The sequence below is a fragment of the Camelus dromedarius genome, chromosome 25 (genome assembly GCF_036321535.1).
Source record: "Camelus dromedarius isolate mCamDro1 chromosome 25, mCamDro1.pat, whole genome shotgun sequence".
In the NCBI taxonomy this organism is placed as follows: domain Eukaryota; kingdom Metazoa; phylum Chordata; class Mammalia; order Artiodactyla; family Camelidae; genus Camelus; species Camelus dromedarius.
Window position 1 is genome coordinate 8,115,513 of NC_087460.1, and position 71,468 is coordinate 8,186,980.

A 71,468-nucleotide genomic window follows, 5' to 3' on the forward strand; every position below is an offset into this window, starting at 1 on the left:
GGCGCCCTCCCTCTGAGGCTAATTCACGTTCCATGTGCTGGGCGTGGGTGTCTGTGTGACCAGGAGGCCTCAGATGGCCTCAGCCCCGTGTCTCCTGTTACCATTATCTCCTCCCTGCCTTCTTTCTTACTTCCATCCCTGCCCCTCCTGCCCTCTGGTTGCCGGGCAACATAGCTCAGGGGCAAGGGAGTCTGGCTGGAAATGCCCAGCTAGAAGAACACTGGTGTTTCTCCTCCCTGTAGCATCCTGGCCGGCAGTTGGGCAGCTTACTGAAGGTCAAAGGCAGCCATCCGTAGCTGTGCCATTCTCTCCACTAGGTGTGACCCTGACTCAGGAGGGGAAATACTCGAAGGGGTGAAGTAGTTTTCCCTTCACACCCAAGAGGCCACATGGCTCTTGCCTTCCGGCAGGAGAGGATCAAAGTGGAGCTGAACAGGTCTTTGTGTATTTCAGGAATGTGGAGTTCATTTCCCTCCAGGCCTCTCCCGCCACGGACTGCTTGACTGCCAAAATGACACATTCCTTTGTTAGCAGAGGTTGAATTTTGGGGTTAGGGATCCATCTTCCTAAGTACCGTGTCACTCAAAATATGGTCTGGGGACTGGTAGCATAGGGAGCTTGTCAGAGTGCAAGCCTCAGAGGAGGATATGGCTCAGTGGTAGAGTGTGTGCATGAGGTCCTGGGTTCAATCCCCAGTACCTCCATTGGAGGAAAAAAAAACTCAAAAAAAGGTTGAAAAGAAAAACAGACCCGCTGAACCAGAATCTTCATTTTTTCAGAAAGGCCAGGTCATTTGTACTCACGCATGTTGAAAGCCACTGATTAAATACTTCACTGTCAATTTGATTAGAATGAGAGCACGTGGCCCACAGTGGGACTCGTGTTCCAGAGGATTCTGCCTTTCCCTGGTGCATCGCAGAGCCGTTGCCTTGGGGGCCTCCATGGATTGCTGGAGAAGGGGGTGTGCAAATGTACAGACCCTCTCCTGCCAGGAGTCCCCCACTTCTCCATCCGTCCTTATCTCGCCCAGGGTCACACCATGAGCCATGTTCGGGTACATGATCTCCTCCTCCTCCCACAATCCTGTGGGAGAACAAAGCGGGAGTTATTAGTCTCATTTTAAACAATGAGCCATAGTTTTATTGATGAGGAAACGACTATCTTGATTAAGAGCAATGAACTGGATGTACCATCTCCCTTCCCACCTTCCTTTTGTATGTGACCGAGGCTAGACTTTGTCTTTTTCAACACAAACCTCAGGAAAGTAATTATTACAGGGTGGAGGGGGAGCAATAAGAAGCATAATGTCGGGTTTGGTTTGAGTCATAAATTCCGCCACGTAGGGCTGAAACAAAGGCTCTTCCTGAGCCTCTGCGAACAATCCCAGTAGTTTAGAGGCCCTTTTGAACAAAAGGGTTACATGGCTCGAGTTTCAAAGAAAAGAATGTGGAAAGAACTCTTCCAGAAGAGAATGGCCTCCAGATGTGAACATGGCTCTTCCAGATGTGTGGAAGAGTGGGGTGGGGGACTAGATGCCTCACATGTCTGCAAAATGAAATGGAAAAACCGCTCGTAGCCATGGGGGAAAGTAGGGCAGGGGAAGAGGCATGAGACGGGGAAACGGAGTCCAAGCTGAGCTCTTCAGTGTGGGGCTGGAAGATCTTGAGGCACTCATCCCCACGTGGGCTGACATTTAAAACACGTGGTCCATGTGGAGACCACACCTTGGACTGTGCTGCTGGAGAGAAAACTCAGAAGGCATCGTGCCTGCAGGTCTCCAAGCAGATCTGATCCCGCCCACAGAGGAGTTTCCCAGGCAGGGTGGCAGGGCAGGCTGGGCATCCTCGAGTCTGACTCAGGGCAGAAGGGAACTGAGGCCGGAACGCGGAAGAGGGAGCCAGAAACTTCACAGTCCTTCCTGCCTTCAGCTTCTGAATCAGTAACTCTCTCTCAGGGCCTTGCCCAGTTTGTTCCTTCACCAGGGCTCGGACCTCCCCTGTTTCTCAGATGAATAGATCTGCAACTACTGAAAACGGATGCCTTGTGGCTGAGTCATCATGGTTTGTCACATCTCTGAAAATGGGAGCCATTGTCCAATTCCTGGTGCCTTGAATAAAACCCCTTTATTTCCCTCTGCCGGCATCTTCCCCTTCTCTGGGAAGACCTGCCCCATCACTGCTCCTGCTGCACGTCTCCCCACCTCCCTACCGTCCCAAGCCTTCCTCTCCTTCGAGGTAAAGACTGTCCCTGAGCCCCCGTGTCCATGTCACTCTGGATATGTGATATGAATTCCCTCTTCCAATATTTTTCAGCAACACAAATCAATTCACTCTGTGCTGGCCCCACTGGTGGCTCCACATTTCTATTTCCCTCTAAGCATTCTCAGAATCTGAAGAACATATTCCAACGAAGTGAGTAAATTTAAGTTGCTAATTATTAAAGCATGTGCTCATGTAACAACGGCTACAGACTGATCTCTCTCTCATACACACACACACACACACATAGACACAGGCATAATCTCTGGCCAATATGCTAATAACACAATGAATACTCAGTTGAAAAAGTTAATCAGTCATCTTCTGATTTTCCTATGTGGGACCTAATCTTCCCCTGTGATCTGCAGCTCAACACATTTTTCAAAGCCCACTCCAGTCAGAGGGTAGATTGTCCAGTTAGAGGGTGAACTCAGGATCAGTGCATCCTGGGTACAGAGATGTATGTCCTTGCTCTGGGAGTCAAGTACCAGGCAGTCCACAATCATCACCACCACCATCATCATCATCACTATTGGCGAATTGTGAATTCTTGATTTCCTTCGTTTTAATCTAACTGGTGTTGAATTCTCAAGCTACTTTTTGTTTTATGTTTGAGTCTAAACATATTTTGATATTCCACTTAGTACCTGAATCAGCTTTATAAAATCGATTCTGTCCTGGCTCACTAGAATGTCCATCTTTAAATTTTGACATATAAGGATTGGCTTCAGGCTTCAGAAAATAAACAGTTAGGCTAAGTTCAATGCGTGGGTCCGAAAATGTCTATACATCATTCTGGCTTTTAGCTCCAAACTGGATGTATTTCATGCTTCTGAACTGGCTAGATTTCTGTTTGGCATTTTTGGTGGCAAAGGTTATTTTGTTCTTGTACGTTGGTTGTATTCATTGTTATTTTTAGACGATTCCAGAGAGCCTGATGTGACAGCCTACCTTGCCCCCAAATGCTTGCACTGTTGGCCTTTAATCATTGCATTCTGCTCAAGCTTCAGGATTCTAAAGATTCTTTGCTTTCTATTTCTAGGCTTTTCCCACACCACCCAGCGCGGAGTCGCGTCCGCTCCAGCAGAGATGGTGTATCGGTTCACTTGCTCCCCTGGTTGGAGCAGGCCTGTCCAGAGAGAAGGGAAATGGCCTTTCTGCGATTAGAACTCCCGGCCCAGCTGGAGAGAGCTCATCACCGCCCAGCATGACTAAGGCGCAAAAGCCCAGCCCTCATCTTCAGGTGCCATGGGTGTCATTTTGTTTGGAATACTCCTCTCTGTTTACTCGTTCTCCTGTCTTCTCACCTGTCTGTTATGCTGAGCTCTACCCTCCTGCACACGTTCATTCTAATCCCTCAGTGACCTAAACCAGAGAAACTGCCTCAGGACTAAACTGTTCTCTTCTCTGAGTTCCTTGCCTACAGCCCCAGCACCTGGTTCTCTGATATGAACACCTTGGGTTAAATCTGCCATTGATTGTATGCCAAGCAGTTGACTTACATTTATCACGTTTGTTGTTACTAACAAATAACAATCAGCTAGATGGTGTTATCCCCACTTTACTGATGAGGAAACTGAGGCTGGAGAGCCTGAATGCCTTTCCCAAGGCCCTGCAGCTGGAAGTCAGATGAAACCTGGTCCATCTGACAACAGAGCCTCTTTTCCAAGGACTTCTAGTTCTGGTTCAGGTTACCCCACCAGGCCCTCTGTGATTCCAAGAAATTCTCAAATACCCAGACTAATTTATTTTAATTCATTTTATTAATAAAAATAATAATGCCTATGGGTCTCACAGGCTGTGTAATAGAGTGAAAGGAAGGAGAAGAGTGTTGTAGCACGAAAGGCTGGAAATCACCCCCGCCTTCACTGGCAGGAAGACTTTGGGTGACAAGTTAGACGTCCCCTGCAGGATGGCTTTGGCCACAGGCGGGTGAGGCCGCCACGCCCTTTCATTTGGTGCATGGACTTAATGCTGCCGCTGAACCTGACTGAGGAGATTCCTTCCAGGTTCACGACCCTGCTCTTGGGGTGCAGAGCCTTGAGCTGGCGGGCCCCCAGTGGTGGGACAAAGAGCTGGAGGAATCAGAGGGGGAGAGACAGGATCCAGGGCTTGAAGCTCGTTGTACCAGATAATCGGAAGTACAGGTGTTCTTTCTAGAACTTGTAACAAGATAGCGTTTCTGTGATAAGACAATACAACCGTGTCCTCCCAGGGTTATTTTCTTGTGCCTACCCCGCGACACCTTCGACAGCCTCTCTCGGCCACCAGAGGATGAGCCTGTGCAGGTCTAGAGAAGAAGCAGGGTCAGTCGAGTGTAGATTTACACCCTCACTTTCTCATCCTGCCTCCTTCCATGGAGTCCTCGTGGCGGCACAAACCAGAGCGGGAGGCGCCAGCAGAGACAGGCTTTCCCGGGCTGACGGCGGATGCACTTGCTGGGCTCCTGGAGCTCTGCTGACAGTCCTGGGGGGTCACACAGGCCTCTGACAGAAGTCCTGAAGCTGAAAGTCCCCGTCTGATTCCGCAAGCTCGTCCTGAGCAGGGCTGTTTGTAAAAGATGTGCAGGAAACCTCTCTCATGGCATCAAGGAGACTGTTGGCGTCCAAAAAGATGGCAGAGGCAAGGGTTTGATTTCTGAGCCCTCGAAACAAACTTTTAGGAAGGTGTCTTTTCATCCTTTATTAACTGCAAATAAAGGAGAGAGGGCTGTTCCCTCCCGGGATCCCCTTCTTGGGCATTTCTGCCAGTGACGGGGGTGGTATTGGGAGAGAGAGACTGGAGTCTCTGGTTCTTTAGGTTATATGTGAAATTTGCTCAGGAAATATGAGCAAGCAGCTTGGAATCCTTATTGTCCCACATAAACTGCTTTACTGGGTGACTCGACAGAGATTGTCGTATTTACCAAAATGAAATGAGACCTCATAGAGAGCCTTTCTTCATTGGACTTCTTGGTTTAGTCATCTCACCCCTAATTTGCAGAGATGAGAATAAAAACCAAGAGAGGTCACAGGTTGAGGAATTAGCCATCAGAAGAACATGCCAGAAGCTCAGCCTTCTCCCCCTGGCCTGCGCAGCCAAGCCTGGGCTCAGCACGTGAGCCCCGTCTGCACTCCCAGTCCCGGATAAGTGCCCTCACCGCAGTGGGGCACCTGGAGTCAGTGGGAGGGAGCAGGTCCGGTTGCTGTTGAGTTAGCTGCAGATTCGCGGTCAGCTGGGTTCTTTTGTGAGTAACGACCATCCAACAGCAACACTGAGTATCTGAACGCCCCATACTGCCCTGGGCACCAAGGAGAGGAAGTGGGGGCTGGGACATTTCAACATCTAACTCATACTGAAGAAAAAGCAGGCACAACCTTGTGCTTTTCTTTTGAGAGACGATCAGTAAATAAACATGAAGCCAGAAAAAGCATGACGTGGAGCATGATATCAAAATGGCGACGAAAAGAGTGTAAAAGGAGCACTAAAGGGAATGAATGGGTGTTAGTCTCCTGGTGGAGCCAGGCCAAGGCTAGAAGAAAGGATGGGCAAGAGCTGGTTCAGAGAGAAGGGGAAGCCATATGGGAACATTATTGTCAAGGCAAAGGGAAGGGAGTCTCTGAGGTGAATGGAGGGCTGGAAAGGAAACGAGCAAGACTGGACCCATCAGGCCATGTTGTGCTCAAACAAGTGGTGATGGGCTGAAGGAGGGCGTGTGGGTGGGGATGGTGGAGTCAGGAGCCACAGGCAGGTCCTGAATCAGATCCGAAATGGTCTTTGAAGCTGGGGATTCTGAGCAGCGCCATGTGGTACTACTTAACGTGAAAAACCAATCAAAACCAAAGAAATCCCTAAGAAGACAGCTCTAATAGTCTAGCCATGAGATGCTTAACGGATGAACTCATGTTGATGCCTTTGGAACAGAGGAAAAGACTTCAAACCAGGAAGTAAGGCAGAGGAGCAATTAGCAGCACTCAGGAAAAAAAAAAAAAAGCTATGGGGTTGGTGGAACGATATTGAACGTGTTTAGCTTGAATTCTGGAATTTTTGAGCTGGAAGAATCCTTAGTTCAATATCTCTATTTTACAAACGAGGAAACCAAGTCCCAGTCTGGTCAGTAAAGAAGCCATCTGTACAGAATTCGAGTGGGCCAGTGAAGTTCAACGAGGCCCTTATTTTATTTAGGAAATAACATAAAAATTTGGGGGGTTCAGACACAGAAATTAAAAATAATTGGGAGATAAGAGGCAACAGAATATTGGGTTTGGGCTCATGACTTCTGCGTTCTGACTCAAGAAAACGTGACCCCAAATAAACCTCGATCCTCAGGACCTTTGATGGACAGAGAGCCCCTTTGCGTTGAGGCTAATCTGGATAGAGAGATTCAGGCCATCAAAAAACCATTGGGAAATGTGGTAGGCAGAGAATGGGGGATCCTGGAGCCACACCCTGCTCCAGGGGATGTGGCAGAGAATGGGGGCTCCAAGATCTAGGGACAGTCAGGCTAGTCTGAGTGACTGAGCTTTTCCAGGGAGCCCCACTCTGGTCTGGGTCACCCGGCTCCCATCCAGACTCACGTCAGCTTTACACACTGTGATTCTCCGTGACACTTCAGCCCGCGCCATCTCTCCACACCATGTTACATCTGAAAAAAAAAATTTAAGAACTTTCCCATGGACTTGGAATGCATTCCATTTAGCTTCATTTAAAATACATTGTTAGACTGGTGTTCCACAAATCTGCCAAATACTATAAATATGTATGAAGTCGCAGTGGCCTCTCACACCCATGGAGAGGCCAGTTTTTGGACGGGTAACAGACAGGGAGAATTTTAAGTACATCCTGTTCCACTAAAGCTTACTTTTTTTCCATCCTGCTCTCTCCCTCTTTCTTTTGCTCCCTCCTGCTCTTAACCCCCGGCCCTCAACAGAAGAAATAATTAGTCTGAGGGTCTGAGTCTGGGCAGAGCTGAGGATTTCTTCATTCTCGTCCTTAAAGTGTTGCAGAACCTTAAAACTGTGAGGGCAAAGCAGCCCTTCCCTCACACACAAACACAGCTCCCCTTTGGCAAACAGGAAACTATGCCTGGGCTTGGTCTCTGCTGCTCTGGCTACATTCCCCTCAGGTTCTTCCTGGCCGGTCAACACAGTTAAAAATAGTAACCACCAAAACCAGGAGAAAAGGTGATTTCATTGTCTGTCCATGACAGCTGGGGGCCTGATTTGGGTGGTGGCAGATGGAGCCTGTCCTCCGACACAGCACCTTAAGAATTCTCTTAGGGTCAGGGCTGGTCCCTGCCTAACAGGGTTTCAACACCTGGGTGCTCCCCTGGGAGCCAGCCCATCTCGGGAGGGAGGGCAGTGTACCAGGCAGAGCCGGCTGGCCGCGCATGCGCGCACACACAGACCCACTGCGGGCAAGACGACCACGGAAACCCACCAACTCCCCTGGACACAGCCCGTGCGTGTGCAGAACCCCTGGCTTGTGAAGGCAAGGCTGGGGCAAAACTTCCCTGCTGTCTGAGCCAGTCCCTCCTGCTGTGATCCGGGGAAAGTGCATCCTACCTGGACCTGCCAGGCACGAGAATTTGTACAACGTATTGAATTCAACTCTTACCATTAGGGAGCTGTCGGAGTGACAGGTACAGAAAGGACCCAAGGGATTTCCAAGGCTGGGTGGAGAGAAAACTTAGTTGGAGAAGGAAGAGAGGGTCTCTAGTGGTTACTCTTGAGCAATAAAGGAGAAATCAGTTTTTACCGTAAATCACCTGGCTTCTACCCGCTGCCAGGCGAATTAAAATCCTCTAAACAGAGGTAAATTCACAAAGATGAAAAGATCCTTATATTATGACCCTCTCTTTTGCCTAATTTGCCAATCAATCAGTCAGGTGGGTTTTAGAAAAACTTCTGTGCGCTGCGCCTGGCACCTCCCAAGGTGTTGTGGGTGTTCAGCAAGACTTTTGAGACGTTTGCTGTCTGAGTACTTTATAGGTATTGAAAGAAAAAGAACTAACTCACCTGAAGTAAACTGGAAACCAAACATGCCAAGCATTCAACCAGTTAAGTGTTGAGCACCTACCAGACACTGCCCCGGGGAATGCAGCCGTGAAAAAAATTGTAAATAAACGCCTGCCCGCAGGGGGTTTATGCTCTATTGAGGAAGCAGGAAATAACGAGGAGAGAGAATTAAGGATATGCAGCATGCTGGATGGTGGAAGTGCTTTGGAGAAAAATGAAGCAGCAAAGGGGGCTAGGAAGTGCTGGGGAAGGACTGCAGTTTTAGAATAGGTGACCAGAAAAGTTCTTACTGAGAAGATGACATTTGAATAAAAACAGGAAAGACGTAAGTACTGAAATTGCATGATCCTGGCTGGTTGAGAACCTGAGTAGAGGGGCAGATCCATAAGTAGTGGGAGGAAATTCATGCAGGGGTGAGGCCACATCTACACCTTTGAAAGCTGCAATAGCTTTATCTAATCAGAAGGAGGAATGAGAGGACAAAATCGATATCATTATACTGAAATTCTGTGAACTACAATAAATGATTTATCTGTCTCCTATGTTACACACTTTAAAGAAAAACGATTGCCTAATGAGTAGATACATCAGAATCTAGACATTTACCAGGGATGTCTAGGGGTGCCCATCACTGCATCTGGGACCGGGAGGCAGAACGTGGGCGGGGTGTTCATGCCAGCGGTGTTCCCTGGGGAGGTGGCCTGGGCAGAAGAGCAAGGGCTTTGTTCTCAGCCAGAGGGACACGGGTTCAAGTCTTGCTTGGCCACTTCCTAATCTTGTCATCTTGTGATACTTCCTTCTCTGAGTCTCAATTTCCTCATCTCTAAACTGGAAATGCTAACTTTTTTTTTTTTTAAACAGGATTGTTGTAAGATATAAAGCACTCTGGAAGTCATACCCATAATTGTTATGAGATTGAGTGACTACTGAAGTGAAGTGATAGGCACCTTAGGGTTGTTGTGGACTCTTGTCCTAAGTCTGTGGGATGCTAGCAGCAGTCACACTCGTATTTCACTGTAGAGCTCTCAGCCTGGGGGTAAGTGACTCAGTGGGGGACAGAGAGAGGTTAAGTGATGCACTGTTGTCTCTAGACTAGACGCTGCAGGTGTGGTTGGATGCGTGCTCTGACCCTGGCCTTCAGGGCAGAGAGCACTTTGAGGGCCTTGGGGCCGCTCCTGGGAAAGGGGAGTGCAGAAAAGGCAGGGAGGAGGCAGACGGGCTGACCAAGGAGCAGGGCTAAATTGGGCATCAGCCAAGGGGCCCTGAGCTCTTGGAAGCCTTCCCACCAGAAGGTGCTAGTTCACCAGCATCGCAGGGTTGATGACGGCCTGTCAGTCCTTCCAGAGCTGGGTCACTGGGGATTAGACCTGGGGAGAGCTGGCCTTCCAAGGGATCTCTGCGCTCCCCACGCATGGTCTCTTCCTCTCGTTTACTGACCTGGACCGTTCACGCATGTGAGCATTCGAAAGCTTTATGATAAAACCTGAGAAACGCAGCTTGGGCCCTCTGAGAAGTTTCTGGCACTTAGAGCTGGACTGGAGAGAGCCCGAGGGATTCGATAGTGAGTCAAGAAGGGCAGAAGGCACTTGGAAGGTTGGAACACAAAGCTCCGGCCTGAGACACCTGAGTGTTTCAGAGCAAATTAGAGGCCCGTGGGGTGTGATGGAGGCCAACAGTCTGGGCGGTAGGAAGACCCCGCAGATAGAGCTTCCTGAGTATTTAAGCTGCTTTGCCGACGGGCAGGCTTACCACCGAACCCACGTCTCCCTTTCAGCCTCGGGAACAAGCATTGTTGCAGCTTTGTACTCTGTTCCTCCCACGCACGATCTGGATTCCGTATCGTGATGGTGACCGGGCTTCTCTTTGCTTCCCATAGGTCGATCAGACAGGCCCTGAGTACTTACTGACTGATTGATTCAAGGCAGTTATTAGGACTTGTTAATCCTTAATTTCTTTTTAACATTCATTGAACACTTATTACATGCTAGACACTGGGCTTTACCTGCACTGTCTCGTTTTAGTCTCATAAAAACTTTATGAAGCATGTACCCTTATTATACTGGTTTTGCAGAGAAGGAGACTGAGCTGTAGAGAGGTTACACAACATGTGTAGGCCTCAGAGTTAGTAGGTAGCAGGGCCAAAATTCAAGCTCAGCCTCAGGCACCAGTGTCTGCAGGTTTCACTATGATGCTATACACTGGCTAGGTACCATCACTTTAAGTTTTGACTTCTTTATGCCTATAAAAGTGAGTTCCTAAAGACACGAGATGAGTGATTTTGTTTTTGGAAGGGGCAGGGAGATTAATCAATTTATAGGACATTTTCCATCTTTCATTCACTTATAAATATGTTTTGTTCAATTAAAATAATAGAGTACCAACTATGCTTAGGCATGGTTGATCATTAGTGAGGATTCGGACACAAAGACCACCCTTGCCGTCCAGGATCGTGCCACTGGGAAAGGGGGAGAGAGACCAGGAAATGAACGTTGTGTTTCTTTGTGATGGGTGTTCAGACAGATGTGCTTAGAGGCTGTGGAAGCTCCCAGGAAGGGCACCAGTTCCACACTGGGGCAGAGAGGCTCTTCCTGGGGAAGTTGGTGCCCATGTTGAGTCTTCCGGAAGGAAAGGGCATTTCATCCAGGCAGAGCAGTGAAGGCTTGGAGTGTGCTAAACTGTGTGGCCAGGATATGAGACTTGAGGGGTGAGGTGATGGGGGGTGAGAGGTGGGACTGTGAGACGGGTATGATCAGACCATGAGAGGCCTCACGTGCTGGCTAACAACAATGGGGAACCATTGAATGGCTTTTCCATAGAGGACAGACATGGAAGTTTGGAGTCACCCTGAGAAGGGCAGAGAAGAATCAGAACAGTGCACTTTCATGGGGAGAGAAGATGAGGAGTGATGGCAAAGGCCAGGTGAGTGATCAGGACCAGGGCGGCAGAGGACTTTGATTGGAGTAGAGGGCTTTCAACACTCAATTCCCCTCCATCCCAAATCAGAAAATACATGTTATGCCTTCATCCTAATGTTATTAATGTCCTACTTAAATTCAAATTGGCATTTCTTTTTATTATTATTTGTGTGTGTGTGTGGTAGGTAAGTAGGTCTATTTATTTTATCAATTTTTAGAGGAGGTACCGGGGATTGAACCCTGGACCTCATGCATGCAAAGCATGCGCTCTGCCACGTGAGCTATACTCTCCCCTCTCAAGTTGGTATTTCTAGCTTTCTTCTCTCTGATGTCCATTGTGTCCTTTGATCATCACCATTAGAATCTGCAGACATCACTGAGAGTCTTAGTGGCAGGTTCTGCTCATACTTTCCACATATGTCATGTCACTTCATCCTCCTCTCAACCTTCTGGGATGGTTTTGATTCTCTTCAATGTGGAGATGAAGAAGCTGAGGCTCAGAAAGATTAAGAACTTGCTCAGAGTCCTTCAGAGTGACAATGCTGGGCTTCAAAGCAAGCCCGGCATTCTTGGTGAAGTCCCATCATGGGTTTTTAAAAAATTATTTTTATATATATTTATTTTGATTGAAGTAGAGTTGATTTACAATGTTGTGTTAGTTTTAGGCACACAGCAAAGTGATTCAGTTGTACATACACATATGTATGTATATTCTTTTTTAGATTCTTTTCCATTATAGGCTATTACAGGATATTGAATATAGTTCTCTGTGCTAGACAGTAGGACCTTGTTGTTTATCTATTTTATATATAGTAGTGTGTGTATGTTAATCCCAAACTCCCAAATGATCCCATACAATAATTCTATTTTTAGTTTTTTAGGGAACCTCCATACTGTTCTTTTTTTGATATTAAGCTGTATGAGCCATTGTGGATTTTTGGTATTTGTTTTGGGGGCTAATTCTTTCCTTCTCCATCCACACTTTATAACTGTTGGTTAATAATTCAGGTCCTTTACAAAATTCGTTTTTGTACCTTCCAATTCTTGTAATTAAATAAGGGTACAGACATTGTGTCAGACACTAGAACAAAGGATTTGTAGTCTGAAAAATGTCTTCATCTAGGTTACCTTTCTTAGATCCTCATCTGTTCCAGTGAGGTGGGAAAGTCATCGTTATCTCCATCTTACAGATGAGAAAATTGAGGTTCAGCAAAGCAAACGTCATACAGTTAAGTGGCACAGCTTGCTGTTAATGCTCTGAATTTATCCTTTTCCTTTTTATTGACTTTTATTGCCTGCATTTAGGTGGCGAGTAGCATCACATGGTGACCTTTGGGGTACAGAACTCTGGGAAAGATGTTGACCCTCTGGCTGTTTCTTTGTTCCTATCCAACCGAACTCATTTGAGAAACACTGAGCACCTACAGTGTCCAGGCACTGGGTGTTCATCTTGGTCCTTAGGGAGGGAGTGGTACACAGAGAGGGTGGACACAGAGCAGCTAAAGGTGAGATGATACGGCACGTGCATCCTCGAAGTACATGCAGAAAGCTCTGGGCGGGGATTGCTCATACTGCTTAGGGTGGGATGGAGGGAAGAGGAAGGCTTTGCGGAGAAGTTGAGATTTGAACTGGCGATGGAGATAAGACAGCATTTCGGGGAGAGGAGGGCAGGTAACCACCATTATGGGCATCACTTGCTAAGCCCTTGCTATGCGCCCTGCCCTGTGCTAAGAGCTCGAGAGGTATTGTTTACTTGGTCCTCCCAGTAACCCCATGAGTTGTCAGCTAGTATTATCCTCATTTTACAGATGAGGAAGTGAAGGCTTGGAGAGGATTTGCACCTAAGCAGCTTGATTCTAGTACATTCTCTCGACCACTGCAGCTCAGGGCCAGGTACTCAAGCTGGAGAACAGAGCCTGAGCAAACTCTCAGAGATGAGACCCTCAGGGTGTGGGGTGGGTGCAAGGCGGGGGCGCCTAGGCTTGGGAGGTGGGTGGGGCCAGCGTGCGGTGGGCCTTGCACATGGTGATTTGCCCTTACCAGCAAAGTTAGATAGCAGTTACATGATCTGATTTGTTCAGATTTGTGTTTCCCACAGACAGTCTGGTGGCAGGCCAGAGCAGGAGACGTAAACGTCCATGCCTCCAGGGGACCAGCCCCCTAAAACCGAGGGATCAGGCCCAGTGAGAGGAAGGGGGGTGCCGGCTCCACACCTCCAGCTCTTCCCAGCTCATCTAGGCCACGGGGGTACGAAGTCCCTTTCCTGCCCGTCCCTGGGAATTTTAAAGAAACTTTGGAAAACCGAAATTTTATTAGGCATTTCCTGGTTGTAAAATGTAGGAAATGAATTCAGATTACTTTTAGAACAATTTCAGGGCCAAATTTTGTGTGTTGAAGCGGCCAGTTTGCCACCTCTGGTATGGAGGGTGGCTTAGAACAGAGAGGGCGCAGAAGCAAGGGACCAGGGTCAGAAAGCCACTGTAATGGTGTAGACAGAAGTGGAGGCCAGAGCAAAGGCCGTGGTGGTGGATGTGAAGAAGAGGGGACAGATCTGAAATACTTTCAAATGGGTTAAACAGGACCTGGTGACTTCAGTCATGGGGGGTAGAGGAAGGGAGAGTCCAGGTTGACTGAGTGGATGATGGAACCATTAATTCATTTAATTTGGGGACAAATTATATATATATATATATAAATTTTTTTTTTAAAATTTTGGGGGGAGGAGGTAAATACGTTTACTTATTTATTTTTTGAGGAGGTACTGGGGACTGAACCCAGGACCTTGTGTATGCTAAGCATACGCTCTACCACTTGAGCTATACCCTCCCACTGCCCTGGGGCCGATTATATATTGAATATCTGCTAGATGCAAGATATTGTGTTAGGAGCTGAGATACAGAGAAGAGTAGGACACAGGACTTTGCTGAGAAGGAGCTGAGAATTTAGTGAGGAGGTTGGTTGGACGGTAAGTGCAGAGGGCTTTGGGGACACACGGGAGCACCTTTCCCAGTCTTAGGAAGTGAGGGGTTGGGACTGCTCTGCTGATAAGGGAGACAGTGCACGTGTGAGAGAGAAGATCACAGGATCTGCTTTGGAATGTGTTGAGCTGAACCTTATCTTCAGTCCAGCTCCTCTGTGATCTGACCCTCCCTCTGTTGTTTTTAGTTTTGTGACAGTTAAAAGTCCAGACAACTTGCTCAGTCATCTGACACATTCCTTTCTCGCATCATGTTTTCCTTTTGGCCTCTGTTAAAGTGGTCAGCATCAGTGGGTACACGGCTGAAAGATGCTGGCGTGACCCCCGTCGTCCACGCCTTCCCCAGCTCCCTTCCCACCAGCTCTTCATCTTAGGTGTTGCAATGTTTGTAAAATGAACCTGGGGTGGTTGTTCTAGTTTACTCGTTGCTGTTGTGAAAAATCTGGTTTCTTTCAGGTATTATTATTATTGTATGGTGGATTGTTTCAGGGGGAAGTTCTCGGTGCTGTTTAATCACTCTACCTCCTTCCTGACAGCACGCCCACATTCTTTTTCAAACACAGGCAAGGTTTTGCTTCATTTATTCAGCAAGTAATTTGGGGCACTTACTACGTTCCAGGAACTGTTCAAGGTTCCTGGGATGCACTGGTGAGTAAAGGGCTCCTACTCTCACGCGGTCTGACTTCCCTGCAGCCTAAATGATTTAGCTCTTGTTGACTTCTCTGTTGCTCTCAGGGGATGTGCACGGATGGATGGCCGCCTCCTAGCCAGGAGAATCTCCCCTCCAGCCCTCTCTCAAGTGGGCCTGTGCGTGCCATCACCTGAGACTCTCCGTTCCCCTCCTGTGGATTGTCCACAGCGTGGCAGCTCCTCCCGCTGGCAATTGGAGCGCCACTGTCCCCAAAATAACCTTAAGCGCTTTCTCTAAGTTTTAAATATTATGGTTACTGCCTTTTCTCTGACCATAACTTCATTTTAAATCCCATAGAAGACAGCTCCTCCACGTGCTCTGAAAACAGTTTATGCTTTCTTTTGAGACGATAAGTTGACTGTATCTTAAAGTCTGTCATAAGGACTTCTGTCATAAAGTCTTTATAATCTTTAATTCTTTAACTACAATGAAGAGTCTTTTCAGGGGGAAAGTCTCCAGAGAGTCCAAAGAGTGCCTGGAACCCAAGCTTGAGCTGGTTCACCGATGTGAGTTTGGTGAGTTTGTGAGCAGGATACTCAAGCCAACGTCCCTGGTTCTCACCAGATCTCAGGGCATAAAAGATAAGCCGGGATCATCAAGATAAACCTGCAGGGGTCATCTGCGCTGAGCGAGTTCCTCATTCAGAGAGCACGGGCACAGGGATCTCCTGGAGTCGTGGCTGCTCTGTGGGTGTCTAGGAAGCTCTGATATGGACAGCACCCAACTGGAGGAGCTCAAAGCCATCTCTCATCTCTGGAAGTCCTCCACCTTTTTGGACCATCCTGATCTATAGCAGACCCTTTGTAGCTTCCATGACCCACAGAAAGTAAGTAACATAGAAGAAAGAGAAGAATAAGAGCAAGTAAAGAGTTAAAACACACACACCCCCCCAAGAAACTTAAATCTATTCCTTAACAGTTCTGTGGCCTTAGTCAAGCAATTGGGCCTCTCTGAGCCTCAAGTTTACCTTTCCAATAATGTGAAAAAAGAAAAGTGTCAAGGAGGAAGGGTATAGCTCAGTGGTAGAGTGTGTGCTTAGCATGCGTGAGGTCCTGAGTTCAATCCCCAGTACCTCCATTAAGTAAATAAATAAACCTGATTACCTCCCATTTAAAAAAAAAATCAAATTAAAAAAAAAAAAAAGGAAAGATGTTAAAGGCAAGGAAGATGTGTCCAGAAGGTGCAGTGCAAATGTAAGTTTTTGTCGTCAGGGTCGTTACCATTTTCAGCAGGCCTCCCTTCTGGAGTCCACCCTGTTCTGGACTTGAATCCTCTCAGTTGCACCAGGGCTTTCCCTCACCAGCCCAGTGACAGCCCAGCAGCCAGTGCCCCGTGAGCCTGTCCCCGCCCTGCTCATCAGCCGGCAGCACAGGGCTGAGGAATCTGCGGCTGTCACCTTGCCACAAGCTAGCCCGGATCGCTTTTATTACTTCTGAGCTAAGACTGGAAATTCCTTGGCAAAAGCTCCCGTGGCACAGACTGGTCTGTTTCACTGCCCCCAGTTTGCTGAGGACCAGGAGACGAGGAGCTGGGAGCACGTCAGAGACAGGTCACTGGCACGCCTCCTGGGGCCCCTCTGAGTTCTGTGTGGGTTCTAGCCCAGGGGACAGACTAGGATCACATCCTGAGCCATGGCAGTAAGGCATAAAATGGGTGACATGATGCCATGAGCCTGGCATCTGGGGACATGGGTGTGCTCCAGCTGAGAACACTGATGGAGCTGTCCACAGAGATTTGGCCAGAACCAAAGAATCTTTTAAATCTCAGATGCCTGGCAAGCACCCAGCCCTATGTCTTCCGGGTTGGGCAGTCTCATTTGGCACCATGCTCTTAGACGAGAGATCAGAAGAACAACAATATGAAGTGTCAGTCGTTGTTTGTGAGATGAAAAGAGAAGGAAGAGGCTAGAGAGAGCTGGTTGACATCCATTCATACAGGCTTCGCATGAGCTTTTAGAGTTGGAAAATTGACCATAACATGTTAATGCTAGAAAAGACCCTCAGAATTGGGAGGACAAGAACCCAGAGTGCTTAGGGACGTGCTCTGAGATCACACACCTCTGAGTGATGAAGTCAGCACCACGTGCCAGTCCAGTGAATGGGGGACAGAATATTTAATAAGACAGCAAATATGCCATTACATACTCAGATGTTATGTACAGAGAGTTTCACCATGGTGGTGTTTATAGTGACAAAAAAATCAAAGCAACGTAAGTATCCATTACCCCTTAAAATAGGGATTTGTTTATATACTTTATGATAGGTGCAGGTGATGGAATACTTCGTCACCAATACAAATAACAATGTAGATCTACATTTATTGACACGGGGAGCTATGGGGCTTAGCCAGTGGGACACTTCTGTTGACCTTCTGTTGTGTGACAATAGCAGATGTCAATGCAACACTTACGTCGCCCTGGGTGAAGTTTTATATATGTGTGTGTATACATAGCTATGAAAGAATTGTCTGAGAGCTGAGGTTTTGGATGATTTTTAGCTTTCTTTGTTGCATTTTTACATACTGTTGGAATTTTGTTCAAAAAGCATGTCACTTTTTTTTTTTTTTTTTTTGTCATCAGAAAGCCAACAGTAACAGGACAGCCTCTCTTTTGTCATGGATCCCATGTGCAGTTTCAGAGGATTGCCAGATGCTGGGAGTGAGTTTTCCCACATCCGGCTGGTTTAGAGTTGCTTTCCCCTCAAAAACAGGCGAGTGCGTCCCAGCATACCATCTAGAAGGAAGGATGTTACAGCGGGCGTGACACCTTGGATTGTCAAATAGAAGCTGCTGCCACAAGAGGTAGATTCAGATGTTCTCAGAACATCAAGATGAATTTCCATTTAAGAGTAAAAATTAGGAAGAATGAGGTGGTTGGCTTGAGCCTCTGTGGATGTGACCCTTCTAAAAATATTTGCCAGTGGGTGGCAGAGGAGATGTAGGGCCCCCTGGTTGTAATTAAGATGCTGGGTTTCATCACAGGCAAGCATGGCTGAAGTGAATTTGTAAGCAGGAAGATGAAACTGAAGGCACTGCCCTGGCTAGCACTGTACTTTGGCTGAAGGCATATTTGAAACCAAAGGGGGATGATCGTTGGTAAGGTCTGGAGAAGGAGTCTTGTGTGTTCACCAGCATCCACCCCAGTCCTGCTAGGGAAAAACGTCCGTGAATCCTGTGGCTACAAGCTCTGCCTGGTTCCAGAACCTTGAGACACCTCCCTGCATTATACCCACAATGGGTAGGGTGGACCTGGCGTTGCGTGTTTGAAATAGCAAATCGTATTGTGTATGTGTGTGCGCGCGCATGTGCGAGTCTTAACAGTTTGAAAGAGGTGTGTTTAGTCCTGCAAGACTTAAAAATATTCAACCAATTTTTATCCTAAAATTTAACCACAAAGAATTTCCAATGAGGTTGAATTATTGAGTCACCCTACTTAGTGTTTGCTTGTTACCATCAATAAACAATGTGTGTCTCTGAAAGTGTTGTAACTTGGTCTCAAAGATCATAGCTCAAGTGGTAGAGTGCATGCTCAGCACACACGAGGTCCTGGGTTCAATCCCCTGTACCTCCATTAAAAAAAAATTGAATAAATAAACTTAATTGCCTCGCCTCCCCCCCACCCCAAAGCACACTCTTCTAGAGTGTCACTACATCTTGTGGGATCTGCTGACCACACAGTCCCAGTGGGAAATACATTCTAGGACTGCCGGCCTGGGCTGTCCAGCTTTGTGTCCCCTTTCCTGACAATTTTCCTCAGGCAAATTTAAAGATACGTGCTAACTGCTTTTCTCATAGCTGTGGGGGTTTAGCAAGGGGAGTGCTCTGACCAGCATCCGAGTTCAAGGGAGAATTCTTGAAGGGGGTCATGAGATTCTTTTACTACGGGATTGACACTTGGTTGACTTTAACTGAACACCTGCTACGCAGTCAGCATCTATGTACGAGAACTTGTAGGCAAAGGGAGGGATAGCCACTCTTTAATTCCTTATGAATATTCAATCCTGTACCTGAAACGGTCCATGAAGCAGCAGGAATAATGTGTTCAGTAACCAAGGCGCCAGGTGGAGAAGGCAACACACCTTTAACATCTGCTTTCCAGAACGAACCGCCATGGGCATTAGTCGGAGAAAGGCAGGATCTTTTCGCGTTTTGTTTGGGTCACAACTGCTTATTTGCTTGCGATTCTTCTCCGAGTACGAAGCTGTAACTGTGTGGAGCAGGATCAGGAGGTGTGACTTTGAGCCTTTCCCCCCATCCCGTACACATCCAGCTGCCTGAGAGCTGATCACAGCGGTTGCACCCCTCTGGCAACTGTCCAAGGGCTCACTTCCCCTGCCAAGTTCAGGTGTCCTTGTCCACACAGCCCTCCCTCTTCTATTACTGCACACCCCACACCGCTTTGCCAGCGAGACTTTCCACTCAGCTGGGAAATACTCAGCCAAGGGCCCATCGTCTTGGAAGCTCTTGGAGTTCCATCAGTTTTCAGTTTCAGGACAAGCTCTGCCAGAGACAAGAAAGGGAAAGAGGCAGGGGGCGGGGGGGCGGTGGGGGGGGTTAGCGACTTCTCATTTTATGAAATTATATTAAAATGACGTCTCACTGAGAGGAAATTAAGAAAGTAAACAATAAAAGTAGGAAACAGCTTGTGGGAGAAATAAAGACAGGAGCGCAGCAGAAAGAAGGAAAAGAGGGAGGAATATGACATTTCTGATAAATCCTCGGATTTCAAACAGCAGTGGTGAGGAACGAGCGTCCATTTATTTGACTTTGGAAGATACTATATAACTTCCGTTTCAATCTGTTTACCTTTCAAGCAGCATTGGCTAAAACTAACATTGACACCCCATGCACATAGACTAGCTTTGGGGAACGTGTTGGAGGTTCTTGGTGGCTAACTGAGCAAAACCAAGTTCAGGCTGTTACTCATTTTCTTTTCTGGGGGCCAGAAGGGCCAGACCTACCTTAGAAGATTTCTCCTTGTATCTCCTTGTGAAAAGCCCTGGCTTCACACATCCATTTTAAAGTGTTTACGCCAGTTCAGACTTGAAAATCTGCCCCAAGCGGCATCGTGCCAGATGTTGATTCTTCTTGCTTCAGAGAGAGGGAGGCATATCCCTGTGGGTGAGTAGAACACTGTGGCACTGGGCAAAAGGGGACATTCCTTCCCAGGGCTTTACCGAGGTCAGATGAAGCTTTGCCTAGTTCTCTACCCATGAGGAAAACGAATGTGTCTCATCCACTTTCCAAGTGGGAGAAATAGGAGAGCAGAGAGCAGAAAGGCAGACCTCCCGCAATTGTTTGAAAAGACCAGGTGGATGCCAGAGATCTGCGTTCTCCAGCCCCAGTGGTTTTAGTGCCCGGAACCCTTCACCATCCGCAGTCTCAAAATCGTCTGGCTCACAGCCATGAAGAGAAACAAACGTAATATTTTAATCACATCCAGAGGCAGAGTAAGCTGAAGCTTCAGCCAGAACAGATCCAGTTTCCTTCCCGGACTTGATAACTTTATTTTAAAGAGAGCTCAGTGACATTTCAAGGGTTAATTATAAGCCTGTTGAAGTCCTGGACTGGCTTTTATCTTTTAAGAATGCAGTAGGTCCTCTGTATCCAAGGCTTCTGCATCCATGGCTTCAACCAACCGCAGATTGAAACTATTCAGGAAAATAAAGTAATTCCAGAAGGTTCTAAAAAGCAAAACTTGAGTTTACCGAGCACTGGCAACTGTTTACATAGCATTTCCTTGTATTTACAATGATTTACTTAGCATTTTCATTGCAGAAGGTATTATAAATAATCTAAAGACGATTTGAAATATATGGGAAGATGTGTGTAGGTTATGTGCCAATACTATGCCATTTTATATAAGGGACTTGAGCATCTGTGGATTTTGATATCCTTGGGGTCCTGGGACCACTCCCCGCAGTGGCTATCAAGAGACCATTGTATTACACAACTTAGATTTACATGGCTCCACTGTGTGTGTGCTACAAGCTCAAAGCATTTAATATTTTCTTTCCAAACCCTAAACATCTCCAAAAGTACAAAGGAATGTGAGATTGATTAAGTCTGTCTGGAATCCTATAACATCTCACTTTAAGGTTGAATTGCAGGAGGGCAGACCACTCACTGACCACCCTGCCAGGTGATGGGGGAGAAAAACTAGAATTGTTTCCTGACTCTTGCCTTCAGAACCCCTTTCTCAATCCACTGCCTCTCCCTTTCAGACCCAGTGTGGGAATCCAAGCATCCAGAAGGACCAAATGACTCCCCTGCTCAAGCACCGTAAGAGAAGTGTCTGCTTTTTCCCTTGGTTCACCTTGAGAGGGAGGTAGAAGGGAGATTGCTTCCCCTCTGCTGTTCCCTGGCCCCAGATCTCTCTTTAAAAAATGCAACCAGACCACATACTCCTCAGCATCCTTGGACTCTGCCCCTGGACCCAGCCCCACTTCATGTTGCTGGGAGAAGAGAGAGTTCGAGACTGACAGGAGGCCTTAGAGGTGAAAGGCAATCCAAAAAAGGATGGGAGAAGGCCTGGGGGTGGAGTGGGGTGGCAGCTTGCAGCTCGGGGAGGACGTGCCTGCCTTCTGCCCCGACAGCCTGAGAGGGTTTTCAGGTCCCTCTACCAGACACCGTCCCCCCAGGAGGGCCTAGGCTGCTCAGAGGTCATGGGATTCTTAACCCACTGCTGGCGGCGGCTTCTCTCAAACAGGCATTTTTATTATCAAATGAGTGATGGGGAGAGTGTGTGTGTGTGTTGTGTGTGTGTGTGTGTGTGTGTGTGTGTGTGTGTGTGTGGTGCTTCAGATAATCTATTTCAGATAATGTTCCCTCCTATCCATTAAAAAGTATTTTTTCCTAAAAACCGAAGTAATGTAGGTTCATGGCGGAAGATTTGGAACATTTATAAATGTGACCCTGATTTTACCACCTAATTTTATCATCATTTGGTTGTATAGCCGCCAGTCCCTTTTCTATTATGTTATGGAATATAAATGCCAAGAGGGCAGGGCTGTCACTGACATCTGTGGCTCGGTGTTCTGAACAGCGCCCAGGGTGTGGCTACGTGCAGATGTCTTGGTTGGATGGATCAATAAATCACCACATAAGAATAATTTGAATCGAAATATGTTGTCTTGATGCAGCAGAGAACAGCAGGAAGAGAGTTGCTTGGGTGTGGCTACCTTGGAATCAAGCTGCTCTTGCTAATTTGCTGTTCTCCTTGGGTCAATCACTTCACTTCTCTGGGCCTGAGTTCCTTCTTCAATCAAACACACACTGGTTCATATTTATCAAGAGCTGACTCTGTGCCAAGCGCTGTTATAAGCTTTCTATGGGAATTTCTCTCCATGACTCTGTGAGTGGTAGCGTCTGCCCCCACTTATGCACGAGGAAACAGAGGCGTGCCAAGGTGGGTCTGGGGTCTGCCCGCAGTCACACAGCTTAGTGGAGAGCAGCTGGTCTCACCTTCAGGGGATGCCCGGCCGTGGGGTGACATGACTTCTACGGCCCCTCCCGGCTCCAGCGCTGAGTGAGAGAGGAGTGGGGCAGGGAGGTGGTGGCAATGATTATGCCTGGAAGCTCAATTGTGGAGCAAGGTCCAGATGATTATTACCTGGAGATCAGAGAGCAAAGTTCTTAACGAGAGGGCTTCCTCCTGAGCGTGAATGTGAGGAGTCCAAATGGGCATCCACAGAGCGTAATTAAAGACCAGTGGCCGTCCAACCAGCCCTCTATCATCTGGGGGCAGGGTTACGAGGGCTCCTCTTCTTCCAGAGCCTGCTGTTCCAGACACCCACAGGACGGTGCCGGGGGTCAGGCAGGGCAGCAGCTAAGAGGTAGATCCCCACATTCCAGACTGCGAGCAGCCGTGATGCGTCCAGTGGGGGAGGATGAATGGGAATGTCAAGCGATGATTAGCTAGGATGTCAGGGGCAGGGCGCTGCCTCCCTCCCTGTCCTGCCCCCCAGAGGAAAGTGTGGGCCGATAACCCGCCTTATATCCATGGCAACCAAGTCTCCTTTCTGGGGAGGAGGAATGGGCTTCGGTAAACAGATCTATTTGTGTGACTCCTGTTACTCATTCGAAGCCGTGTCACTCATTTTCCACTGTGGTCTGTGCGTCTGAGTCAGAGGGCGCCTCAGCGGGCTTCTCTGAATGGATGGCTCACTCCCAGCTCCCTTGACTGACTGCCAACTTAGCAGGGCGTAGCTTACCAGCACTTTTTTTTTTTTTTTAAGCCAGACTGATTCATAGAAACTCCTTTAAAACACAGTGAAAAGAAACCGCCCATCACACACCCTGCACAGCAGCGCAGGAAACTTATAACCTCGGGAGGCCGGCCCTCCCCTCACTGCAGGCACAGACTTCCAGGAGAGCAGACGCCTGCCACCAGCTCCCGCCGCCCGCTGGACCCTCAGGTAGGACGGCTCCCCGCGCTGCGGGGGAGCCCGGCAGACTTTCTTTCCTCCCCACCGCTCTCCTCCTTCTGACCTCATCAAAGCTTTGCTTTTCCTCTTTCCCTTTGCTATTTTTTCTATGACTCCTTGAACTGTGTCCTTCAAGCTTTTGGCTGCAAGTGGACACAGAGACAACTTTTTCCTTAAGGTTCAGTAAAATACAGTTTGAAGGTGGTGGGGGTGCAGTTCAGGGAGATCAGCAGGGCCGGGCTGTCATTATGTCTTGCGGGACCTGGGCGCTTGCCCTGAAGGTGTGACAGCAGGGGGACTTTGGAGCTCACCGGGACAAGGTGTTCCTTATGGAGGAAACACGGCGCATTTGGGAGATGGCATTCTGCACTTGGCAGACTTGTCAGCTCCTCTGTTTCGACTCAAAGTGCTTCAGGACTTGAATTGTTTCTCTGTCTGTTAGTCTTTTGCGGGTGATGGTGGAGAGATACCTGCTTTTCAGTTTATTTGTGTGGTTGCTTTTACTGTGGTCCTTTGGCTTGCTTGTTCACTTTTGTTTAAATTTCAGTGTTTTTTTTTTCTTTCCACAGGATAGGAGGAGGGGGTGGATTTGTTTTAAAGAAAACCGTTAGAGAGGGAGAGGGAACCGAGTGGGGTTTCAAATGAAATGCGGGAGGGGTTCCTCTGGTGGAGTCAGGAGCCTGATGTGGATTCCAGAGTCCTTTCTCCCCTCGGCCAGATGTGGAAACTGGGTTTGGAGGAGAGGGTGGGGCAGCGGAACTTTATCTGTTCCTGTTTAAAAAAAAAAAAAAGTTGAATCGTTCTGTGCTTTCACCACAGAAACCCCTGAATTTTAGTGCTGAGTGAAAAGACGGCATATCAGAAATGTTAAAATAATTTCTGGTTTTTAGGTGGATGTGGGATTTTTCTGCACGGAAGGTAGTGATTGTTTTGGAATATTTGTCTTCTTGCTCTTTCCAAAACATTGTTGTACAAATGCAAACACTTGTGCTAATCACGAGGGGAATCTGGAGAAAGAAAGAAGAGGGATTTCTATTTGCTTTTTTTTTTTTTTTCAGTTAGCATTTTGGTTGAGGTGTGGCCCATTTCAACATAGTTACTGGTGTATCCCCCCCTCCCCCGCCACCACACACACATAAACAAGGCAAGGAGAATGACAGGACTCAGCTTGTCTGACGGAATTAGGCATTTCCTTGAGAAGAGCAGTTCTTTGGAAAGAGAAGATTTAAATGTAATCAGCCTGTGTACCTGGCACAGGCAAGGCTCCTGGTAAAACTGCCCTCAACGGGATGATTAAACAAGTGCAAGGAGCTCCTGCATTTGCTTGAGATGTTTATTTTGTCCAGGATTACATGGATGTGGATTAGGGAAGCCATTATTAAGGGGATCGTAATGATATTCTACGAAGCTAGTACAAATCTCTGAGTCTGTGTAGGTTCAAATGAGAAGGCCAGGTTTAACCTGTCAGCAAACAGAAAGTACTGACAGCTCTGGGGGCATAAACCGTCATGGATCTCATTATTTGCATGGCATTTCACGTTACGCGGTTGTTATATAAATGAGAAAGTGTGCTGCCTGTTACTTCCTGGAGTTTGAGGGCAATTTTTTGAAAATGCATTTCTGATTCCTGCTTTCCCCTCTTCCTCCCAGGAGTAGTGAGAGTTCCTTGGCTGTGGGAGTTTTTCTGGATTTCAGCTCTAAGACTTTGAGGATCCTGAAATGGGAGGGTTGTTTTTCCCTGCTGCCTCCCACCCTCAGAGGTGGATCGAATTCCACCCCAGACTCGGAAGAACGGGGAGGGGGTGGAGGGCTGTCTGGAGGGCTGCAGGATGTCCTGTCTGGTGTCCTGGTCCGAGGACCCCCCCAGATTTTACATTGTTTGAGGATACGACACTGTCCCAGGAGTTGGCAGAAGGCCATCAAGGATCAGCCCAGGGCAGATCGCATCCCAGAACAGAGGCTGGCTGCCTCCCAGGAGTACAGGGCAGCCTCTGAGCAGAGGAAAGACGTCCCTTCCCCAGACCGCGGAAAAGACTGTGGCTTCCTCAACTCTTTCTGCTTCCGTCCGAGGCCAGGTGTGGCCCATCCAGTTCCCAGGGGCATCCAGACTCCAGGGGGCCCAGGGAATGAGCCCTACAGAGGCCACTCTGGGGATGCAGACCCTCCTGGCGGGCTGTGGGTGCCTCTGGGGGTTTTGGCTCACGCCAGACCCACTGCGACCAGAGGAGAGAAAGCAGTCAGAGACCAAGAGGGCTTAGAGGTGAAAACTCCTCAGATCCTGATAGGGGATATACCTAAAAAGTGGCCTCAGAGAAGGGCACACGGCAAATTTAGTTACATTTCATCCTGGATTTTGGGCGTTGAGCTTGGGAGGAATCTTGGAGGTCAGCTCGTTCATTCTCCTACTATATGCAGAAATCTTACTTTCATTCCACCTTGGACAGATGGGCATTTTACATTTCCCTAAAGTTTCCAGAGAAGGGGCTTGCTACCTCCGAGCGCACCTCCGTGCTCACCCCCTTTGCCGGACAGCTCTAATTATGAGAGTTTCTTAAATCCAGCAAAATTGACTTCTCTGTAACTTCTGCACTTCGTTCCTAGTTTCGCAGTCCTAAAAATACCTGTTCCATTCTTGTTGTCCTTGACCCACTCAATGTTCTTTATCTTCTAAGCACTTGACCCACATTTAATATTTAATGGATAAAAGTTGATGAATCTGTATTATTGTTATTATTAATACCTAAGACTCAGAAAGCTTTGAAGCTTTGAAACTCTGCACATTAGGTGTCCACACTCAAGTGACTGGATCCTGATGTCTTTCACTTTCTCAACACGTGCATACGGCTCCCTCTTTAGCTGACGCGTGTGTATATGGAGCTGCCCAGGACGGAGGCTCAGAGACACGTGGGACTCTCAGATATACCTGCTCAGAGCGACACACCCAGTTGCTCCCTCGAGGTCATGGTTAAATCAATCCAATACCAGAAACAGCTTCTCACTTGGCCTTGCGGGGCTGGTCCCTCAACCTGGTCCATAGTTCATGGTGTTCACGCCTCTACAGTGTTCCCTCCTGTCATCGTAAGTACAGGAACAGACTGCCAAGCCAATGTAACCTCGGTCCTATTGCTGGCGGGCAGTCTGGATGCCCATCCCCTGAAAGGAGCTCATGACAGTTAACTAGTGAGCAACTGGAATTTTCTCACCATCAACTTCCCTTTGCCGTCACTCTTCCCAGTTGTGCCCAGAGGACCCTGGATTTCTCTTCAGTAATCAAGGGAGCCCAGATACGCTTCCAATTAGGAGTTTGCTTGAATTCCTAAGACCCCAGCCCTAAACACACACGTCTTAAGACCACTCTTTGGAACACTCCGGTTACAAGTCATTTCTCTCAATTTAAGCTGGAGACCCACTAATACGGAAGCCCAAAGATACAAGTAGAGGCCCTTGTGAGGATTGCTGCTTCTCTCTCTTCCTTTTTAACAAAATATTTGGCTCCACATTCTGCTCCCTGCTGTGGAAATGGCATTTCTCGGGGACTAAAACGGACTCCTCTGTTCTTTGTGCCAGTGGCCTGTGGCAGTTTTCATATTTCCCGAGCCTGTTTCATGAATTCTCCCTTCAAATGGGAATAATTAATGTTGAGAACTCACGAGGCACATGTTGAAACTGGTGGTAAGCATCCTCGGGTAGGTGCAAGACGGGTGAACAGGAAGACGGAGGGACTGTGGTCTTGTCCCGACTCTGCTAAGTGTCGTGGGCAGGACGCAGGTCTTCTGGCTGGAGGGCACTGAGCCTGGGGGTCTCTGCCCCTTGTGGCTCTGAGACTCTTGTTCTAAGTTCCCACCATTCTTGTTCTGAGAAAGAAATCCCTTGGCTCAGGCTAACAGCGAGTTTACTCCATAAAAATTGGTAGAGAAGTGGCATGAAGCAGCACGCTGCATGGGAACAGGCTTCTTAGGGAGGTTGGAGGACCCAGGCGGCCTCCTCTGCTCACACACACCCAGATTCCTTAGGCACGTGGCCCGAGGGCTTTACCGGCAGGGAGCAGTGAGCATTCACCCAGCTCCCCGAAGAAGTGGAAGAGGTTTGATTTATGAAACTTAAAGGGCGCCAGCTCAGAGGAGAAGGGCTAGGCTCTCGAAGCCTCGTTAAGACACTGACAACAGCAAGGGATTCGCCAGGAACCAAACCAGGCTCAGCGAGGCCTGGAGCTGGTCCTGGGAGAGGAGCCCCACCCTCTTGTCAAGGAGGGTGTGGCCCTAAGGGTGTGGTCGAGAGCGGCTGGTCAGGGAATAGCCTTAGAGGAGGAAAGAGAAGGTACGAGGAGGAAGAGGGCGGGGAGCAAGGGGGGCTGCGTGTGTTTCCTTAGGCCTGCGCGTTGCGTTGCGGGGAAAGAGGGGGATGGGTGGAAAGGCCTAAAAGAGGGAGAAAGAGCAAGTGGAAGGAGACGGCCAAGGAGGAGAAAGAACAAGGCAGATGTGTGAGGATGCTGCACACCTGACTCCCTCTCCCCTGGTCTGGGGACCCCCGTCCTCAACATCTCAGGACCGTCCTTAGGGCCAAGTATTCTGTGCTCCCCACACCGTGAAGAATCTTTGTTGCTTGGCAACATTTGAGTTTCTATTGAGTATTTGTGCCAACGGGGGTGGTGGTGGGGGTGATCTTCCCCCTCCCCGCTGGACATTCCTTCCCTTTTCAGAAGGATCAGATCAGGGCTGAGTGCAGAATGAGGTCTCTGACACTTTGACTTCTTTCAAATAATTGGGGCTGGAGCTGGGGACTTGGAGAGAAGTTTAGTTTCATGAAACCAGCCCTGTGTCTGCACTTACTTCACAGAAAGTGGTGGGCTTCACCCTGATTCTGCTTTCACTCTGGGGACCTGCCTTCCCTCCTTTGTCAAGGAATTGGACTGAACAGCCTCAGCCCCGCTGAGCCTCGAAACAACCAATGGCCCCCAGGGAGAGAAACGAAGCCCACAGCCCACCCCGAGCACTGAGGGTGCCCCCGAGGTGCCCGCATCCCTCCCAGCCCTGCCGCCTCCCCAGCCCTGCTGGTTGAAGCCTGCTGCCGCCACCTATTGTCGGGCCCGCCCAAGCGCCGATGGGGCTCGGCCACACCTTGATTTTCTTCCCAAATCCTACTTATTATCTTGGTAGCCTCTCCCTCCGAGACATTCTGGCCGCCAGAACACTCCTCTTTCGTCAGAAGCAGAAGACAACGGAGCTTCCGTCCTCGCCCAGGGAACATGGCCTGATGGCCGGACCAGCTGTGGCCTGGGGGCGTGGGCTGGGCCCAGACTCCCCGCCCAGGTCTGGCCCGAGCCTTTGCAGATGCTGCCCAGATCCACCCCCGCCCTGGACACAAAAGAAGACAAGGGGAAATGAGAGAGAGAGAGGTTATTCTCCTTGGGAACATTTGCAAAAACAAGATTCATGCTGCTGGTTTGCTTTTAGCAGAGTTCTTGGCCCTCAGATCCTGCCAGAGAAGCTTTGAGCCCATCCTGCCGGGCCTAGGCCCTCATTCTTCATAAAAGAACAGAAAGAATAACCAACAACCAAACAGCCTTTGCTCCGTGTCAGGCCCGGGCCCTTCAGTCCTCGCACTAATGCTGTGAGGTCTGCAGATCACAGGTAGAACGTGCTGGCGTCACCGCGATGTATGCCTCCAGCATCCTACAATTCTACACGCCAACTAGACCTCACGAAAACTGAAATTAAAAAAAAAAAAGTGGTGCAGGCAGGAGCTGAACCCGGAATCCATGCTCTTTACTACTCAATCCTGTGTCTCTCGAGGACTCACTGGCCAAAGAGGTCATGTCCCTTCCCCAAAGTCAGCAGTTAGTCCGAGGCATAATTTTTATGACAATCTGATTGTCTAATAGGTGCTTTTTTTCTTTCTTTCTCTCTTTTTGCCCTTAAACAACATGCTGGTCTTCCTACCTGCCCCCTGACCCCACCCCGTTCTTCATCGCTAACAATGTGAGAATCACGCTGGTCTGTACCAGGGCCAGATAAACAAACACCACTCTTTCAATAACAGCCCCCGCTTATGAGAGCCCAAGTTTGGGAGATGCCGTCCCCTTGATCCCAGGACCATGAAAAAATAGTCATTTTCTTGGAAGCCTGTGGGTCCCTGTTACTTTCGCTGCTTGATTGGTGTTTCTCCTGGTGGTAAAAAACTGCCATGTGCTCCAACACATCAGGCCCTGGCATGGTGTGTACACGGCGAGGCACAGGATGACGTGCTTTCCTTCCACACCCAAACATCAGACATCCAGAAGCAGGAGGAAATGGCCCTTTAGGATTCTTTTTCTCCACATGTTTCCCACGGAGACGTGAAGGCCTCTCCCCTCCCACCCCCTCCGTAAAAACAATATTTAGAATGGAAAAGTACACTTGACATAAAACAACAATAACAATGGTCATCCAAGGTCTCATCCACTCTGCCTGCCTTTAATCCCAGCCTTTTCTGCCTCCGGATACATCCTCTATGGCTGCTCCCCAAAGAGAGTGTTTCCTTTTCTGCTTTTGTGGTAAATGGACATCCATACTGCCAGCCCAAATGGTCCTCAGTGGGAAACAGACACATCAAAACAAACCAGCAAAAGCAAAGTAATGTGGACGGGGAGACGACAGAGAGGCGTCGGCGCCGCCACCCTGCACAGCGTCTGCAGAAGCACAGCCCCAGTTTTGGGTGCGACGCTGTGGAGGACATGGACGGGCAGATGACCAGGCGTGGCCTTGCCTTTCAGCTTTCCTAGTGCCTGGGAGGAGGCATCTGGGTTGGATGGGATGAGAAAACTTTCTTCAAAGTTCACGGTTATCCAGAAAGAGATGCGGATTTCACTGTGGGGAAAACATCAATCAGTGAAAAGACAGAGTCGCGTCTGGAGGTGGCCGAGGCATCTCAGGACTGTGTTATGACTTGCTGGAGATCGGGGGGATCTCAGGTGACGTCCTTGGCTAATTCCCTGATAACCTGGAAGGTCTGCTGTAGAGTGGCCATTTCAGAAAAGTGCTAAAGAGGAAGCATTAGACAAAGGGCAGAACTAAGATCAGGGTAGCTGCTGCCAAGAGCAGGCTCTGATGCATGGTCAGCACTTTTCTAATGGAAGTGGGGGGTCTTGGTAGATAGTGAGCTCCCCACGACTGGAGGAATTTAAGCGTGATTTAGGTAGTTCCTTGGTGTAGAGTTGTAGATCAGTTTCATGTATTGGGAAGGAATTTTAAAGCCCCATTTCAGTCCAGAGAGTCTATAATTTAAAGAGGTAGGTTGGAAAGTTAAATCTGTACACAAAATAGGGTTTAGGAGTTTAAGATATTTTCTTTGCATTCCCTTGTTTCCACATGAATAAAAGGCAACAAACAAGTATATATCCTTGCATATTTAAATGTCAAAGATACTAGGGAATATTCACAGTGTGTTACAGTAAGATGCTTAATACATAGTTATGGTAACACATAAATAATTTCTAAAAATAATCCAGGACTAAAGTTCACATATATAAAGAAGGGGAATCATTTTCTGTCTGGAATTCTGCTGTTTATTATGAAGACTTCAGTCACTTTGACATTGATTATTTTTCTGCAGAGAAGAAAATATTGTCTTCCTTGATTCATTTATTTGCTCACTAAACAGATATTTGGTGCCTGTCATAGACAAGATTCTCTTTTCAGGAACTTAGAATCTTAGGGGTGGGGAAGCCAAACATTTTCATAAATAACTGTTACTAGGCGGGCTACCACTCGTGGTTTTAATAACAGGAGGAAAATGACTACTTCTGTCCTATGTATCTGGGAAGGCTTCCTAGAGGAGGCAGAATTTGAGCTTCTTTGAAAAGAAATTGATAGGTAGTTACTGGAGGATGGATGGAAAAACAGACCTTTTTTGGGGAAACTGAATTCCTAGGATTCCCAGTCCAGCATGAGATGTTTGGATCCTCTTTCCTGATTGATGGTGGGGTTTCTGGAGGATTTTGAGCAGAGGAGGGACAAGGTCAGATAACCCAGTGGCACAGAGGATGTGCTAAAAGAGCGAGGAGTTGAGAGAGAGGATCATGGGAGATGCTGATGGTCCTGAACTGGACAATGACAGTGGGAGTGGAAAGAAAGGAACGCACAGGAGATAATACTGGAGGAAGAATGCAGGAACTGACTGTGATGTTTTCGGCAATAAAACTGGGGTGAGGGGAAGGAGCGGTGGGTACTTTGGCAGCGGGTCATCCTTGCTCCTGTCTCCCCAGAAAAGCCTGGGCTGTCTTCAGCTGTCAGGGAAATGACCGCGCTGTCTTCTGGCTTCTCAGAAAGCTCTCCTGCGCCATCTGGTAGAGGATGCCTCCACTTTGCCTTTGTCTGGGGGACTCCCACCCACTCTGGTGAATCATGGACATTTGAGCTCTGTGGGACTCCCCCATTACTCACACAGCTCCCAGCTCCCCGTTTCTGATTATGTGACACCCGCAGGCTCAGACTAGTTCTTCAGTGACTCAAGCCCAGGATTTCCATCACTTCTTTGCTGGAGGAGTAGGTTTTTGGTGCGCTGTTTTGTTGTCTAGCTCCCGGTGATTGTTCCTTAGACCACCCCACAGCACTGCTTCCCCCAGACTCTGGTGGCCGTTCAGTAAACACACAGACTGCAGGGCAGGAAGAAGTTATCTGACCCCTAGCTTGGCAGTCATGGAGCCAAATGACCAACATCTCAACTCCCCTACTGTCCCTTTGGAAGTTAATGATTCTCAAAACCTCTGTAGTCTTAGTTACCCAACAGAAAAAAAAAGGGGGGTGTCCACAGAGGCCTGATTGATTTCTCATGGTCAGAGTGCCCTAAAAGTGTCAGGCTACCTGAAAAAGGCAAAGGGGCGATGGAAGGCAGTCTCAGGGCTGTGTTCCTTTGATTCTTTCATTTTGGGGGGAGTGGGTATTGAAAGGAGGTGCAAAACTAATAAAGATTCAAGTGGACGCAGCCAACTAGAGAGGACAGTTCTCCCCATCCCCCACATTAGTTAGGCATTTCCAGCTCCAATCACCAGCAGCTGAAATGGTCAGGGCCATTTTCACCGCCTGTAATGGATCCCCTGTGAGCAAAGGACTTCGTCCAGATCTAGAATGGGCGGTGGTTGTGAGGCTCACGTCAGGGCCCGGAACATGGAGAGACCACGGCTCTAATGTGGCCCAGGGGATGAGGGAAGAAAAGGGGAAGTGTGGTCAGAAACGAAGCTGGTGGTGCTGGGAAGGGAAGTGGCAGGGCTGTCGTTAGGGCAGAAGGGAGAACAGGAGAAGGGTAGCAGAGAGCGTGTGTGGCTCTACGTCTCTAACCTCCGTTTCTCTTAACCATGATTTCTCTCCAGAGTCAGCATTCATGCCTCCTATACGTTTCTCAGTTTCCCACCCAGCCCCATGGAGCCCTGACCACCCCTGTCCCAAACCTATTGGGTAGCTGAGGGTAAAGGGAACAATCCCGCTTTGCTTAGAGTGACAAGTGGAGAAACATGTCCTTGGCACCCGCCACAGAACAGTCAGTGGACAGCCTATCCTTTGAGAACGCTGTGAATTCACTGGCTCTGGTGGCCTGGGGCCAACTCCAAGCACCACAGATAATGTGGTTATGGAAGTCCCCAACCACCACGTGACAAACTTGAGGACTGCCTCGTGCGCTGGTGCTCTGAGAGGCGGGTGCTGCGCCCAGCCCTTCAGAGCTGCAGCGCTGCTCTGTTGATCTTTACTCCCCGGTTTGAGTTGCCTGGCTAGGACTAGGGGCGTGCTTTCCACTGGAGAGAACCATTCATAGCCTTTTGGAGAGAACCCAGTTATTGTGTTAGTGAAATATACTGCCAGGAAGGAAAGTTGTAGCAGCCGATACTTCCAAAGACATAAATGCTCAGAAACGGTCTCTTTTCAGTGCTTTTCTGTGGAGTGAGGCACACAGCAGGGCAGGGAGTGAGGCTCTCCGAAGGCCGCACTGCTTGTAACGGGCGGATGGAAGTCTCAGGAGCACAGGATCTTCTTTATACCCAAACTGTTTGATAGGTCCCCGCTCACCTCTTAGGTACCACTCAGCGTGGTCCCTGCAGAGCTCAAGGATTGCCTCTCCCCCTCCCACCTCCCTCTGGACCAGGTTTCTCTGCTGGGGGGGGGGTCCTCTAGTAGAGGGACTGGGTATCTTGGAATGATCCAGGCCAGGTAGTTAAGAAGACAGTTGATTCTGTTTCCAGATGTCTTGGGGAGGGCCCCTGAAATGAAAGGAAGCCCCTCTAAGCTGATAATGGATGATACTAATTAAAACCCGACAAACTGGGGGCAATGAAAAGATGGAGCAGTTCCTCTATGTGTTACACCACAGCTGCAGCCAAACAGCTCTGACTTCTGGCTCAACACAGCAGGCCAAAGCAGAGAGAACGGTGTGTGCCGTACACGGAAGAACCCTTGTTCATCCAAGATGTTTTGCACCTTTCTTTGGTGAAAAGATGTGGCATATGATTACAAAAATCTAACTGCCCTGAAAGGGAGTCGCTTCCTCGCTTGATTCCCCCACCCGCGCCCCCGGCCTGCGCTCCATGGGGGGATGATGACCAGAGGGGCTGTGGTTTAGATCAGAAGGGAGGTCCAGTGGCCAGGAACTCCGTGCCCTGGGGGCACGGTGCATGCGCCAAGGTGGAGGTTCAGGGCATATGGAAGGGGATAATGTTCAAGTCTTAAAGGAGAGATCTTGAGCCGGGGCAAGAGGAATCAGACTGGACTTTGAAGGGTTACAGAGCAATCCAAGGAGACAGAAAATCCAGCTCAGTCCCTAGAAGCAGGTAAGGGAGGAAACATAACATTTTCCTCCACGCCATTTAAGAGGCTTCTCTTGGTGTCTTATATTCCGTCCTTGGCCCCTCAACCCCTAATGGGAGAGGATGTTTGTCAATTAGAAGCAAAGGAATAAAAAAGTCATTTATAGGGCCCAAGGAGGATTAAACATAAGACTCATTATATAATAAATTAATTCCCTGCATTTAGGGAATTAAATCATGCCTGTTCCCATCCCCATGGAGGGGTGAGGTCAGGACCTAGTGATGGATCTTGGGGATGTGGAGAGGATGGTCAGGACAGGGCTGAAAAGGGTGAGCTTTCTCCTCCTCATCCCCGAGGGTGTGTTCCCCGTGGTCCCCGCACTCAAGGGGCGAGGATTAGGCGTAGTGACAATTCCTAAGGGCACCAAAATGTTTTGATACACACAGCCTTGTGAACTGAATAGCAGACATCCTACCGCTTGTACTTGGCGTGGCGCAGCGTGGTGACCGCCACCTGGGCTGGGTTGGCAACAGCGACTCAGTTTTGTAGGGTAATAATCGTAGTACTGGTAACACAACCAATGCAACCTCGGCAGTATCTGTCGCGTGCTGGGGGCTGCGCTAGAAGCTCCACCTACATGATCCAATGTGACCCCCCCCCCCACTTCCCTGCACAATTAGCATTTCAGCCCCCACTTCGTATCGGAGGACCCTGAGACCAAACGGTTGAACAACTTTATATGATTTGAACTCAACCTTGGTCTAATTCAGAAACTTCTAACTGTGCATGAAAGTCAAGCAGAAAATTGTTGGAGGTGTGCAGCTACCTGAGAGAAGCGAAAACGAATTTGAATGCGCGGGGAGATTATTCACGGCAGGTGTGAGAGCTCCAAGCTCTCCCCTGAAGCGGCAGGATAAACTTCATCATTTTTGTCATCCACAGTTGAATTGGACACATTTCTACAAAAAGAGCCTAGGTTGCAGGGAAGTGCTCAGATGGGGAAGGAGGGTAGTGGTGGTTGGAATGGGCTGGGGTGGACAGTGGAGACCAGGGTCTGCCTCTCCTTCCTGGCCTGTCAGGAGTGAGGCACACTCTAGATCATTCTAGATTCTGAGTGCCTGCTGAGGAAAGGGAGATGAGAGAAAAAGCTCTGGAAGGGTTGGAATGATTGTACCGGTGCTCTCCAATACGTAACCTGGTCCAGTGTGAAAATGACTCAGATGCACTCAAAGCTTCAATTAAATTAGGTGGAGGGAGAGAGGGAAGTGGGACAGTTGCTGGAGGAGCACAGCCAGCTCCTCCCTGGGCGGGGGCAGCCACACATCCACCCTGCCTAGCGTGGGAAGCACCTGAGCCCTTTCCTTCTGAAGTTCCCGCAAGCCCGCATTGCACCTGACCTGCCTTGGGCATCACAAAGCCCTCTTGCATGTGACATTAAAAGCGCCTCCCCCTCCCGCAGCCTTCACGCTTCCTTTATTTTCTAGGCTTTACGATCAGTGGGCTCCCTTCTTCTGCTCTGCTGAGATTATGGCTGAACGCTTCTGTTTGTCCATGCACATTCTTAATCTATATCATTTCCCCATCCTTCCACCCGCTGTGGGAATGAGGCCTGAGGGACTGGAATTGGGGGCGATGTCTCACACAAGCAGAAGGCACGTTTGGTGGTCTCTCAAGCCACCTCCTTCTAAAAAGCCCCCGGAACTGTCATACTGAGTCGTAGGAAATAAAACCCTCTGCCCCCAGACCAACAGCAAAGTCCCGACTGCGACACAGCCCACAGGCTCAGGTGCAGTGATACAAGTCTAAAATGCCCCATTAGTAGGTGACCAGACCATTAAATTGGAATTAGGTTGTTATCATTATTGAGTACCGAACAGCATTATTATAATAGACGTTGTGGCTCTCACATTTTATATCTCATCCGGGATCAAATTAGTAGCCTGCTCAGTCCATGGGCATCGAGAAATAGCTGGAATTCTGCGGAAGGCATCCACTTCTGTTGAAATAGCTGGGTGAGCAGTTTGACAGCAGTGTGGACACTTCCCTAGTGGAAAATGGAAATTTATGTGACCTGGTTGCACAGAGATCTGGAAATTATAGCTCTCAAGGGCCTTTTAAAAGTCAAAGTCCTACTTTTGGCCCCTAAAACACAAACAAAATAAAATAATAACAGTTATCATAAAATTTTCTTGTTTTGAAACAGGCTGCATTAGAGGGATGAGCATATAAATACCTCAGAGGCAGAATTATTTCCATTTAGATGTATGTAAATAGACAAATAGGCACCCGGGGAACTGGGCTACCTAAGTGTTTTCAGGAGTTTATGATGAAATTGTGATAGTTTTTTTATGGCAACTCCTCCTGGTTTCAGCAGATCGTCCACCTGTGTGGGAAAGCGGAATTATTGTATTGGGTCTGACACTAACCTCTCCTTTCCCTTTTGTGTTCGCCTTTCTTTTCAGAGCTTTCTTCACTCCCAAGCCCTCAAAAAGCCAAGATGTTGGTGTTACTGGCTGGTATCTTTGTGGTCCACATTGCCACCGTCATCATGTTATTTGTTTCCACCATCGCCAACGTGAGTTGTGTTCTTTAGCACATCTGTTCATTCAGAAGTTATTTGAATATGTATGTAAAGTGCTACAAAAGAGGTTTAAGCCACAGTCCTTGCCCTTCGTGAACTTACAGCTTGGTCGTGGGAAAAAAGAAACACACTTGCACTTCAAACAACTAAGTAGCAAGTGTTTATAGGAGTGATCCCGCCAGGCTGGGGAACGGAGTGAGGCTCCTCAGTGGAGGGGGAGCTTGGAGGGTGGGTAGATGGGCGGGGCTTCTCTCTGCTAAAGATGCGGGGGGGGGGGGGGGAAATGGACCAGGGGGCTGCATCCCAGGCAGGCTTGCCAGCCAAGGAGCCCAAGTGACAGGGACAAACTTTGTTCAGGGCATAATGAGGACATTCGTGTGGCACGAGCAGAACTTCCTTTCCTTCTGGGAACCTTGATTAAAAGGATAGATGGGGATGAGAGACTTTGGTGGCCTGACCAGCAAATTCAAGTTCTGAGCAGAGAGCAGCATATGAAAGTGGAATTTTGCAAGATTAGCCTGGTTGCCCTGAATTAACTCAAACAAAAACCACCAAAAAATAGGAAGGTGCCAAGTCTCTTCTCTTTGAACCTTGGGCTACTCTGACCTCTAGTGGTAGTTTGCAGCGTTCAACTTCCTTTTATTGTGCTTTTCTCAGGAAAAAAACAGGGCAGCTCCTTGGATGCAAAAACCAAGGCCACCCATCACTAGACAGACCAAGATGGCTCCAGAATCTGTTTAGGTCCCTGTTGCAGTTGAAGGATAAATGGGTTTTAAAGTTCAGGTAGAAGAGTTTTGCCAACATGGGTGGGTGTGATTATAAGCAGGGCTAATGTAAGCATTACCATGATGAGACAGAACCTTCCCCCCATGTAGCCCCTTCCAGACTCATTTAGCCATTCTGTATGCCAACCCCCAAGTCTCTCAGGATTAACAGTTCTGATAAATGACTTCAAACTGTATTAGTGGATACCAAGGGCTGAATGTCTGAATTATCAGCCTCTAATATGGGGCTTGGCACTCAGCTGTTTACTGAATCAAGAACAGGCAGGCGAGCTGACACCCTGGGCCTTGCTTTTCCAATAACTGGTGTTTTAACGGACACTCTGTGTGGACAAGGCTGGGTGTTTGTTTTCCATTCCACACACTCTTTTCTCACTTTTCTCTTGGGACTTTTGTGACTTCAGTTTTAGTGGGACCTTATTTCCACCAAGAGAAGGGCTGCTGAGCTGTATACATATGGTATCATATTTAAGACTCAGTCCTTTTGAAGAGTATTTGAAAAAAAAAATTTAAATTAATAAACCCATGGTAAAAATATATATTTAAAACACTACCAGTAACAGTATTAGAGATAATTTTGACAAAGCCATGACTAAAGTACGTGAAAATGTACCAAGAATAATTATTCAGGTTATGTTAATTTTTAAGTAAGATATTACGTTTTTAAATGTTGCTTTAATAAACATTGTTTGGGGAGAAAATTTTGGTTTTGAAATAATTGAATATGATTATTTTATGTCTACAAATAAATTTAATTTGTCCATTAAAAAAAAAGAATTGGTCCTGACACAGGCTGATCTGTCGTTTCTTTTTCTTGTAGAGCAGAGGATCTGTTTTTAAACAACTTTTTGTTTCTTTCTGATTTCAGGTCTGGATGGTTTCAAATAACGGAACAGTATCAGTAGGTCTTTGGAAAAACTGTACTACCGATAATGGCTGCCAGGGAGACCTGTCATATGGCGGTGAAGGTATATACAAAGATTCTGTACTCGGGGCTGGCAGTTCGCGCTCAGGGAGAGACCAGCCCCCTGGGGACTGGTTAGCCTAACATCCTCACTCCCTCCCGCCCTGTGTCCACAGACGCCCTCAAGACAGTGCAGGCCTTCATGATCCTGTCCATCATCTTCTCCGTCATCTCCCTCGTGGTCTTCGTGTTCCAGCTCTTCACCATGGAGAAAGGCAACCGCTTCTTCCTCTCGGGGGCCACCATGCTGGTGTGCTGTGAGTATCAGTTTACACTGAAAAAAGCTTCCACGTCGCTCTGAGCGTGGATGTTCAGCTTCAAGAGCTGAGCACATGCTGCTGCGAAATTGCCTTACACAGTTTTCTCCTGTGGTTCTTTGTACTCTTTTTGGAGAACCCCTGATAGTTGCTTGGAATAACAACCCTTATCTGCTTCATTGTTTAAAGCTGGGGCTCCAGGGCGACTATCCCTGCCCATTGGTAGCTTGTATAACAAACACGTGAAGGGGTGGGAACGTGGGGGTCCTTAGATGAAACCACTACCACAATGCATGCGATGAATGCAGTTTGTTGAAAGGCTGTGTTCTGCACCCCCGGGGCAGCCTGCCCTCAAGTGCTGGGGCTCAGTCAGGAAAGCCAGGTGGTGGACCTGAGATTCTGGGTTTTACTTTACAGACACACAAACCAGTGCCAATGTGAGAACCCAAGTACCTCTGATCTAGCAACACAACCATCGAGCTTGGTTCAGGGCACACTGTTGGGGGCTGAGCAGCCAGATTTCATTTTCCCCTTGCTCGTGAGGGAAATAGGCTCTTTCTAAAATTATAAAATCTTTTCCTTGGTCTTAATGTTAAAAAAACCAAACCAACAGCTAACCGTTTTCTCCCCCTCCTGCAGGGCTGTGCATCCTGGTGGGCGCCTCCATCTACACGAATCACTATGCCAACGGTTCTAAAACCGGAGTGCAGGAGAGTCACCATGGCTATTCCTTCATCCTGTCCTGGATCTGCTTCTGCTTCAGCCTCATCATTGGCTTTCTCTATCTGGTCCTGAGAAAGAAATAAGGCTCAGCCATGAATGGGGATCTGGGGGGTGGGGAGGAGGGAGCCGTTGAATCTGGGAGGGAAGTGGAAGTCGCTAAGTAGGAAAAACCAAGAGAGGGAAGGGGGTGGGGGAGGGGAAGAAAGAGGGGAGGGGCGGAAACCCAAACGTTGCTGAGCGGGGCCTGTGCTGTCCAGCCCCCGCCCTGGGAGAAAGCCGTGGGCTAGGACGAATGCTCCCATGATGCGGGCCAGAGGGCCTCCCTCGGCTGTTCTGTTACACACACTGCCTGGGGCCCCACAGCAGCCACGTCTCGGGCTCCACTTCCGAGGGTGAGTTCCGGGTCTCACCCTGCAGCCCTCAGACCTACTGGCCCGCGTTAACCTAGTGGTACAAGGTCCGGCAAGAGCAGATGTTTTTGCGCGGAGGATACTAAACCTGGGAGCCACCCTGCCCTTCTGACCCAAAGCAGAACATCACAGCGCAGTGTGAAGGGGCTGCAGGAGGCCCGGGGCCAGCGAGCCGTCATCCCTCCTCAGAACAGACAGTTAGCTCTGTGGAAGTCAGCGGTATTTGTGACAAAATGGAAGGAAGGGAGGTCTTGATTAAGGCCAAGTTGGTGGGTTAGCCAAACCGAGAAAGACAGCTTTTCCCAGTGGAAGGCCTGGGGCACGGTCAGGGCCCAGACTAGACCTCACACAGCTGTCCCTCGTGGAGACCTCTTGCTGTGGACTTTGCTAGGCCTCTTGCTTAAAGCCAAGGCAGCTCCCTGAAGTTTCTGTAAAGCCACTAATGACCAATTCAGTGGTGGAAGCACCATGCAAGTTACGGGGACAAGGGGTGCTCTCGCAACAAGGCTATATTAGGTTATGTTTTTAGGATCCCCTCTCCGTGCAATCAGTGTTCGTTTTAAGTACCTAACGTGAGACATAGCTCCTGGCAACACAATCTGTTACTCTCCCTCTAAATTCTACACTTTTGAGGAAGTTTTATCCAGTTATCCATGTTGGGGATCAGGGCTCCTGGGCTCAGAGACAGCTGTCGCTTTGGCATGAGCTGGAGCGGTCATCTTCCAGAGGTCCTGCCCAGCCCGCAACACAGGTGAGGCAGGGCAATTCCGGAAGCTTCTTAAAACACATGCAAACCAAAACCGAACAACAGATCGTTGGGTGAAAGGTGCTATATAATTGTCAAGTATTAAACATTCTAGATTTCAGTCACGATAAGAACAGAGTGTCTGTACTTCCGGGAAAATAAGACAATTTCCATGAGAGAAATTAAAATACAGGTGATGGGAAGATATTTTCTTTAAGAAAAAAAATTACCCCCTAACTCTTGTGGTGCCCAGTTGGATGGTAATTGAGCTTGTCTGTTTCCACAAGAGTGTTTCTATAGAGGACTTAGAAGCATGTAGTGTGGTTTTCCTGGTCAAGCAGGCTCTGGCCTGGTGCAGCTATCTTAAGCCATCTCAGATTCTGCCTGGAGGGTTTTATTTTTGGGGGGAAGACATTTCCCTTATCAGTCTGAGAAGATCTACCCTAGGGAGAACCTGAGACATCTTGCCTACTTTGTTTCTCCTAGCTCCCTTCTCCTCCCATTTCTTATATACTTTTCCTTCTGCCACGATTGCTGGTATTTATGTAAAAGGACTATTACTAAGTATATTTCTTTGTGTTCATTCTGGTTAAGGGAATGTTGAGGGCAGACCACCAAATTGTCTGGGCTGGGGTTAAGCGGTTGGCAAGCAAAACTTGTCAGATGATGAACTTTAAAATTATGATTTAATGATCACACGATTATAGAAGGTTGTCTAATGTGCGGAAATGGGCTTCCATATCAGATATATCCAAAAGAGATACTAGCTTTGTGCTAAAAAGTCACACAATGACTGGAGTGAACTATGTATTCCCTTGTCTTTTACTTTGTTTCCATGACATTTATGTTTCATGTAATTTGCATTACGTTGGTGGGTTGTTCTAGTACTGTATTTGGCTTCTTCTTTAATAGATCGATATTTCATATACTATAATTGTAAATATTTTGATACAAATGTTTATAACTCCAGGTATATAAAAACAGATTCTGATTCCCTTCACCATGTGAATGTTTTCTTTCAAAAAAATGTAAGAACAATATGGCCAATAACTGTGTTTATTCCGAATCGAGTTGTCAATCAGTTTGATTTGGACAACTTGGCATTTATCTGAGACATGAAGCTACTTTCTGGTAATACATTAGGCATTTCTACAATAACTCTTTCAGACAACCGAATGTTATTAAGTATAGTTTTTATCTTGCTTTAATTAAACCTCTTCAGCAAAAAATGGAACTTCATAAGCTGATCCATTAGAGAGAGGCTATGATCTTGAATCAGAATGGCTTGTGACATTAAGAAATGAAATACTTGTAAATTTTCTTTGAAATAATCAACTCCTCTAATGTGTCTTCAACATATAAAGCAATTCACAAAGGCACACATCACATACATTGGCAGGAGCCCATTCGTTGCATGAACTGGGGGGTATGGGCTCTAGGAGAGAAGGAAAGCTTTAATGCTTTCTGGGCTCAGTAAAGGCTGGAATCAAGGGTGGAAAGCAGGGTAGGCGCTGTGAACCCCAGCATCCTGTCAACACCAATATGGTAAGAATGGTTTTAATGTGAACTGGGTAATCTTTCAGTCCCCTGTGGTCTTGGATGAAATAACTGCACAGAGCAATGCACAAAAGAAGACACAACGGAGCCTGAAAATAAAACCTCAGCATATTCTTAAATTAAATTAGTCACATTGCATTGACTATTGATAGCCTCTCAGGGACCCATATGATTCCTTAGATTGCTTCTGGGAGACTAGTGTAGGAGGCGACTCCTCCCCCACATCATATGCCCAGTCGTGGATTAGACTTCCAAAGCATCCCCTTCTTCCTCTCTGCCTATGGGTCTTTAGTCAGAATCTCCAACGAACTCCCAGCCCTACTCAAGGTGCCCTCTCCTGCTAAGATGGAATCTTCCACCTCAAAGCCCCGGATGGTGAATGGGGAGGCACAGAACCAATAGGATGGATATATAGATCTCTGTATCTCTATCTATCTATCTATCTATCTATCTATCTATCTATCTATCTGAGAGGGAGAAATATATTTTGATGAATTGGCTCATGTGATTATGAATGCAGGCAAGTCCAAAATGTGCAGGGAGGGCTGGCCGATTGGAGAGTCAGGGGAGAAACCAATACTGTAGTTCAAGTCCAAAGACTTGTATGCTGGCAGAATTTTCCCTTGTTTAGGGGACGTCAGTCTTTTGTTCTATTGAGACCTTTAACTGATTGGATAAGGCCCACCCACATTATGGCAGGTGACCTGCTTTCCTTAAATTCCACTGATTCAAATGTTGATCTTATCCAAAACACCTTCGCAGAAGCATCCAGAATAATGTGGGCACTGTGGCCCAGTCAGGTTGACATATAAAATTAACCATCATTGGTGGGGGTCTAGCTTATTAAGCATTTTCAGAAGTGATTTAAAAGAAGCTTAAACAGTGGAAATCTTTATGTTTACAGCTGACACGTAGCTTTTTAAGTAGCAAAATAGTGAGACATGGGGGTTAACTTGCAGGGTGATGTTGGCTATCCTGTGAAAAGACAGGAAGTTGTCAGAGATCTTTTAAAAGGAGCAGCTTAATGTTGAACTTAATGTCTTAGGGAGAGTCCAACTGAATTGAAGTGGTTAAGTAAACACTTGTAGGTGAAATGGGTCCAACTTACAAGTTTAGGGAAAATAAACGACAGAGCCCTCCACGCCCACTTAAGAATGGGCCCCCTTATTCAAGGTGATAAACCTGAGCTACACCACTCTGCTTTGGACTCAACTATTACAATCCCTGTGCAAAACTTCACAGTTTCAGACACAGAAAAAAATTTCAGAAAGGCTTTCAAAGAAGGCCTGTGAAAACTAAGAGGAGATTGCGCCATGGTTTTGCAGGGGAGGCTTGGTGCTGGGCGCCTGACTCACAGCCTGCCTTCCTTACTGTGCACTTCTGGCCCCATCCGTCATCACGAGGGACCTTGAGTGCCTGCAGGTGGAGACCCGTGCCCACACATCCAAGACCAGCCCTCACCGCTTCCCCCTCCTGCAAATGGCTGCCCCTCAGCCATCCCGGACCACCCGTGACATGGTCTGACCTCTGAGTGGACTGGACCTGAGAGGAGGCTCAGGGGAAGGAGGCCTAGAAATGAGGTTGGGGATGTTTGGGCAGGGAATGTGGGGTCCTGGATAATCAGAATATAATCTGGAAGGAGAGTGTGGGCTCCACTGGGCATGCTCCTTTGGCTCCAAGCCTAAGGACTTCTTGTCCACGTAGGGGTGTGGCTGGAGGAGGGTCAGAGCAGAGCTGTAAAGCACAGGCCTCGGGAAGGCCCTCTCACCAGGTCTAAGGGCAGTGGTTTCACAGCCTTACTTCTCACTCACTATTGTCCAGCCTCCCCTCCAGGCAATCTGCTTCTGCCCTCCCCACTCCAAAGCGAAGGCTCTCCTAAGGATCAACAGTCTCTTTAGATTCCCTAGCCCAGTGAATACGCTTTTTTTTTTTTTTTCCTTGATTCCCTCTTCATTTTATCTCTGTACTCTGCATGGGTGACTCAGTTAAATTCATATAGTTAATCAACACTTATCTTGTAAGGATTCCAAAATCTGCATTTGACTCAGACCCATTTTCTGGATCCAGTCCCACAAGAGCCCTGAATTCTACAGAACACATTACGTTCCTCCCCCTCGCCTAGTCTCCAGAAATAACCACCTGTCACTCGGATGCACAGACCAGAAACCCAAGTGTCATTCACCATTCCGCCTTTTCCCTCATTCATCACGTCTAATTAGTAACTGTATCTTGTTGATTTTAGCTTCTAAATATTGCTGGACTCTTTCCCTTTCTTTCTATCCCCTTTGCTATGATATTAGTTTAGACCTTTAATGGCATTTATTTAAAGTAGCTGAATAGCCTCCTAAGAATTCACTGCTATCACTCATTTTCCACTCTTTTGCAAAGATGATTGCTTAAAATGCAAATGCGATCATGTCCTTCCTCTGCTTTCAATCCGTCAGTGGCATCTTCGTGTTGTTCATGATAAAACTCAGAATCCTAAACTCGTCCATCTCCCCCTACCCTTCTGTCCTGGAGCTAAAATGTCCTGCTGACTCTATGCTTTTGGGAGTGTTTCCGCCCACTATTCCATTTTCCCAAAGATCCTTCCTTTGTCTGGTATCTGGCCCCCCTCTTCTGATTCCTCAAGAGTCAGCACACTCCTCATCTCTGCAAGGGGGGCCAGACTACCCCAGGCCCTCCTGGGTGCCCTTCATCAGTGTTTACAGAACTGCCTTGTGCAAATGCCGTTGCAACGTTTTTTTCACAAACTGTTTTAATTGTGGGTTTAATTGCACCGCTTCCTCCCAAGGCTGTGAGCACCGCAAGGTCAGGGAACCCATCTTTCATTTCTTTACATTTAGCACTCTGCCTGGCAGTGAGCCGACGTTCAGTATGATGCTGTGAGAGGTGCCAGGGAAGGTGCTGGCGGATATCACAGACCCTGACCCCACGATATTTACCATCTAGGGAGAATGAGACTGGTAGTTCCAAAGCAGGTGCTGCGTAGTTAATGCTGATTGATGCTGAGAAGGAAGTAGGGAAAGATGCCCATAGGTGGGTGTTTAAAAATCTTTTTAGGGTCATCAAATTTGATAAAAGCCATCTCTGCAAAAATGTACACACACACATTTTTTTCCTTAAAGATTAGGACACTCACGAATTCCCCCAGAGCCATCCATGGATTTCCTAAGTAATCCACCCCTTAGAGCTGGGTTAGAATGGCCCCTGCCTTAGAGCAATCTGCCTGGCCCTCATCTAGCTGTGCTCCATGACCTCATGTGTCTCAGGAGCTTTTAAGATGAACCTGAAGGGTGGGTAGAATTTTGGAAGTTGTGCATAAGGAGGAAGAAGGAAGCTATCTCAGAAACTGGACTGAAAAAAGCATGGATGAGGAGAAGCTAGCTGGAGAAAGGGACCTCTTTGGAAAGGTAGATTGGGGTCTCTGCTGCAGAAAGTCCTGACTCCCAGAGTTAGGAATTTTACACTGATTTGGTGGGATCATGCAAAGCCAATAAATGTTTTTTTTTTTTTTTGGTGGGGGGGTGGCATGCCATAATTGGAATGTGCTCTGAGAAGATGACTTTGGCAGATTATAGAGTGGGTCCTGGGGAAGAGAAGGAAGATGGGAGAAGGTGGGAAGCTGCTGCAGTGGCTGAGGAAAGAAGGAGAATTGAAGAAACTGGACAAAGTGGATGGGGCAGGAGTGGAAGAGATTAGCACAAAAGACATGACTTAGACGCCGCGCAACTTAGCAAGAATTCAAGGAGAAGGCAACAGAGATTATTCTGATGTTACATACTAGACGCTGGGAAACTAACCATGCTGCTAATGAAACAGGAAAGCTGGAGGAAGAGTTAATTTGAGGGGGAAGATGATAAGCTTGGATCTGGACAAGCAATGTACAAGGAGCCAGCTGGACATTTAGGAAGCTCTCCCACTCAACTCGAAAGATGTTCTAGGGTAATTTTGAAAGGTTCCATTCTAGAGTGGTCCTGGAGGTCTCTGAAGGACCCCAGAATATAAACATCCTAGGAGGCTGCAAATTCACCGAGCTTAAACTCCAGATAGCTAAGCTTTTCTGGGCACATTTGTCATCTTGGGTCAATTCACTTGGGACTGACCCTTCTTGTATCTATTTTAATTCAGTTGTCACTTGTTTTAGAATTTACTTTTAAAATATTTTATTGCCCAATTTAGCTTCCTCAAATTAGCATCATATTTTCTCATTATGTTGGTTCAACTTGGATCTTGTAGCCCCGTGGGGAACAAGGCAGCTGGGGGCGGGGGGTGGTCATGGAGGACATGGCATGGATCTGGGGCACACTTGGAGTTTTAATTTGGTAACCCGTGAAACTTGTTTAAAAATATCTGATTTGCTTAAATTTGCTTTTCAAAAATGTTGTCTTTTACAAACTTTCCCTTTTGAACATGTTTACCATCTGCTTTTGTTTTTAAAATGTCTGTCCTTTTTTTTTTTTTTTTCTATTTTAAAGATATTTTTACCTTTGTCCAAACTCTCTTACCCTCAACACGGAGACTTCTTTTGGGCAAACTACTTTGATGTGCAGCCCCTGAACATCAATCTCACCAATGAGAGATCTAGAATGGTGCCCGGACCTGGCATGGACGTGAGCCAGATGATGTTATGAGCAAGCCCATGTGATACTGGGATGGATAAGGAAATATGCAGATGAGGGACAGTAATTTCTCTCTATTCTGAATCAGTCAGATTATAGTCTGAATTAGAGGACTGTGTTCAGCCTTGGTCACCACTGTTCAAAGGGATGTGAAGAAATTGGAGAGACTGTAGGAACACGCAACAAAGATGATTAAAGGGTTGGAAAATAGGTCCCAGGATGAAAGATGAAAAGGTTTTTTGATGTCTCTGGACAAGAAGACTAAGGTGGGACGTGATTCGGAAAGGTTTTTGTAAGGCATTGGTTGATGGAAGGATAGAACTACAATGCATGACGGAGGAAGAGTGTGAGCAAACCTAAGAGAAGAAAAAATGCTCTGTCTTGAATAATTTAGACCAGAGCCAATCTTTTGCCCTTTCCTGTCCTCTTGGCAGACCTTACCAATTAATCACAACACTCCCTTCTGCAGAGTTTGGGCCAGCCCTCATAAGTCCTCTGCTCAGAATTCCAGGCAGACTCTACCTGTCCTTTGAAATTTTTACTGAAGAAGAAACCCATCTGCACCTCTAGGTTTAGACATTTATCTTTCTGAGGGATTGAGGTTTTACCTGATGAATTCTCAAAGCTCTTTCCAGAACCGCGACTCTACTAAATCTTTTGGTTAAATAAGTTTTATGAGAACTGGCCTTCGTTTATAGATAATAGTGGATTTTTGGCCTTTTGAACAAACTGGGACATCTTTAGAACAATTTTAGCTAAGGAATTGGGGATTTTTGCTGTATAAATTTTTATCATATAAAATTTAGCTGTCTCAAAAAAATCTCTTTAGAGTCAGCCCAGAGAGTCTCATAACGCTGACAAACTTGAGGAGGTAGTTAACAAGGAAAGAGCTTCTCCTGGGATCTTCTCTTTAAAAATGCACTATCTGGTCCAGGAGAAGAAAACTGGCTCTGAGGTGACCCTGAATGCTGATTGGCTGAGGAAGTCATCAAGACGCACCAATAGGGCAAATTGGAATCTCTGCTTTTTCTGCAGCTCTTTGTGAGTTGTTGTGAAAAGACCTGATGAACAGTGGTTTTCTGACACCCAGTCCCTGGGAGGTAAACAGTGATTAATGGCAGATCAGGAGACTGAAGGGCAGAAATCAATAGTTGCTGTTACTCGGCAGTAAATTATGAGACGCTTTGGACAAGAGTGACAGATGCTGTTTTTCTAACCACACTGTTTGAACTTCAGTTGTTTATACATTTCCTCTCTCCCCGTGGGTCTGAGTTTCTATCTTTGCCGTATATGCCCTAAACATATGGGGATATACATCAGGACAATTAAAAAAGTGACAGCTCATTCAACTTGCTAATATCCAAATTGTCTTCTCTATCGTCGTCTCATTTCTCCAGCTTTTCTGATGATGACTGGTGTGATTTGTTTTGTTGAAGGAAAGCCTTTGGATCATAACATGGATTAAACTAAAACAAAAAGAACGGATTGTGCTTTTTGTAGAACAAAGAAACTGAAGAATTTCCTATGCTGAGTTTCAAGTGCTTCTTCCTCAGGGAGGTCAGCACAGGTTTCACCATGTTTTGGACAACTTCACCGTGTTCCTCCGAATCAGATACTTACATCTGCTAGAAGGTTCACTTCTGAAACGTAATAAAGAAAAAAAAGTCTTCAGAGATATTCTTGCTATTTTTTTGTTAGTTGTTGACCTTCAGTGTTTATTGGTTTTCCTATCTTTTCCTTATTTATGGTCCTTGCACCTCCCCTCCCCTCTCCTCCCCCCTTTTTAAAAGAACGGAGTAGCTTCTTGAAGTGTGAGCTAATAAGGCAGCTGTTAGGACATTTGCTGTTTTATCGATGCTGCTTAGGCTGATAACCAGAAGAAATGAGACTTCAGCGGGGGAGCCTTCTCACAGCCCATCACACAGGGGTACAGTGAGTGGTCCATCCACTGCTGCTTGCCTGAAATAGCCACCAGGTACCTCCGAGAACAAACTCATGGGGGCCTCCAGAGTCAAGATTGCAGAGAGCATATACCCAGACATCCCTATCACCCAGGGACATTGTAACCACCGAGGGAGGGGTTGGCTCCTCTTTCCACCCCACCCCCCCAAACCCCCCATCTTGTCTGCCTATGGACGGCAGGCACACCTGACCGACCTATAGACCAGAGCTCAGAAGGGGCGGGGAGCCTCCTGCCAGACTTGATAATGATTATTTTGAAAGAGAGAGTGAGAAGAAGATTTTAAAATGCAACCAACAGAGCCTTACAGACCTCAGAGCTATAAAGCAGAGAAATGATGGTTTGAGGGGCTCTGAATGAAGGCCACATCATAAAAGCTACTGAGAGATGATCTAATTAACACCAAGGACCCTTCCCTTGACTGTGAGTACCTGCAGCGCTCATTCTATGGCTTTTTCCTCCGTTGTTTGCCCAGAGCTTGCCCCATTGCTTGGCTCCTGTAGCCGACATTGAATAAACATTCACTGAACAGATTAAACAAGGGAAGGGATGAAAGAATTGTGACTTAAAATGAAGGAGAAGTAGACTTGAACTGAAGCACCAGGGATATAAGATAAACCTGCAGGGGGCCTTCTCGGCAGGGAATATTGTTGGAGTCTGTTACAGGTATTCAGGAGGTTTCATGTAATCCAGGGAGACGCAGGACCACGCTAGAATGTCAGCAGGGCTGGGGTGATTCCAGTGGGCTTCCTGCAGGAAGGCATGGCCTAGCTTCTCGAAAGCTCACATCCTTCTCTTGATGTTGATGGTTCTGAGTCTCAGGAAGGTTCCCCTCTTCCATGTTCCCCTAACTGGCTGTGTCCATTTTCCCAGATGATTCTAATTTCCTTAGAGTCACCCCAGGACAGGAGCCACCGATCCTGCCGCATTTTTGACAGTGCGGTACTGGCAGTCTTTTTCAGTGCTCGGTCCTGGTGCTAGCTAGCAAGTGTTAAGAAACAGAAGTCAGAAGCTACGCCCACCCACCTTTTTTTGCATTGGCATCTGTGGACCTATATTGTGCGGTTGGTATAAATTCCATACACCAGAGAAATTCAGAGTAAAAAGTTCATGTGGAGGCAGAGAATGAGTTGGAGAGGACTCGGAACAAAAGGACCCAGAATAAGAGGACAGTTTATGAACATAGGAAGCCGTGATTTCTGCTTTTTTTCAGCCAGAAGATAAATAAGGATACTGTATCAGTCCTGGGTCAATAAGACATATTTTACAACAAAAAAATCAATGCATTTCCATTTTCCGGTCCTCTTTGCTCCTTCTGGCTTGGAGCTACCTGTGGGGTGCTGAAGTTGCCGGCTCCTTCCTGATGGACCCTGCACGGCCGAGACCTTAAGGAGGGTTAGCGTGTCAACCGCTTAACAAATGAGATGAACGTCCTTATCCTAATGAGTGGCTGGTTCCAGGTCTGTTATTTCACACGTTGACACTAGATGTCAGGGAAAGACTTAGTGTTCTAATTTGCAGGTCTCACACCACTTCGGCAGAAGGGGAGGCTGCCTGCGGAGAGAAATCAGGTGCTGAAAACTGGCAAATTTCCCACTATGAGCCGCCAGGGACACCAGGGTTTCTTATGTCAAAACATCACTGCCCTGTTCATGCCCTATTAGATATACTCTTGACGTAGTTGAATCCCACATACAGAGAGGGTTAGATCAAGGTCATTTCAGAGGAATGGATTTTTTTGAGGTGGGGGGATAAGAATCACCAATTTACTCTTTGAATTTTATTATAAAAGTATTTAATTTTTACTTAGAAAAAAAAGACAGCAGATACAACATGGTCGTTTTCCTATAATCCTTTTTATTAGTGAATTAGGAAACAGTCAAATTAATTAAAAATTACATGAATGTCTCATAAGATCATTCCAATGCTCAGTGGTAGTTCCCTACATTTTGAAAAACTAGCGTTTTGTTTTATATGATATTAAGTAAAAATGTGGTTTTACTGCAGAATAACTGAGTCTTGACCTGCTTTAGTTACATTGCCAGATTCCCAAGGCTCTCAGCCCCTTAAACAGGCTTTCTGATGTAATAATAAAAAATAAAAACACTCATGTGCTTTTTCAATTACTATGGATGCCACACATTCAAACATTCCCCGCCCCCCTTTTTTTTTTGACTTGAAAGAAGGCAATGTGAGCAAACTGGAATCAGGCAGGACAGTGGCAAAGGACAAAGCCAGGAGAGGGGACGTGATTTTCCTCATTATGTACATTCTTTCCCCCCAATTCCAAAGGGTCACAGCCATCGTGTTCTCAACCACCCTTTGGAAATAACCAGTCATCTACCCTCCCAAGGTTAAAAATAGTCCCCCAGTGGGAGGAGGGCCCACCCAGGCACGGTGCAGCAGGCTGCCTGCGGAAAGACGTTCCAGGAGTCCTCTTGGCGATTCGGGAAGTCATTATACCATCATCAAAATGAGCATTATTAATATCACATGGGTGTCCCCTTCAGTTATTTGTGAGCTGGGCACAAATATTCGTACAAGGCACAGGGAGCACGAAAAGGAAAACACAGAGCTTCTCTGAAGGCTCACAGTGAAGACAGGACGGAGACATGCCAGCAAATCCTGCCAGCGTTCACGAGAGATGTTCACAGCACCTGCTGGTTGTCCCACAGAGTCATCTCGACAACCCCATCCTCTTGGAACTTTCAGATAAAAGTTGATGAGGACAAAAAATAGAAGTGGTTTCGTAGTGTAACTCAGATTAGAGGATTGCTTAGACAGGAATAAAAAGAAGCAGGGAGTTGAATTCACACAGACCTGGGTAATATCCCTTTAGATCCAGACGACCAGGCCCCTGTCCTGGACCCTGAAACTCTAGAGGGCTCTGCTCTAGGGGGAGTTCAAGGGGCCAAGGGGACATTCTTGCCTGGAACCCAAGCCCCTCCCGGACCACACTTGGGTCCTAGGGACCTAGGATTTCCTGCCCAAAGAGACTTAAGCATCCTTTGGGCTGGACCCTTGGCTTGAGGAGTGAGCAAGGATGGCTGTTTGAGGGGAGGGGAGACAGAGCTTGCACACGTGGGCTAGGATGTCCACATATGTGCGTGAAACCACTTGTAATGCAGGATGGAGCAGAATGGAAGATAAATGTGGGGGTCCTGGGGCTTCCCTTTAAACTCTTGTCCTAAGCTCTGCAAATGTTAAGTCTGGGCCTAGATCCAGGTTGAGATAATTTCCTATAAGTTGAAATAAAATCCAAATTCCTTGTACTAGCCTTCAGGGCCCTTTGGGATGGGGCCACCACCCATGTCTCCAGTTCAGCTCTCACCAATCCATCCTTCCTCGCTGCACCCAGTCTGCTCAGGCCTTTCTGTCCCAGGAGAATGTCAAGGTTATTCCTTCCATGGAGACTTTAGCCCTTGCTGTTCTCCCTGCCCTGAGTCCTCTTTTTCTAGAAGGTCTTCAGTTGAATAGTTCATTCTCATCAGTCAGATTTCAACTCACATGCTCAGAGAGCCTTTCATTTATAACCCAGTTTAGAGGAAGGGCCTTCGCTGTGATGCTCGATGGTACCACCAGGCTGTTGTCTTGACAGCAATGATCACTATTTGAAATTCTTCACTCATCTGTTCGCTTGCTTTTTGACGCCCCCCCATCACATGTCACATATGCCTCCTGAGAGCAGGGTTTGTCTTGTTCGCTCAGTGGCTCCCAAGTGCTTTGAAGAGTGCTTGGCGTATAGCGGCTGCTCGAGAAATACCTCAGTGGATGAATTTTCAGATGGTTTTGTCAGCTATAAAATGAGACAATGCATAGTCATCGTGTAGATACCATGTATAGATTAGAAACAACAGAAAAGCGCTAGCAACCATTCCTGGTATATATTAGGAATTCAATAAATGTGATTTTCCATAATTTCTTGCCCATTTTACAAATTCATCTCAAGTTTCCTAAAATGATAAGAATTCCATGCCTCTGGCTCTGAGTTTCCCCCAGAACCCTACTCCCCCCACCCCTTCCCATCCATGTTCTGCTCCCGTTCCTGGCGTCTACACCCCCGCTGGGCCTGATTCTTTTCTGGACCAGAAAAGTTGTCAGTGTCAGTGTGCCCCCTGGTGGCCATTTCAGAAATCAGCCTCTAATTGATTTCCCTTCCACACTCTCCTTTGAGTAGACAGTCATTTTCCTAACATTCAGATTGTCTCCTGCCGTTACTCTGCTCAAAACACTCAAGGTTCTCTAGTGTATAAAGAATAAAGTCCCATCTCCTCAGCCTGCCATCCCAGGCACTTCAAAGTCTGGGTTCAACCTGCCTTCCCAGTGACAGTCTCTTACTCTTCCCCTGCCTCCCAACCGCCACATGCTTAAGTGCAGGGCACCTTGACCCCCCCCCCACCCCCCCGACATGCCTCTGCTTCATCAACTTCCATGCCTTTCTCTCCATCGGAAATGCTCTCCCTCCACGTTTACCTGCCAGGTTAACCCCGCACTTCTCAAAGCCAGCTCAAATGCTGACTTCCATGAACTGACCCCTACCTGCTTCCTGAAATCCACTGGGCCCATAGACCGCACTGTTCATGATTCCACCATCACAATTATATTATGTCTTACGATCGGTATGACTTTTTACAGACTTGTCTTTGCCATTTTGTAAGTTCCTTTAGGACAGGGGTGGTGTCTGCTTTGCTCATCATGGGCGTAGTAAATCAGTAAGATTTGCCGAATAGGTAGATGAATATCAATGCTGAGGCTGGGGTTCATCTTCTGGGGTCCAGCCAGGTGGCGGGTCTAAGAAGTAAGAGGCCACATATGGCGACACTGGGACAGAATCTTTTGAAGTTGCAATGCCTTGGACAATCTGGGGTGCACAGTCATCCTGCAATGGAAGTTGAGTCTCCTGTGCGATTCTGTGAGCCCTCGCCTCCTTAGTGGGGTGGGGCACACCATCATTTCCGAATCTCTTTCTTTCTTTTGAGAGGATGAGGACCTTGGGATAATGTCATGGGTACTCTGGTATGCCAAAATAAAAGGCCAAGTGGACGTTGATGTCATTAGAATACCAACCACATGTGCAGGGGAAACTGGATTCCTGCAACACTCTATCTTTCCCCCAATTTAACTGAGTTTTGTATTTCTTTGCCTTGTATCCCAAGGTAGCTTTGTATTACAAGCAATAGAGACAGACAAGACTGACATTATGGTATAATCTCTCGGCTGACTTTGAGACAAAGGACTCGGGAATAGCTAATGAACACAACACAGTCCTGGAGAGTCGTCACCCTGACTGAGTCCCTTTGTTGTGTCTTGTAATGACATTTCGTTCCTCAGCTTTCTCACCTGAAACTTGGGGATATCTGATTTCCAATATTACCAACAATTTAGGCATCCAGTGAACACTAATGGAGTCACACCAATAAAATGGAACATTTTCCAGAAAAATGCCAGTTGTCTTAGGAAGGAAAAGCCAAATTTGAATTTACATACTTGGGACCTGTTTTTCTGGATCGGAGACCTACACCCTAGACCAGCATCATACACGCATCATTTTCTATCGCTCTTCTTGGCTCTTGGGGAGGACGTTGGCCTGACTCAGAGAACACCCTTCCCATGTTCTTTGACTGATTAGGTACCTAGTGCCTACACACATTCTTGCTCAGAAGGGAGCAGCAGGTGGCTGGATGTGGAATTTTCACCGTCAGGTTCTGTACAGAGGGCAACATCAGGCCAGACCCCAAGAACACAACCTCAGTATGAGATCTGAACCAGCGGGAGGGACTGCTGGGAGCCACTGAGCCAGCATTTGGGTCTCTGCCTCTATTACTGGGGGGAGAAATATGTTTTCTCGCAGGCATGCCCCACTGATAAGGAAGGGGACCCACCGTACTGCACACCACCAGTTGCTCCATGTGGTTTAATAAGCAAGACATGCCATAAATACTGAGCTCTCTGACCTACAGCACCAAAACTCAATACCTGAGTGTAGTGTTTACAGCAGTCTGAGTCTGGCGAGCGAAGGGCAGGTTTCGACCTTCCCTGGTTGGTTGGTTTGTTTATTTCAAACACTCCTTGGCTAATCTTGGATCTTAAGTACATTGAAGACCAGTTAAGTTGAGTTGCTTCTTGACTATTCAGAACAACATGTCACTCGGCCCTGATCTGCTGGAGACCCTGGCAGCCATCCTTGGGCCAGGGTTCAGAGGTTCCTGGAGGGCGCTAGCTGGAACTTGGTATTCTCAGGAGAAAGTGCTCCCCTGAGACCCCCCTCCCCGGGTCAGATTGTTCATGCTTATGCAAACTTGTAGAAGGATTGTTCCAAAAGTGCCAGCCACTACCCCGAAGGCAGTGTATAATTAACATCATGTTCCCGGCGAACACAAGCACCTCGGCGTGGCTCTGGAATTCAGACCACTACCCTCGAGGATCAAGCCAAAGCCCCATCTACAGCTTTTTTCTGTTCCCTGACAAATACACCCCATCTTACTATCTTCTTCTCACAACCAGATAGTGTCTGTGAGGTAAACAGCCAGTTGCATGGTGTATGGTTACTGTGCTCTATTTGAAAGTCTCTTTCAAACACGCCATCTACTAGGACTACTGTGGTCCAGGAGTAACTGGGGGTACTCACTCCTGGGCGGTCTGTGAGCCAAGTTCAATAGCTTTCATGACTCTCCCCCATGATCAGGGGCAAAGTTACCCCCCAGGCACTCGCTGCTATGAGCTAACCAACTGCAGACGCATTTACAGATGAGCTGTGATGCTCGTGCTGGCGTCCTTCATCCCGCGGGTGCACAATGTCTTCCATAAGAGTGATGTGGTCTCAGCCAGATGTGCATTCAGCAGTTGCTTCCTCTCAGCCCTGTTCTAAGAAGGGAACGGCTGTGCTGTCCCACCAGTGTGAGAAGTGAGAGGGGCAAGGAAACATCTGTAGCTTAGAGCAACGGGCTGCGGGGGCCGCCAGTCATATGCAATCCTCAATCCCCGGGTGTAAGCTCTGTGAATAGAATTGGTCACCAGAGACACTTTAAAATTATTAAGTTAATTTTTATGTAAGCTTGAGCTTGTGTGAATGAGAGACAGACAGGTGGAGAGGAAAAGAGGGAGGGAGAGTGGGGAAAGACCATGAGAAAGACGAATGAGGATGAATAATGGTGGGCAGAGATAAAAGAAAAGCAATAGAAAACAGAGAAGGGAGAGAAATGAAGCGGCGACTTCTGGTAATTGCGGGAATATATCACAGATATAATTGCGGTGAAGAAGGGCTTAGGACGGTGAACAGGAAAGTCGGGTGTATGGCTATAGAAGGAAGGAAGAAAAACGAAATGATTAATGGGGAAAAAAGAGGAAAAGCCAAAGGGAAACACTTCAAGAAATAGGTAGGGAACAAAATGTACATTTGGAATTTAAATGAATTATTTTGTCTCCCAAGTTTTCACCGCACAATGGGTTCTGTGATGACAGTCTAATTCCCAATTAAGATATGCTAATAAGGCTGACCATATACCATAGACTCCCCCTGCCTGATAAGGAGCTTATTTTCCTTTTGGGGTGAGGGGAAGGCAGTTATCTTCTCTTCCCACACCTAAGTCTCTCATTGGCATTCCTCCTCCAAAGATGCAAAATGCCCACGTATTGTTCTAGCTCGTATTTTTTTGGTCTAATACACTTTGATCTCTGCCGAATTGACCACTAACTGCTCGTGCAAACTTCCCATTCCTCCATCTGCTTTCATTTACCTTGATCAAAAATCATATTCATATGAATCTTTTTTTATTTATGGGGAAAAATTGATTTCATTCTGGTCTATTTATCTGCAGAGAAATAGAATTAGGCTCCAGTATGTAAAGCATCTCAGGAGGCTGCAGAGATGTCTTAGAAGTAACATGGAGAGCAAAGGAAACGTTATGCCACAGAGTCAGCTTGCTGACCTGCAAATAATAGACAATGAATATGAGCTGATCGTGGTAACTGAGTGAAAATCTGGATTGCCCTTCAAGGAGTGTTAGAGTATCAGAAAATGGCAAGAAGACTTAACATAATAGCAACCAATTATGAGCATCTGAGCCTTGCAGAAGACACTGTGCGCGTGTAATCATGGTTCACAGGGGTGGAACTCATCCTTTTTACATGCAAATTTCTCCAGGGAGAGTCCCTGTTCCACGGTACTGCAGGAACTCTGGTGTCCTTCCTGAGGGCTTTTGGGGTTCCCAGGGATTGCTTATAGTCTCCTAATGTCATTGCCAAGTTCTTGCTTCAGGATCCCCCAGATTGCCTCTGCTGAGGTCATTTCCACCTTTCCTTGGTGCACCAACGTTTCCGGTCCACTCCGCCCCAAAATGCCATGGCAGATCTTCCCTTGATTTATTTCCCAAGCTAGCACAAACATAAAGATGCAGGGAGTAGCAGTGCTGACGATTATGAGCTCTGTAGTCAGACTTGACGGTCCAGATTCAGGCTCTGAGCCTTACTAGCTGCATGGTCTTAAACAAGTTAGGGAACCTTGCTGTACCTTGGTTTCTTCCTCTACGAATGAGGGTGATAATAACAGATCCTTCCCAGAGCTGCCGGGAGAATTAATGAGTTAATAATACGTGGAGTACTTAGAGGAACACCTGGCATGCTGTAAGCCCTCAATAAACATCAGTTATTACTAGCGATAGGTTGTAACAGTTAAGAAACTTTACTGAAGACTTCAGGTTATAGGAAAATTACAGCTTGGAGGGGAACAGTATGAAACTGGGCATGAGATACCGCTGCTAGTTGAATCCATTGTCCGCTCTCTGATGCACAGATTCCAGCAGGTTCTTTTTCTCCTTAGTCCTCGGCCTCCTTCGTCCTGCTGGAGTCACATTCTTCCCAAGATTATATACTCTTCTCTCGCCTGCCATTTCCCCCCTCACCTCCTGGACCACCGTCCTTAATCTCTGAGTCCTGAGGAAGCCAAGAATCAGTAAACAGCGTGGGGGCCTCTGCACCCAAGGCAGACAAAGCTTTCACTTTTACTATGTAGACACCTTCATCTTCAAGGTCTTAATCTCCCCGCCCAGATTAGGCATCGAGTCTTATATTTTCATATTTTCAAATATTTCATATTTTCACGAGCCTTGTTCTACAATTTCCCAAACAATATAACAGTCTCTTCCCAAAGGCGAGTTCTCCTGATTTTCTCACAATGGAGCTAGCCTGGGGCAGAGGTGGCCAACCCTGCTGGCCAGTTTCAGGCTTCCTTGAAACTCACAAGAGCCCAGTCATCAGTGTAGAGCCGGCAGCTCTGTTCCTCGTGGGGATGATGTCAGCTCACGTTCTGACACAATGATCCTAACGGCTTTCTGGCTTCTGTAACCCTTACTGAGAGGATCCAGGGGAGGGCAAATTCAGCCAGTGCCCTGGGCTCTGCGGAGACCCCTTTCTGCCCTGCTGAGAGGGCTCAGGGGTGCGGATGCTGGGTGGGGCAGTGAGAGACAGCCCAGAAGGCACGGGTTGCTTATGGGTTGCAGTCAACTCAGTGTGAAGTCGCATCTCAACCCAGCGTGGTGGCGCCATCAGAAATATTTTTTTTCTGAAGAACGTCGCAGAGAAAATAACTTTATTGTCAATTCTCAATTATCTGTGAGGAAATAAGGTTAATTGAAACCTACAGATTTCAGTAGCTAATAGCTTTGCCCTCTTTTGCAACCCATCTTTCACCACTGCTTCTAGAAAACAGCACAATTGACTAATCAGATGTTCGCGTTGACTCCTTCATGTCCTTTGTCTGAAGTGCTAATAAGCAGTGAAATGGCCCAACTGTGGACAGCAGGAGGGAGAGGAAGGAAACGCAGAGATCTGGAGAGCTGTCTGCCTCGATGTGAAGTTCCTGAGAAACCCAGAACTGAGTGTTGGAACGCACTTGTGCAGCTGATCTGTGCCGGCTTGGTGGGGACCAGGAGACGGGATGGGGGGCTGGAAATCTGGGCCATAATAGCCGCAGATGTCGTTGAAATTCAGAATTCAAGGGCACCCCACAAAGTCTACATGTCCTGAGAAGTTTGATCAAATACCTGTCGGGGAGGTTTACACAGGGATCATGGGAATAAAATTAGGGTGAGACCAACTGAGCGCCAGTTAGCCGGGTACGGGTAGAGGAATTCTATGAATAGCTCTGTGACCCTCATCCTTCCTCTCCTCCTCTGTTCCCCTGGATAGTGGCTTTGTGTGGTAACTACTGTTGTGTCTGAATGATGGGTGATGTCCTACATGCTTGTGTGTCTTAGAACATAGGGTGATTTAGAATTGAAATTCTTGTTCATCCCCATTTCTGCTAAGTGAGATCTATTCTATTTGTGTTTTTGTTTTTGTTTGTTTGTTTTTATCATTTGTAAGCAGCTTTATTAACAGTTCTGACACATAATGATCACTTAATAAGCTTTTTTTAGCATAAACTTTTTTGTCTGTTTTTCCTCTTTCAGTTTTATTAGGTAGAATTATTACAGAATTATTATTGACTGCACATACACATTATATTGCATATAAATTCATATATACAATATACTGCATCTTAAGTTTATGTATATGTAGAGATCATTGTTTCTAAGAACAGATTAGAGCTTTAGCTTTTTAAACTTACATACCTATCAAAGGAATAAAGCCAAGTGGGATCTGTTCTTGATGTGAGGAGGCAGGACCTTGGGAAGAATATTTTTATCTGAGAGAGAAGGACCTGGGTGCAATCTCGAGAGTACCCTTTCTTTCTCTTATAAGGAGAGGAAATAGGTGTTGGCTGAGTAAGGAGGCTGTAAGTGAGAGGGCAGTGGTCTGGAGAGCAGATGTTAACTCTGACCATGACCCTGGGGACCCCAGGGAGACCTGGCTCTGGAGTTGTTGGGTGAGAAGTCCCAATTTCGGTGCCATATTCCTGGAAAAACTGGACTTGAAGATGCAACAGTTTATTTTCTGGGTTGTCAAGAGCCTTAATTTTTGTTTCTGGGTCCACGAAGTGTTAGGTGTGTTATTTGACCACTAACAACATAGTCTTGGAAAAAGTCACATCAGCGTCTGACTTCAGTGTCTTTATCTGGGAAATGAGGGGGTGGCGTAGACAAAGTCAAAGATTATTATTCACCTCAAACAGGCTTTCATGCTAAGTCTCTGGACAAACAACTTACATCTCGGACTCTATTTCCACAAATCAGGATAATACCCACCCCTCCCTTCAAATCTATGTGAAAACACAGACCTCGGGGGAGGAAAACCATTATATAAATTCAGAGTAGAATTATTATTATATTGTCTTTGCTTTTCCCTACTCATTCATCACGGCTGGGCTCGGCAGTTATGCCCTGCGGTGAGTTACGTGACCACACAGTCACACCGGGCAAGTTTATCGGGTGATGGGAGTACTCTGATTGTGCTGGTGGAAAAGACACCAAAAGTCTTTTATTTAGTTATTTTAGACTGGAACTTGCTGTCTATTTCGTATACAAGCCAAATGGAATAGATCGCAACCCCTAGAATATAAGATCTGTGGTTCATTTGGACTTTCTTTTCTCGCCCTTGAATTTCTGTGGGTGTTGTTTTGCCCAGTTCTGACCTGGGGAAGCACAGCACGCATCCTCTTTGGCTCCCAGCAAGACCCTGATCATGCCCCAAACTCTGATGGCACTTGGGGTTCCGAGTATAACCTGAGTCCCCACGCCTGGAAAATCCGTGCAGCCCAGTGTGCATAAACAAAGGCGTCCCTCACCTAGCTAAACGAACGCACACAGGCTTGTAATCGCTTTTGTGTTTTCCCATTGTAGCCACCAGAGGCCTCCCAAATTGTGGTCGATTTTCATGTCAGTGGAAATCTACTGGGAATTAACAACCAAAAAAAGTCATTTTAAAATTGAATAGAATGCTTACGAAAGTTCAGTCTGTTACCTTGTTCATTCAACATCGCTATTCATGCAAAATGTCATGCAAATCAGTCCTTATTTACTGAGTACTTTGCCTCAGTAACCAAAAAAAAAAAAATGCTAAGAAAAAAATTGCTTATGCTTAGCCATCTATTTTTCCAAAAATAGGGCAGCAATTAAAGTAATGCCACATGGTGTGATTGATGATATCAGTTCAGGAAAAGAACACCATCTTGGTGGCTGGGTCTCAGGGCTGAGCGTCTGAGCATCCTCAGAGGCTGGGCAGTGTGTCCAGAAGAGAAGCGCTGAAGCACCAGGGCCACTGGCAATGTAGATGCTATGCGGGGCCCCAGATGATGACCTCATCCTCTGCGTGATTAATCATGACAGCTGCGCCTTCCAACAGGGGGACCTCAGAGACCCTTTGGGAACCAGAGTTCGCCTCTGGGGTGCTCAGTTTCTTCCATTAAAAATGAAAGATTTGGGCTGTGTGCTCGCTAAGTCCTTAAGAATCTATGATTGTTTTCTAAGACATTTAAGACCACTTATTGTGCAATTACAATGCAAGGTGCTTTGCGGATGCTTTCTTGCTTAACTCTCATGACCACTTTTTGAAGTAGGAATAGCCAGCTCTACTTTACAGATGATGAAACTAAGCCAAAGAAGTGAAGTCACTTGTAAATCAACTATACTTCAATTAAAAAAAACCCCTCCATATATTGTTATTGTTAGAATGACACCAAAAAAAAGGAAGGAAGGAAGGAAGGAAGGAAGGAAGGAAGGAAGAGAGAGAGAGAGAGAGAGAGAGAGAGAGAAAGAAAGAAAGAAAGAAAGAAAGAAAGAAAGAAAGAAAGAAAGAAAGAAAGAAAGAAAGAAAGAAAGAAAGAAAGAAAGAAAGAAAAGTGAAGTCACTCCCCAGTGGTCACAGGTTGTAAGTGACAAAGCTAGGATTTGCACTCAGATCAGTCTGCTTCTAAAACCTCTCACTGCCTCATCTTATCTTTCGTGCATTTCCACACTGAGAGAATACACTCAAGTAACCTATATAATTTACATAGGGTTACCTATATAACTATGTAAGTGGGGTTACCATTCCTTGCTTGTTACTGTACCAGTTAAGAATCGCACTGGTGATAAGCAACAGCCCAGACAAATACTGGCCTAAACACATGAGTTTATTTCCTCTTATAAGTAAGGTGATGGGTTGTCTAGGGTAGAGATGGTTGCTCTGGAGTCACCAGAGAACTCAGTGCCTTCTGTCTTTCAGCTTTACCATCTCCTAGGATGTGGTTTCCATCCTTAAGGTCGACTCATGGTCCAAGATGGTTGCTGGAGATCCAGCCATCACATTTGGGTTGCAGGCCAGAAGAAGGAGGAAGGCAAAAGAATACAGTGGGCAGGGCTCCAAGCTGACTTTATTTCAGTGTCATTTCCAAAGGTCCACACAGCCCCTATGCTTATGCCTCATTGGCCAGAATTTAATGACATGGCCACACATAGCAATGAAAATGTAAACCTGACAAAAGTCATCTTTATTCTGGTTGGCAAACTGCCCAGTTAAACACTAGGGTTTATGTTGTTAAGGAAGAAAGGGAAAATGGGTAGTGAGAAGTAAATAGTTGTCTTTGCTATAGTGACCAACTCCACAGCGACCCCTGGCTTTTTTCTGCTGGTGGAGCCCTGCCTGATTTCATTCAGGTCTCTGCCTTTGCCCAGCCCCTTGGGTAATCCTGGACAGGTGGAGTCAGTCACACTGGTGCCACCTCCCTTGCCTGTGATTGGTTGGGATTAGGCATAAGACTAGTTCTGGACAATGAGATATTGAGAGGCTTCTGGAAAAGGTTTTGTCGCTCTTAAAACATTGGTTTTGGGGAAGAGATGACTTTTCTTCTACACTAGATGTTGTAATGTGTGGCAATGACATTGGAAATACGGTAGCCATCTTTGTAACCCTCCGGGGAACCTACTTCTGAGGGCAAACCTGTATGTGGAAGATGACAGAGGGGAGAGACAGAAAAAAATCTGGGTTCTTGAGGATGAATTGACCAGCTTTGGAGCTGGCCTACGTCCTCACTTCTTATGAGATACATTTCATATTGTTCAAGCCAGTTGAATCAGCATATTTTCTTGCTTGCAAACAATGGTATTCTGGCTGATTTGCAGAAGAAGGAATCCTTTATGTCTTCAGGATGGCAAGCGAGACACCAGTATATGCCTGTCTTTGGACTGAACCCCCGTGCTGCTCTATTTCGTATAAGAGGTATCTTTGTCTTGATTTCCATAGAGAGGAAACCTTTACACAGAATATTTAATAGGCTCAGGTTAGAATCAGAATATTTTATCTTATTTATTTATTTTTGTTTTTGCTTTTTTATTTTTATTTTTAGATTTACAATGGTGTATTCGTTTCTGGTGTATAGCATAGTGATTCAGTTATACATGTATATATGGATTTTTTTCATTACAGGTTACTACAAGCCATTGAATATAATTCCCTGTGCTGTACTGTAGGATCTTGTTGTTTGTCTATTCTATACATAGTAGCTTGTATCAGCCAATCCCAAAGAAGCAGAATATTTTAGTGTTACGGGGCTTAAGCCCCTCACTCAAGGCTCACAGAGATTCAATGATTTCTCCAGGGTCAACACCTGGTTAGCGGTAAAACTGGGACCGCGGGTCAGGCCAGGTTCTGAAGACCTCCCAGTTTAGTGCTGTTTTTACCACATCACTGTCCCTCTTCCCTGGTCTGCCTGCAGTCCAACCACCGCTGAAATGCTGTGGGTTTGTCTTGGTCACAGAATTTTTCCAAAGAGATGGTCCGCCTGGCCCTGCCTTTCTGCCTCTTCCACATGACCCCCCTCGGTCCCAGGCTCCCAGGCTAGTCACGTTGGGAAGGATGACTTACGACTGTAGGCAGGACGTGGCTTTCAGCATCCGCTGTTGCCAACCACATTGGCCACGGCTGTCAGCCTTCCTCTCTGACCCCTCTTGCTGAAGTGTGCTGGAAACCATTAAGGTGGCCATGTCTCCTTCCCTTGAAATCAGACCGCAAAGGGTTTCTGTGTACTGAAGCCCCATCTGCTCTTCATTCTAGACCATGTCATGTCATAATTATCCCCAATCATGTCTCATTTGGCCAGCCAGCATGCACCTGCCTGGAAAAACTCCCCTAGTGAGAGTCCGAAGTGTGTGCAGCTGTCCTGGGCTGGGTGGGGGCGGAGCTGCCCTGGGACCTGAGTGACAGGCTCAGCCATGATCTGTGGATGTTCTCTGGGGGAGGCAGGGTGGCCATCATGGGCTCCGAGGTCACACCAACCCCAGCTCAGCCACCTACTAGTTGTAAGACCCTGGACAGGCTGTTTACATTTCCGGTGCCTCAGTTTCCTTATCTGTAAATTGAGTATAATAATAGCTATCTTGTAGAACTTTGGTAAATACTAAATGATATAGCATATAAAGTACTTAGCAGACACTCAATAAACAATTTTTGAAAATGTCTAGAAGGCAATGTTTATACTATTAATTAGAAAGTGAACTTCGGTCGTGGGGTTCCAATAGCATTTAGGCTTCAGCCTGTGTCTTGTTTTGTTTAGAGTTAATGCTCTTTGCTTCTCTGACTTGATACTTACTGGTTCCCTGGGATCCAGGGAAGAGGTTAAGTGTCTCGCCTCCCTAGTCATAGATTCTTAGAGTCAAAGGGAGCTTGGAGCTCTGTATCCGGATCTACTTGGTCCTGGCCTTTTACACACTCTTACTGAGCAAACAGGATCAATCCAACAGACGGAGCTTGAGTTACTCTTACCCCTTGAGATATTATTGTCCTGCCGGAAGACAATACCTCCCAAGGGACCACTGAGGCACCAGAAAGAACAGCACCTCTTACAGACTTACGGCGGAGGTCAGTCTGGCTCTCACCTGTCCTAACTCTGCCTTTCTTGGCCATTCTGACCCTCCTTCAGTTGGCGTTGTCCCCCTTCCTCTGAGGTCCCCTAGATCTCATCTGACTTTTCAAAGGGTAGACAATGCTAGAGAGACAGCAGCCTTGAGTTTAATGGAGGAAGGTCATTAGGTCTATTCATGTATTTATTATTATATATATTTTTAATGGAGGTGCTGGGCATTGAACCCAGGACCTCATGCATGCTAGGCATGCGCTCTACCATTTAAGCTACACCCTCTCCCCAAAGTATCGTCTTAATCACCCATAGCAAGAGATGGAATCAAACAGATGACCTCAGGTGAATAACAGAAATGGTAACACCTTTGCTCCGACCGCTGAGAGCCCCATCTCCTGATTTGATGAGCAGCTTTATGTAACTTTAGAGTGGAATCTTCGATGTTTACCATCCTCCCTAGAAGTGGAGCAAGGGGAATTGAAGACCTTGAGTTCTCCCACGAGACTCTTGGATTTGAGCAACAATGACCTCATAATAGCTGGTAAATTTGGTTAATTCTGTAAGTGTCCTCAATTAAATTGCAGTGATCACATTAGCGTCCTGTTCAAACACAGCCGTATCGTTCACCTCTTGCTATTAGTTTCTTGTCTGTACTGATGACTGAGGGATGCAGCCTGCGGTGGTGAGCGCAACGTCTACATCAGCACCAGCATCCTCAAATAAACTGCACTATAATTCAGGGAATGCCTCTCGTGCTTTCTAACCGAAAACAGGCTAAGGAAATAGTACATGAAAAAAAGTTAAGCAGATTCTTAAGGGGAACATTTGCTATTTCATAATTTGAGTAGCTGGAGGATATTTCTTGATAAAATCAGGCAGTCTTCCTATCTTGGGGACACTTGAAAAATCCTCATTAGGCATTTGTTCTAAAGATTGGCTTGAATATGTGGAACAGAGCCTGCTGGGGCAAAGATTTCACTGCAGGGTCAAGGGGCCAGTCCCTCAAGACTCCTAGAAGCCCCTGTCCTCTCTGGGCCATCTGGTCTTGAATGCCTAAGGACATGCTGGGTATTGGTGAAGGACAGAGAAGGATGTCCTTAGGAGCAGGGCTCCTACGAGTTCTTAAGAGAGAATGAACACCCTAAAATATAAACATTCATTGGAACCCTGACAGACCCCTGTTAAGGGCAAGAGGTTGTGGGTGGATGGGAGAGGGGACCTGTGTCCTATCTGCCTTATTACCTTTGTCAGCTCTGATCTCCTTCTGATTCTAGAAATCCAGGCTGACACGTATTTTCAGATACTATTGTCTTATTTAAGACACAAGGTAGAAGGAGACCCGGCAGAATTTCAGATTGCAAAGTTCAAGATTGCTTGCTCAGTGTTGAGAGCAGAGGATGGGTGTACCACGTGACCCAAAGCAGATCTTGCAGTTCTGCTGTTTCCTTTTTAATAAGGCCAAACCCAGAGCATCCAATCTTCCTCTTGACTGGCTGTTTTTTCCCCAATCTCCAAGCACAATGGAATTAGCCACCGAGTTATCACTGACCCTTCTCCAGAATCCTTCCCCGCCTGCGCCAGCTCAGACACTGAACCCTGCCTGCTCTCTCTGCCCTGGGCATGCCGCTCCATCCTTTCTGCTCCTTCTCCCACATCACACTACTCTGTACACACACAGCATCTCTGTCCTTGTGAACCACGCCATCTCTAGTACCACCAACCCTTCCTTTAAATTCTTTATGGAGTCATGTTATCGAAAGCGACAAGAGGCTCCAAGATCATCTCGTCTACCCCTTCCATTGTGTCAGTGCTTACTTAGGTCAAGGCCACATAGCTGGGGCTCCTGCATTGATGCCTGATGCCCAGGTAGAGGTGGCCTGGAATGTGCTAGAAGGAAGGGGCAAGACTGGAGCAATGGGTCAACCAGTATGTGGTGCTGGCCAGGATCACCAGGAACCACTTTTTTTTTTTTTTAAGTGACTTTTATTTTTTATTTATTGAAGTACAGTTGATTTACAATGTTAGTTTCAGGTACACAGCACAGTGATTAAGTTATACATACATATATCACACACATACATATGTACATATGTTCTTTTTCAGATTCTTTTCCATTATAGGTTATTACAAGACATTGACTATAGTTCCCTGTGCTGTACAGTAGGCGGGAGGTCCTTATTTTTTATCTGTTTTATATACAGCCGTGTAGATATGTCAATCCCAAACTCCTAATTTATTCGTCTCTCCAACCCCTTTCCCCTTTGGTAACCATAGTTTATTTTCTATGTCTGTGAGTCTGTTTCTGGTTTGTAGAGAAGTTCGTTTGTATCATTTTTTCTTAGATTCTACATATAAATGATAGCATATGACATTTGTCTTTCTCTGTCTAACTCACTTCACTTAGTATGACCATCTCCAGGTCCATCCATGTTGTTGCAAATGGCATTATTATTCCATTCTTTTTTATGGCTGTAATAGTCCACTGCATGCATATCTATCTCATCGTCTTTAACCAGTCCTCTGTCGATGGACATTCAGGTTGCATCCATGTCTTGGCTACTGTACACAGTGCAGCTGTGAGCACTGGGGTGCATGCATCTTTTGGAATTAGAGTTTCCTCCAGATATATGCCTAGGAGTGGGACTGCTGGATCATATGGTAGCTGTATTTTTAGCTTTTTAAGGAAAAAAAGCTCCATACTGTTCTCCATAGTGGCTGCACGAATTCACATTCCCACAAACAGTGGAGGAGGTGGACCCACTTACTCTAAAGCAAAGGAAGGTTCAAGAATCCCTTCATTTGGGCATTTTGTGTATCACAAGGAAAAATTCTCCCCCCCAAACAGTTTATCTGCTTGTGCTGTTCTTATTTTATTTTATTTTTTGGCTTGTGCCGCTCTTAAGCCTAAGAATTTCCTGTTCAAGTCCACGAAGGGAACTGATTAAAAGTTCAGTCTCCTTAGGGTATGGATCAGTGTCCTCACAGCCCAGGCCAAGTCCACTGTGTCCCTGTCCCCAGACACATGTATCTGACGCTGCGGCCACAGAAGCCCTTCCCCATCCACACCACGTGCCTTTGCACAGACTGGTTCCTCTGACTGGAATGTTCTTCCCAGTTTTCTCACCTAGGAAGTGTCCAGTCCAAGCCCTCCTCTGTGCACCTTTCATGTTATCTTGATCCTCTTATGCACTCCGACAACAGTAATCGTAATGAGAATGACAACCATGGCAACGAGAATTTACTGAGTGTGGACTGGGTGACAGGCGAAACGCTAATAAATGCTCATCATTTTATTTAACCATCAGAAACAACTTTATTAGGATGCTCCTTTTAGGGGTGAGGTAATTGAGCTTCAAAGAGGTGTAGTTATTTACTCAAGGTTCTAGCGGGAAATGGTAGCCTACAGCTCAAACTCAAGTTGGTCTGACCCCAGAGCCCAAGTCCCTCGTTCTGACATTGCCTCCCACCCCTTACCATGTTGTCTTCACAACTGTCAGGGAGCAAGTCTTGCTCATTGAGGACAGGGACCACCAGCGTATCCTAGAATGGTGCTGGGCATGTTTTAAGTGTCCAGTACTTGTTTGTTGAATAAAAGAATAAACAATAAATTTCAACGGGCCCTCTCTACTACCTCCATCGGTCTTTGTGCCAAACCCAGGGACTTGGGTGGAGGTAGGTTGGTCCGTGCCCAAGAGCAGAGGCGACAGATGGTGCTGAGGGGCTGTGCCCTACCGCCTCTCCTTCCCTGTGCGGTGTTCTGTGTCCCCCACCTCCTCCTCCAAAGCCCCGTGTCCTAGGAAGATGGCCAAGTGATGCCACGAGTCTTCCAGCAGGAAACACCTGGCTGGTCAAAGGTTTTCGCAAAGCTCTGTTCCCACAATTACCCTTTCTCTCTCTCTCCCTCTTAGATTTCATGCCAGCCAACTGGTATTTCTTTTTAAACAGCTGAGAACACCAGATGGATGGGTAGGGGGAGGTGGAGGCACAGTGAGAGGCAGGGAGGGGACGAGCAGGGGCTGCGGATGAGGGGGGGAACGTTTGGAAACACGGGAGGGAGGGAAGATGCCGGACGGGTCAGCAGAGATAGGAAAGGAGAAAAGAGCTGAGAAAGCAAACGGCCGCCATATGTGTGGTGCACAGAAACACGGGGCTCTCAACATACCATTAAAATAGAGAAAGAAACGTTCTGGTTTCCGTAGCAACAGGGCCTACTGGGGCCTCAGCCAGAAAAAAACTTATTGGGAAAAAAAAAAAGGCATTTGCCTGTTAAGGAGCCTGATGAATTGGGAGATAATTATCCAGCATTCCGCCACCGCTGAAGACACACAGACATACTCCGGAAAATGTTTTAAAGAGCACGAATTGTCACAGATCCCGTGAAGGCAGGGGGTGGGAGTGAGAGGCCGCCGGCAAAAGGGAACAGGGCCACTGGAATGATTCTAGGTGGACACCCCAGGGGGTCGGGGGCTTGTGGGGGACAGGCTAGAACCAGTTCGTCTGTCAGTCATCAGACATCTAGTGTGAAGCCAGAACTCGACAGACTTGAATCTGATCCGAAGAAGCTGGTACTTCCAGTCCTGTTCTCTGTCCTTTCACGAACTGTGTGGGTGGATCTGTAAAATCTAACCTGTTCAATTCAATAGGAGAGAGTTTGTTGACCAGAGTGTTGGGATCTGTGTTTATTAGGGTCCTGCTAGTGCCGCGGAAGGTGTCACATGAACACCTGGTCCCTGAGAAGGGATGGGACAAAAGAGGAGAGTCTTGAAAATTGAGTTGGGTCATGTAGAATCCTGCTTAGGGCAGAAGGAAAGGAAATTCATAATTATTTTGTACTCACAGCTTGGGACACAGTGCTGGGCATAGAACAAGTGCTAAATATAATTGTGAGTGAATGAAGGATGGAGTGGATAAATGGCTGGATCGGTGATTATGTAAGTGAATTGACGAACGCGTGAATAAAGACTCCTGAGTAACCAGGTCCTTATCCTCTTTCCTCCTGCTCCTCCCTGAGAACGTAACTGCAGCTCAGTTCTATCCTCTAGAAGATGGGAGGAGTGGGCACACTCTCAGCTGTGGGGTCTTTACACTGAGGTAAGCCCCAGGATTCTGCAGCTAAATGGTCCAGCATCCTCAGGAGACTTTGAGGAGCTGGATTTTCTGCCGTGTTCTTCCCCACCGTGGACGGTATAATGTGTTACATCCCCTTCTAGGGATGCGTCCTGTCCACTTCATCAAAGCACCAGGACCACTTCTCTTGGAGCTCAGGAGCGCCTTCAGCTTTGCTCTGAATCAGTCTTCCATCGTCTGATTTCCTATAGTGCTCCGTGATCTCCTCACTTGGCCCCTTACACGTGCCATGTACATACACATGGAGCTAAGGATTATACATAATCCTTATTTATTGTTCAGTTTCTCCCATGTGCGCATCATACCTCTCCAACTAGACTATGCTCCTTGGGGCCGGGGCTTCCCACAGAACCTCTTCTTCATGCCAGCCCCTAGCAGAGCACCCTGCATTTTGAAACACTGAATGCCAGCAGTGCTAGCACCAGGGAGAAGGACGGTGATTCCAGAGCTTTTAGGAGCTGACCGAAGGCATCAGGCTCCACCCCAAGCTGGGATCAGCTCCCTGCCACGAAGTTTCTTGCTCACCAAACCCACCTGCACCTACACGTACCATTTTGTGGGCGCTAAGCTGGTCCACTTGCATGTTCAGGCATGGGCTCGGCGGCTGTGAGAGCTGACGGAAAAGAACGGGAAGGAGTCAGGGAAAGTGATGGAGGACTCATCCTCTTGCCCCTCACGGGCACTTGGCTGGCGCTTGAACTGAATGTAACACAGTCAGGCCGCAGAGGGGTCCCACCCGGGAAGGGTATGCAGAACCAGCATTGGACAGCTTCTCTGTCCCGGAGGTAGAGATGAGGGCAGGAGCACTAGGGCACCACTGCCTCTTTGTCACCATGATCCTGGAGGAACATCTGGCTTATACTTTGTTTTCTAGACAAGGAAGTGGAGGTTCAGAGAGGTTGAGTGAATTGCTCGAGGTCACACAGCTAGTGAGAGACATGTGTTGAATTTACACTCAGGATTTACACTGTGCTTCCAGTGTCCAGTCTCTTGTCTTATATTGGCTCTTATGACTCAGGCTCACTGAAGGCACTGGAGGAAGCCAAAATATGTTTGATTTCCCTGAATGGATGCCTCTTCCAAAATACAGCTTGTTTGGGAGTATGAAAGAAAAAAATCGGAGCAGAGCCCACTGCTAGTTAAAAGAAAGACGAAGGAAGCAGAGTTCAGAGCAGGGGAAAACTTATACGTCTTATTTTGTGTAAGCATCGTATTAAACAGACTCCGTTCCAACCATAAACAGATTTTCACATTTCCACCTTCCCTCCCCCCCCCCGCCCATTCCCCTCCATCAGCCCCCACCATCACTAACAGATTGTTCCCTTCCTTCTTGTTTAGATTACAAGTAAGCAAAATTGGCTTTCCCTTCATTCTCCAACCCCCTGTCCTACACCATCTGGGGGTGCAGATTTCTTACCCCAGTTTCTTTTAAAATCCTCCCTTGGCTTCCTGTCCAGAGGCCCATTCGCTTGTGAAGCTCTGCGGAGAGTGTCTCCGCTGGCCGCCAGGGGTCGCGGTCGAGCAGCCGGAGCTCCCTCTCCGCAGGGGCTCAGGGGCCGCTTGCGGGAATCGCAAGCCCATCTCCTGTATGTATCAGCGCTCGGCATTAATCAGGCCGCAGCTCTGCAGTGCTTTCCAAGGGGCGTGAGAGAACAGGGTTGGGAACGAGATCGGGCTTTTTCCGGTACCTAGAGCCCAGCCGCCTCAAGTCTGCCGCCCCGGGCTCAGAGCAAACGGTGCTCCATCAAGTGGAGCGAGGCCAGCCGCTCGCCCTGGCCCAGGGTCGCGCTCTGCCTTTCAGGATTCCTAAAGGGAACAGGCGTGGGAAACCACAGGGCCCGTGACTCCGCCGAGGGCAGTGCTGCGCCGGGCCTGACTTCATCAGCAGAAGAGGGAGGTGATACAGGGGCCGGGCTTGCTGTAGGAGGCGAGGGCATCT

General features: G+C 47.1%; 1 protein-coding gene across 1 annotated transcript; it reads left to right on the forward strand.

Annotated features, from left to right (window-relative positions):
* Positions 1–23,097: 23,097 nt before the first annotated feature.
* EMP1 (epithelial membrane protein 1) lies at positions 23,098–41,494 on the forward strand. Its single transcript, XM_010988882.3, has 5 exons — positions 23,098–23,251; positions 36,495–36,607; positions 38,264–38,363; positions 38,476–38,616; positions 39,256–41,494. The coding sequence occupies exons 2-5, from the start codon at positions 36,530–36,532 to the stop codon at positions 39,420–39,422; spliced, it is 486 nt and encodes a 161-aa protein (XP_010987184.1). The 5' UTR covers positions 23,098–23,251; positions 36,495–36,529; the 3' UTR covers positions 39,423–41,494.
* The last annotated feature ends 29,974 nt before the right edge of the window (positions 41,495–71,468 follow it).

What these genes read in the sequence shown, in the direction of transcription:
- EMP1 (XM_010988882.3), top strand. Translation starts at nt 36,530, where the DNA reads ATGTTGGTGTTACTGGCTGGTATCTTTGTGGTCCACATTGCCACCGTC. An exon ending in CCTGTCATATGGCGGTGAAG is followed by an intron (nt 38,364 to 38,475) that starts GTATATACAAAG and finishes CTGTGTCCACAG; the next exon opens with ACGCCCTCAAGACAGTGCAG. An exon ending in GGCCACCATGCTGGTGTGCT is followed by an intron (nt 38,617 to 39,255) that starts GTGAGTATCAGT and finishes CCCCTCCTGCAG; the next exon opens with GGCTGTGCATCCTGGTGGGC.